The sequence below is a fragment of the Tursiops truncatus genome, chromosome 5 (genome assembly GCF_011762595.2).
Source record: "Tursiops truncatus isolate mTurTru1 chromosome 5, mTurTru1.mat.Y, whole genome shotgun sequence".
NCBI lineage: Eukaryota > Metazoa > Chordata > Mammalia > Artiodactyla > Delphinidae > Tursiops > Tursiops truncatus.
In genome coordinates this window covers 45,724,012-45,796,100 of record NC_047038.1, presented here as the reverse complement: position 1 = coordinate 45,796,100, position 72,089 = coordinate 45,724,012, and the positions used below count along the sequence as shown (strand labels likewise).

General features: G+C 36.0%; 1 long non-coding RNA gene across 1 annotated transcript; it reads right to left on the bottom strand.

Annotated features, from left to right (window-relative positions):
* Positions 1–25,952: 25,952 nt before the first annotated feature.
* Positions 25,953–60,309, bottom strand: LOC141278681 (uncharacterized). Its single transcript, XR_012331720.1, has 3 exons — positions 60,277–60,309; positions 30,103–30,130; positions 25,953–26,013 (listed from the first exon to the last, which is right to left on the bottom strand). It is a non-coding gene; the product is annotated as an uncharacterized lncRNA (long non-coding RNA).
* Between the last annotated feature and the right edge of the window lie 11,780 nt (positions 60,310–72,089).

The following is a 72,089-nucleotide window of genomic DNA, read 5'->3' as shown; positions in this document are numbered from 1 at the left end:
ACCTGAAACTAACACAACATTGTTAATCACCTATACTCCAATATAAAATAATTTTTTTAAAAAAGCTTATGAATTTGATTTATCTTTTCAAACAACCAGTGTTTTTCTATTGATATTTTGGTCTCTATGTTATTTATTTCCACTCTGACCTTTATTATTTCCTTTCTTCTTCAGACTTTGGGTTTTGTTTTTCTTTTTCTAATTCCTTTAGATGGTAGGCTAGGTTTTTTATTTGAGTTGTTTCTTGTTTCTTGAGGTAGGCCTGTATCAGCATAAAGTTGCCTCTAAGAACTGCTTTTGCTCCACCCCACAGATTTTGTAAAGCTGTGTTTTTGTTTTCATTTGTCTCAAGGCATTTTCTTATTTCCTCCTTGATTTCTTTATTGACCCATTGTTTTTTTAGTAGCATGTTGTTTAGTTTTCACTTGTTTGTTTTCCTCATTTTTCTTCCTGTACTTAATTTCTAGTTTCATACAATTATGTTCAGAAAAAATGCTTCATATAATTTCTGTACTCTTAAATTTGTTGAGACTAATTTTGTGGCCCAGCATGTTATCCAACCTGGAGAACATTTTATGTGCACTTGAAAAGAATGTGCATTTTGCTATTTGGGGATCCAGTGTCCTGTATATATTAAGTCCATTTGGTATAATATGTCATTAAATGCCACTGTTTGTTTTATTGATTTTCTGTCTGGATGATCTTTCTGTTGTTGTAAGTCAGCATTAAAGTCCCTACTACAGTTGTATTATTGTCAATTTCTCCCTTTATGTCTGTTAATATTTGCTTTGTATATTTAGGTGCATTTATATCAGATGCTTATATGTTGTATCCTCTTCTTGTTTTGATCCCTTTATCATTACGTAATGCCATTCTTTGCCTTTTGTTATAGACTTTGTTTCAGAGTCTACTTTGTCTGATATGACTGCTGTTACCCCAGATTTCTTTTTGTTTCCATTTGCATGAAACATCTTTTACCATCCCCTCATTTTCAGTCCATGTGTCTTTAGTTCTGAAGTTAGTTTCTTGTAGGCAGCACATAGATGGGACTTTTTTTTTTATCCATCAGGTAACTGATGTTATTTGATTGGAGAATTTAGTCCACAGACATTTAAAGTGACTATTCATAGATGTGTACTTATTTTCGTCTTGTTTTCTGTTTGTTTTTGCCATTCTTCTATGTTCTTTTCTTCTTCAAGTTTCTTCACTTGTAGCTTGATGATTTTCTTTAGTGGTATGCTTATGTTCTTTTCTCTCTAGTTCTTTTTTATAATTTTGCAGTATTTGTATGGAAGTATAGTTGATTTACAATGTTGTGTTAATTACTGCTATACAGCAAAGTGATTCAGTTATATATAAATATATATATGTATGTATATATATACATTTTTAAAATATTCTTTTCCATTATGGTTTATCATAAAATATTGAATATAGTTCTCTGTGCTATACAGTAGGACCTTGTTTTTTTATCCATTCTGTATCTAAAAGCTTACATCTGCTAACTCCAACCTTCCACTCCATCCTTCCCCCAATCCTTTCTCCCTTGGCAACCACCAGTCTGTTCTCTATGTCTGTGATTCTGTTTCTGTTTCATAGATTAGTTCATTTGTGTCATATTTTAGATTCCACATATAAGTGATATCATATGGTATATGTCTTTCTCTTTCTGACTTATTTCACTTAGTGTGATAATCTCTGGGTCAATCCATGTTGCTGCAAATGGCATTATTTTTGTTCTTTTTTACGGCTGAGTAGTATTCTACTGTGTAGGGTGTTTGTGTGTGTGTGTGTGTGTGTGTGTGTGTGTGTGTGGAAAGGCATTTTATTTTAAATACAGCAGTGTGTACATGTCAATCTGAAACTCCCAGTCTATCCCTCTCCCCCCATCCTTCCCCTCCTGCTAACCATAAGTTTGTTCTCTAAGTCTGTGGGTCTGTTTATGTTTTGTAAATAGGTTCAATTGTATCATTTTTTTTTTAGGTTCTGAATATAAGCAATATTATATGACACTTCTCTTTCTCTGTCTGACTTACTTCACTTAGTGTGATAATCTCAAGGTCTATCCATGTTTCTGCAAATTACATTATTTCATTCTTTTTAATGGCTGAGTAATATTCCACTGTGTATATATACCACATCTTCTTTATCCATTCATCTGTCAATGGACATTTAAGTTGCTTACATGTCTTCCATTGTATAGGTTTTTGACTTGTGGTTACCACGGGCTTCATATTTGTTGACCTATAACTATATCTACTTGCTTTAAACTGATAATCATTTAAATTAAAACACATTCTAAAGGATCTACATTTTTACTCCCCTCCTCCATGTTTTATATATTTGATATGATAGTTTACATCTTTATCTATCCCTTTATTGTTTTTTTGTATTTATAATTGATTTTACTGTACAATTTTCATCTTCTAATCTTTTTTTTTTTTTTTTTTTTAAGATACATGGGCCTCTCACTGTTGTGGCGTCTCCCATTGCGGAGCACAGGCTCCAGATGCGCAGGCTCAGCAGCCATGGCTCACGGGTCCAGCCGCTCTGCAGCATGTGGGATCTTCCCGGACCGAGGCACGAACCCATGTCCCCTGCATCGGCAGGTGGACTCTCAACCACTGTGCCACCATCTTCTAATCTTTGTACTGCATCTGATATAAATGCACCCTCATCTTCTAATCTTTGTACTCACTTATTTAAGTGGTTGATCCACAGCCTTTACTATCTATTTGCCTTTACTAGTGGGACTATTCCTTTCTTATAATTCTTACTTCTTATTATAGCCTTTTCTTTTCCACTTAGAGAAGACCTTTTAACACTTCCTGTAGGGTCAGTTTAGTATTGATTAATTCTTTTCATTTTTGCTAGCCTGAGAAGTTCCTTATGCTTTCTTCAATTCTGAATAACCTGATAACCTTGCTGGGTAGAACATCCTAGGTTGTAGGTTTTTCACTTTCAACACTTTAAATATATCATGCCACTCCCTTCTGGCCTGTAAACTTTCTGCAGAGAAATCAGCTGATGGCCTTATGGGGATTCCCTTGTATGTGACTATATATTTCTCTTGTTGCCTTTAAAATTTTCTATTTTTAACTTTTGCCACTTCAATTATGATATGTCTTGGTGTGGATCTCCAGGGAAATTTTCAGCCATATTATCAAATACATTCTCTAACATTTCTCTCTCTCTCTCTTCTCTTTCTAGGACCCCTATAATATAAATGTTAGTATGCTTGATGTTGTCCCAGAAGTCCCTTAAATTAGGCTCATTTAAAATTTTTTTCCTTTTCTGATTGGGTGATTGCTATTGTTTTATCTTCCAGATTGCTTATGTGTTCTTCTGCATCACTTAGTCTGCTATTAATTCCTTCTAGTGCTTTTTTTTAATTTCAATTATTGAATTCTTCAGCTCCGACTGGATCTTTTTCATATTTTCTAATTCCTTGTTTGCATTCTCACAGTGTTCATCTATTCTTTTCCCACGTTCAGTTGGCATTCTTATTTCTAAAGCTTTGAACTCTTATCTGAAAAATTATTTATCTCAGTTTCATTAGAATTTTTTTCATAGATTTTTTTCTTGTTCTTTCATTTGAAACAAATTCTTCTGTCTTCTCATTCTGTTTAACTGATTGTTTTTTTGTTTGTTTGTTTTGTCTCTGTGAAATTAGGTGAAAGAGTTACCTATCCCGGTCTTGAAGTGAAGTGGTGTCCTTGTGTAGGAATGTCCCTGTGTAGTCTTCTTCATGTGCCCAGTGGCTTTAGTGAGAGAGCCGGTTCTGAAATGAGCAGAGGTCACATCTTCCCTGGTGGTGTGTTGGCAGCTATTACCTTGGTGGGAGGTAGGGCTGGAGATGGAGGGGTTAGAGCCAAAGCTAAGTGTGAGCTGGGGCTTCTCTTATGTTCAATGGCTGCCACAACCTTACTGGGGGCAGGGGCAGGACCCAACATGCTAGAGCAGAAACCTTGAGGTTTAGGTCCCAGCTGGTACTGTTACTTCTAAGTTTGAGCTCTCTTCCTCTCCCCAGCAATGGTACTGACACCTTAGTGGAGAACAGCATGGGAGCAAGAGGAACTGGAGTGAGAGCCTGGAATGGACTGGGGTGCACATTGGGATAGTCCCAGCAAGCCAGTCAGAGCCCCAGGCCATTTCTACTTCATTGTTTCCTTGTGTTCACCGGTATTGGCTACCCTCTAGACCCTGGCCAAGTCCCAGCTGTATCTGCTTCCTCTAAGTAGGTGCACTTCCCCTAGCAATGGCACTTTGGCCCCAGAGGTGAGCAGAGCTGGAGCAAGAGGGGCTGAAGCAGTCCAGAGCATGTACCAGGAAGGTCCTGGCACACCAGTCAGAGCCCTGGGCTGCTCCCAAACCACTGCTTCCACGTGCACCAGCTATAGCCACCCTTGCCCTGTTCAGATGCAGGGCTGGGTCCAGGTTGGCTCTGTTCCTCCCCAAGTGTGCACTTTCCTCTGCAACTGCAACCTTCACCCTAGTGGGGAGCTGAATGGCAGCAGGATTCCAGTGCCAGTTGGGGAGCACACTGGGGCATTGGTGGAGAACTGGTCAGAGTGCCAAGGAGTTTTCAATATGCTTTATTCGCCTTGTTGCCAGGAGTAAGCAAGCATGTATACATGCTCTTCATGAGTTCAGTCTAGGTTTCTTACAGCCCTCTGGTAAGTCTCACTGGATTACAATCTAGCTAAGGGGACTCCTATTCCAATGTTGAACCCCAGGTCTGGGGTGCCCAATATATAGCTTGATCCCCTCTCTCCCCATGGAGGATCTCTATGCCAGTGACATCCCCTCCTCTTCTGTGTCCCCTGCTAGGGGCACAGATGCAGACCTGATCACTTCTCCTCCCTTCCTACCCAAACCCATGTGGATCTTTCTTTACAGCCTTGATTGTAAAAGAGTCTTTCTGCCAGTCTCCAGTTTGTTTTCAGAGAGAGTTTCTCCATGTGTAGAGGTATTTTTGATGTTTTTGTGGACGGAGGTGAGCTCAACTTCCTTATTCTCTGCCATCTTGATCTCCCCTCCCTGGCAGTCTTTGATGCAGTTACAGACATGTCTAAGGAGTAGAGTGGTGGTATTGACTGTGCTCAAATACAAAGAAGTCCACAGATTAATAAATAAGCCCTTGTTGAAATTTTTCATATATGCTTTGCAATATTCTTCATTGTAACTCCAGTTCCTAGTGCATTAGCATGAAACAAAAAAGATTAGTAAATAAATGAAGGCTCTATCAACTTCATGCAATGCGAAATTCATATGTAAACAGTTCATAATAATCTCAAGGAAACAGCAATCTAGCAGAGAAAGCAAACAGGTCTGGTCACTGAAGGACTACATCCAAATACTAAAAGTAGGCAAGAGATAAAAATTATATATAACAGTGTGAGGAATGTGTTGATCGTGGATGTATTCCTGGAGACTGGAATTTGAGATGAGTGGAAAGGATTCTGAGAAGCAGAAATAGATGGAGAGGACAGATTGAATTAAGACTGGGAGATAGAAATTGTTCTAACAGAACATGTAGCCTCATTTTTCCTGAGATTCTCCTCAGGACAAAGGAGGATTTAAGATTCTAAGACCTCTCACTCTTAGATCCATATGTGTAGCTCCAAAGATGGATGGATTTCAGTTAATATCAAGGGTCGTAATGAAGACTCTTGGGGCTCTCTTGCACTAGAAGCTATCAAGAAGTAACACAATTCTGAGGTCTCTCAAGTTTGAAGTCATATATTTTTACTGATTGCAGCAACATACTCCCAACACACACACCACACACACACACAAACACACACACACACACACACACAGACCCAGGTAACAGCTCTAACAAGAGGCCTTTTCCTTAGGAGATAGCTGTGTTCTACAGTCTTAAAAATCTCCCCAAGGATTTCTCCAACCATTTTAGCAAATTTGTTCTACAGATTGCAGTAGTATATATATACATATATTTAAATATAATCTTACACTAGCATATAATAAAATTAACTTAATTTTTCAGTATACCATTCTAGTTATTCTAACACCTATATAGATTTGCATATCTTCTGTCATAATTGGAATACAAAAGTCCCTACCTCCCCCAAACTTCCTTATGCTGTCCCTTTCCCATGAAGTTAAACCCCACCTCTAATCCCTGACAACCATGGATCTGTTTTCTATCCCCATAAATTTGCTTTTGAGAGAATGTCATACAAATGGAGTTACAGAGTACATAACCTTTTGATACTGGCTTCTTTTCCTTGGCAAAATGCCTCTGAAATTAGGCCATGTTGTATGCATCAAGCGTCTGTTCCTTTTTATCATGGAATAATATTTTGTTGTATAGATTACCACAATTTGTGTATCCATTTGCGGGTTGAAAGACACAATACTCAAAGAGTATAAGCTCCACCTTTAAGTTGAATAAGCTCTAGGTATCTAATACATAGCATAGTGATTACAGTTAAGAATACTGTATTATATACTTGAAAGTTGCTAAGAGAATAGATCTTAAATGTTCTTACTACAAAAAAGAAATGGCAATTATGTGATGTGACACAGATAACACTATTATGGTAATCATATTGCAGTATACAAGTATATCAAATGAACACATTGTACACCTAAAAGTTACACAATGTTATATGTCAATGATATCTCAATCAAGCTGGGGGGAAAAAGACATATGGACTCTCTCCAGTATTAGGGGAATTAGGAATCAAGCTGCTATAAACACTTGTACACAGGTTTTTAAAGTAAACATGTTTCCTTTTCTATGGGGTAAATACTGTAAGCTGGCCTTAGAGTAAATGCATGTTTAACTTTATTAGAAATGTCCAAATTGTTTTCTAGAATGGCTAAGAATTTGAGTTGTGCCACATCCTAGGTAGCAATCAGTATTGTTTGAGTATTTGTTTGTTTTCTCATTTAGCCATTCTAGTAGTTGTGTAAAGGTATCTTAACGTTTTAATTTGCACTTTAATTTGATGTTGAAAATCTTTCCATATACTAACTTACCATCAATACATCTTCTTTGGTGAAGAGTCAATTCAAATATTTCCTGCAATTGTGTTGGGTCATTAGTTCTCTTATTGCTGAAATTTGAGAGTTCTTTATATGTTCTGGATACAAGTCTTTGTTGGGTATGAAATTTGCAAGTATCTTTTCCTAGTTTGTAGCTGTCCTTTCATTTTCCTAATGAAATCTTTTGTAGATCATAAGTTATAAATTTTGATGATGTGTAAATATCAATTTTCTTGATGAATCATGCTTTTGGTGTAATATCTACGAACTCTGCCTAACCCAAGGTCAAAAAGATTTTCTCATATGTTTCCTTCTAAAATTCTTATATTTTCACATTTTTCATTTAGATCCATGATTCACCTTTTTTAACTCTCTAGAAGCACTATATATATTGTGCCAAGACATGGAAAAAACCCAAGTGCCCATCAACAGATGGGCTTAAGAAGATGTGATATATATGTGTATATTACTCAGCCATAAAAAAGAATGAAATATTGCCATCATCTGCAGCAATATGGATAGACCTAGAGAATATCATACTGAGTAAGTCAGATAAAGACAAATATTACATGATATTACTTATATGTGGAATCTAAAAAATAATACAAATGAATCTATATGTACAACAGAAACAGACTCACAGACATAGAAAACAAACTTATGGTTACCAAAGGGGAAAAGGAGCAGGGGAGGGATAAATTAGGAGTATGGGATTAACAGATACACACACTATTATACATAAAATAAATAAGCAACAAATGTATATTGTATAGCATGGGGAACTATATTCAATATCTTGTAATAACCTACAATGGAAAATAATCTTAAAATATATATATATATATATATATATATATATATATATGATTTACTATATCACGTTAGTTTCTTGGCTATAAGTAGTGCTGCTATGAACGTTGAGGTGCATGTATCTTTTCAAATTAGAGTTTTCATCTTTTCAGGATATATGCCCAGGAGTGGGACTGCTGGATCATATGGAAGCTCTATTTTTAGTCTTTAAGGAATCTTCATACTGTTTTCCATGGTGGCTGCACCAATTCACATTCCCGGCAACAGTGTAGGAGGGTTCCCTTTTCCTCACACCCTCTCTAGCACTTATTGTTTGTAGTTCATAGATATGAAGAGAGAGGTACAGGTTGAGTTTCCGTCTTTCTTTCTTTTTCTTTTTCTTTCTTTCTTTCTTCTTCTGCAAATGATTGACCAATTGTTTCAACACCATTTTTAAAAAAGGCTATTCTTTCTCTATTCAATAATTTTTTGCACCTTTGTCAAAAATCAATTGGCCATATTTATGTGGAGCTATTTTGGGGCTTTCTATTCCATTCCATTGATCTATGGGTCTGTTCATCCATTTTCATCAGTTTTATCTTCAGTACTTAAAATAAGACTGGGAGCACAGTACTATAGATAACAGAACTGCTTTCTATAGTAGAAAACAGTTATAGTAGATCTCTTTGGCACTTAAATTCCTGCCTAATGTTCTTAACTTGATTACATAGCATAAGTCTTCAAAGATGTGAAAAGTCTTTTTAATTTCTATAAATGTTGTTATACACAAATATAGCTTTCAACAAAGATAAATATAATATTAAAATTGCTGGAATAAGTACCTGATATCTTATTCTAAATACTGTACTTAAATATTTGAAGACTTTTGTATAATGAATCAAGCAGAGTGAAAATAGAGTATTTTGACCCATCATTTCTTGACTCACTAATCAAAATATAAGATTTCTTGTCTTTAATCTCTTCCTTGCTAAACCAGTCTAAAACTCTCTGAAATTTTCTTAAATTTCATGGGGTAGTTTAATTATTAGTGTATTGATTATCTGCTTTACAGTTTGTTTTGCAGGGAGGCTCTATAGACTCTCAGAGCACAACCTACAGCAGTTCCTTTGAACTGTAGAAAGAAAAGATGATAAGACTTTTGATTTGCAAATATCATCTCCTAGTTTATAGTTTAGAATTTCTTGCTACTTTAAGACATAGGCAACTTCATATGTAGGAGGCAGGACTAGAAATGGAAATGTAATAATTAGTAACAGAAAACTAATCATTAAAAATCATTTGAAATGGCCCTAATCTACGTCTGCCATCTGACTCCTATGTTTTTGGTTTCATAGCCCTCCTTATGATAACAGGCACTACTGTAAGCCATTAACATATACAAGTTCATTTAACACCAGCAGGAGGTAGGTGTGGTATTAATATTGCCTTTTCATAGATGAGACAAATGAAGCAAAAAAAGTTTAAGTAACTTCACCAAAACTATAGTGCAAGAAAGCAGAGACATAATCCAAACTCAGATAATCTGTTTCTAGGGTCTATGTTCTTAATCTAATATTTATAACTTTAGATAAGGGTAAAGAGAAAAGGGAATCATGAATCATGAATCAGTGAAATTCTCACCCAAAACTCCTTATGGTAAAAAAAGTGTTCAATACAATTATAATGTGCATGCATTAAAAGTTTAAATTGTTATACCACAAGTAATAATAGAAGGTAAAAGGCAGTAAATAGGATATTACATTATGTAATATGTAATGTAATATTATATATGCATTATATATATGTAATATTATATATGCATTCACCCATATCTCATTTAAAACTATTTTATGCTCTCCGAATATTTTCTCCCCTCTCCTCACATGTCTAAACCTGCCTCATCCTTCAAGATCCCCCTTCCTTTGAAATTTGAAAGCTGATTTTTCTTCTTATATCCTAAGACAGAAAATTTAGCATAAGATAATTAAAGCATAATATCTAGGCCAAATATAGAATACTTATGGAAAGAAAGTTGAGGAATAAATTAGGTTGAATGGAGAAGACAGAAATAACATACAATCTGAATCATGTTTAACTATGGTGGACAAGATGATTGAAAAATTATAACTGTATCAAAAGGGTATAGTGTCCAAGTAACCTAGAATCAAAATGTATCAGTATTTCCAGAGTGAGTCTAGAATCTGTTAGATAAGTTGTCAACCAAGAGATCCATTCCTGGTATAGTGCAGCCCAGACAAGACTTGGCTTCCTGGGGATGGAGAATAGAGAGAGAAAAGAAGGGTAGTATGAACCAATGTATTTTCTATTTCTTTATTTTTTTAATTTTTATTTTATATTGGAGTATAGTTGATTAACAATGAAGTGATATTTTCTACTTCTTTAAAACAGGTATATAAAGAGAGGCCTGGATCTGCCTGTCAACATGATAATTGAACATTTTTACTGAGACTCACAGTTTATTTTTTCACTCATTTTCCTTACCGAAGGGAGAGAAATAGAAATGTTGTCATAACCAAACTCATCCATCCCATAAACACTTTTTTCCACTATCAATGAAGAATGAGATTCACATAATAGGATATTTCTGAGACTGAAGTACATACGTTTAGAAGTATGTCTTTACTAGTGTGGGAATTATTTTGAAATACAGTAAACAATGTCAATAAAATGCCTATAAAATTGAAGCCCAGAGCCAGATAGAAAAATCTGAAAACAATAAAGAATCCAGTGAAGCAGTAAAAACATAGGCTAAATCAAATTAAGGGGTGAATGGAATTAGCTGCAACCTTGGTTGTAAATATTAAGTGATGGTGATAAATGAAAGACTCCTAGAAAGGATGGATAATGCATTAGATTGCAAAATTAATTCCAACCAGAAGCCGTAGAAATGGAGTCGCCCTCTTACAAAGCAGTCAGAACTCAATTATAAGAAGGGGTTAAGTATATTCATCTGTGGCTCTAGTAGATGCACTTGGACCTATGCAACTGATCTAATTCCATGATACAGTCTTGTAGCACACTTGGACCACAGCAAAGTGTATCAATATGCAATATCAAAAATCTCCTATAAACCTTTTACAAAAAGGCAAAGAAACCAACAGATAAAATGCACAAAAGGCATAAACAATCAGTTCACAGAGTTAGAAATTTAAAAGAATATATTTACTTATAACTTTATGTATAAAATATATACAATTAAAATACAATAAAATATTACATTTGCCTAAATTATTAGCAAATTTATTAAGATATATCCATGTGGTGCCTTTTTTATGTTGTTTTTAATATCTATGGTGAGAGAATGCTATTTATATTATTTTTGTATTTTGTCTGTTTTTCTTTTATGTCCTACAGTTTATTTTTATGTGAGTCGTTGCTGTTACTAGATGCATGCATATTAATAACTAGTATCTTTATTATTAAATACAGACTTTAACATTATAAAGTGTTATTTGTCTCTTTTTATGTTTCTTGGCCTCAAATTCAACTTTGTCAGATATCAAAATTATGACACCTGTTTTATCTTTTTAATTTGCAAATTGCCTTGTGTACCTTTGTCCACGATTTTATTTTAAACGTTTAAGAACCTCCTTATTTTAGATAAATTTCTTGTATACAGCATACTGTATGGCTTTCTTCACTTACTGTGATGGATTATATGCTGTCAAATCAGCATCATCTTTATCCCCCTCCATTGCAATGCATTTCCCAGAATCCCCTTCTGTGTATGGCTCTGGGTAAAAGACTGCCAATATGAGGAACATGCATAAAAGATCAGAATGAAAGAAAGACATCCTTCTCTTGAGGAAAGTTGTAGCCGTACATATGGACACATAAGAAATTCTGACAACTCTTGAGAGTTATCTAGTTCTTCACTACAGGTTGAAATATTTGGTGGAGAATTATATTCTCGAGAATTGCAGCAGCTTCCAGTTTGAGAATTATCCACCTCGGTACTTTGGGTTGAGACTTGAGTGTTGACTCCTCTGACTTGCAGGAGACCCTCTGAATTTCAGTAGTAGCTTCTCTGATCTCTGTCCCTCAGGCTCTTACAACAGATATTTAAGCCCCCTTTTCTACATGAAAATAGTTATACCTGAACACAGAAGAGTGGCTTTAGTCTTCTGACTGAACCTTGATCAGCTGATTTGGTCTTCCTAGTTCTGTGATATTTTTCATATTATATTTACCTTTAAATGTCATTTTACTATGGGGTTACTCTCGCTGTCTCTGACTCTGTCTCTCTTCTCTCTCTCTCTGTCTTTCCTTTTTCATCCTTGCTCTCACTCTTTTTCTCTCTGTGTTATCTTTAATATTTAGACAAGCCTATATTTTTTGGTAATAGTTGCATTTATACTGATCTCTTTACATAATACTCTTAATTAATCTTTTCTTTTTCTTTTTGGATAATGTCTATTTGTTTTCTACCATAAGCAAGTTTGTTAGGTAGAATCTTTTCTTTTTCCTCTCTTCTCTCTCCTTGCACTTCAGTTGAGGAGACACACTTTAAATTCCAGTTTATATCCATAAGGCAATCAGTAAACTCATTCTGCTTTCCTCCTCTCTTCTCTTCCCTTCCTCTTAAACTGATTTTAGTTTTATTGATAACATTATATTTAATGCTTACTGTACATAATTATAAGTGTCTTTTTAGGCCTTTTTGTTCTTAAAATTCTTCTTTAGTGTATTTCTTATGAAGGGCTCATGAAATATTCACTGACATTATGCATGTTAATAAATAGTATGTCTGTGTTATGTAAAATGTCATTACATTTTAATATCAGTTTGGCTAGATATGTAATTGTTGGCTTACATTGTCTTTTCTACATTATCTTACATATAATACTACATTGTCCTCTGACATAAAATATTACTTTCATCAATTTTGATGACAATCTGATATTCCTTTTCTTATAAATGACTCCACCTTCTTGGAATGATGCCTGAAAGATTTTATTTCTCTGAAGTCCATAATTATGCTAAAAATTAATCTTTCTGGGTCAGTTTTCAAAAGGATATAGTATGTTCTTTCAATATGTAGTTTCAGGTCTTTTTTATTCTAAGAAAGCTTACCTGAATTCTATTTTCTATTATCTGGCCCATCTACTGTTTTATTATTCATATTCTGCAGTTACTACCATTATACATATGTTGCATCATGGTTACCTTTTTTTTTTTTTTTTTTTTTTCCGGTACGCGGGCCTCTCACTGTTGTGGCCTCTCCTGTTGCGGAGCACAGGCTCTGGACGTGCAGGCTCAGCGGCCATGGCTCACGGGCCCAGCCGCTCCGTGGCATGTGGGATCTTCCCAGACCGGGGCACGAACCCGTGTCCCCTGCATTGGCAGACAGACTCTCAACCACTATGCCACCAGGGAAGCCCTGTTACCTATTTTTATATGATTCTCTCAAACTCTGTTTTTCTCTTTCTTTGTTCTTTCCTTCTTTCTTTTGTTTTTGTCTTTTCATTACCTGTGTCCCTTATGACTTTATTTATGGTTTTCTTTCTTGTTTAAACTTTACTTCTAAAATTACTTTTTAAAATTTCTAATTATTTTATGAATATTGTTAGTTCTTTATTCATATTCTCATTTGTTGAATGAATTACTACTTTTTATAATTCTGATTTCTATTGCTTCCTTAATTCCTTTTTGGCTGATTTAAAGTACTAGCTTATAGATTTTATCTCTTTTGTGCATGTTTTTCTAAAATGAATTAAATGTTGATATGTATTTTATTTTACTCATTTTACTTTTTTCATATGGAAATTTAACATAGGGTTCTATTGCAATATATTTCAGTTGATGGTCTGTAAGTCAACTAGGTTTACCCAGGTTCTTAGAACATGGGTGTAGGCTAAAATATGAAATCACATGACTCTACAGAAATATTCTCTGTTATCATGTAAGATTTTGAAAACATGGCCTTGTATTTTCTGATGCGCTGGTTCTGTTTCTTTTGCTGAGTTTTATATGAGCTATCTCCATCCTTTGCACTTAAAAGTCCATTTTTCTGTTCAGTGTGTATTTCACTCACAGCAATTTTACGGAAGTCTGGTGTTTTATTCTAAAATGAGTTCTATTTCATTAACTGCAAGAATTCATAGTGATTGGACTACCTCAACATTGTCTGAAATCTCCTTAGTAACCATTAACTTCCTTACATAGTTAAGCCTCTGTTGGCACCCTCCTAGTTGGGCTGTTCAAGATTTGCCCATCAAGCTTTCTACAACAAATGTGGCAATTTCTGGATCCTTGAGCTCTCAGAGTCATTTGAAGATGATTTATTTGCTATTTCTGCTTTCTTTTGTAGAGTTGTTGAAACCATATCATTCTTATTGCTGTTTTTGTTTTTTCCCCACACTGATGGGAATAGTTTTTCATATAATTTTATTGTAGATGTTGCCTGTGATATTTCTGATATATTATCTTAGTGGTTATATCTGTTTTTGTAAGGAGGTTCTGGGCTATTCAAATAAGTACGCCATTAACTGCAATGCAAACAGGATATTTATATTTGTAACTATACCCAGATAAAATTTTAATTAAAAGTGAAAGGAAATATGCCCTTAAGAAAAATAATTTTCAAATGCTATTTATCTTTAAGATATATTTAAAGCAACAAATCCAAGTTTTACTGTATATGTACATCTTTTAATAGTGCACTCTGTTCAAGAGATGGTTACTCTTGCTAAACTGTTTTTTAAAAATACTTCATAACTGTGAAGTATAAGTGAATTCAGATTAATAATTGAATATTTTTGTTGCTCATAAAAACACTCAAGGTTCTGGGGCTTATTCTGATGTTTATCTAACACAAGGCTGAATAGTCTATTAGCTCTTTTCTCTTTTGGATTTCCAAGATTTCATTAAAATAGCTTCCCTAGTGCACATAAGATGATTCAATCACACGTAATTTGTGGGCGAGATCACAAACTAATCCCATCTTTCTCCCAAGGTGATCAGTTTTGAAGTTATGTGAAGTTTTCAAACTTGATATTAACAATGAGTGATAAAAGCAATATTTAATTTCCAATTAACCCATAGTACTAATAATGTGGATTCTAACATGGACTACAGTATTAAGCTGTGTTACTAAAAAATAAGACTATCAGTTTAAAGAATAAATCCTTAAACTAGATTAACTCATGCCATTCTCTGTATAAGCCAATAAGCATTAAGTAGAAGGCATTTTTCAAAAATGTAGGCTTTAAAACAGAACCTGGAATTTGCTCATTTTTAATCTTCAACTTTCTAAATCTACTCACCTCCCTATTCACCATACAGGTCATTTATCTACAAGATAACACATGTGATTTCAGTCAGCTGTACTGTGGTCATGAACACTGTGGCTGAATTACAGATCCAAGGTTATTTTTTAATCATTTGAAATGCTTTTAGATTCACAGAGTACAGTTGGAAGCAGATTATGCTGAATTCTAGGAAAAGCCTGGTTTATTCTTTTCTTGGTACTTAATGAAAAACAAGGTGAATCAAATTTCAGTTTGAGTACTATAAACCAAAATATGCAAACCCCATATATCTTGGGTTTCAAATATCTTTGTTGGAAAAATCATACTGCTTAAATTTGGAAAGCTTGCTGAGGTTTTCCTATCTAGCATAAGTGGTTAATTTTGGCATTTTTCCCAGGGAAATGTGCATAGGATTGATAAAGGAGTTTCACATCGAGCTAATTCCCAAATGCTTAGAGAAGACATGTTTCCCTTCTAGAACAGAGAGGCACAGAGAAAGAATAAGGAGGAAAATAAACTGTGTTTTGGACAATCAGGATAAAAATCAGGAAATATAAACTGAACAATATCTCATCAATCTGAACCACAAACATTCACTCAGGTCAAAGTTTCATTTCTCTATCCCAAAACATGTGCGTTATCTTTGAAAGATCCCCCAGAATACCAGAGTACATCCCTTTCCCAACCAATCAGCTTCCCTAAAGATATATTTTTAATGAACAAAGCTATGATTATTATAAGGGGTTAAAAATAAATGAGTGAAATGTTGTGCTTAAAATCAGGAACATATTTGGCATCACTACATGAGATATAATCCACGAGCACAATAATAACACAAAAAATAGGAGACATCATGTCAGAGACTTGCAGCAGTGAAAATCCTTGCCTCAGTACAGTATTCACTTTCTTCCCAGCTTCTTGGAAAACATCAACTACAGCAGGAAGCTGATTAGAATTCACATTGCTTTGAAACATAAAATACAACTCAGTCTTTATGTATCTAGTAAAACAACCTTGATATTACAAACCTAACCATCAATATTAGACTAATTTCAACAAGTAGGTTTGACAAATTCCCCATGTCTCAAGGTACCTTTAACATCATCTTACCCTTCTTTTGTTCCATCTTATTGGGGTGGGAAGGACAATTTCTCCAAGCTAACACAGCTGAGTGCTAGAGACCTGACTAGAATACCAGTTCCCATACTGATAATATTGTCTTGAAGACACTAGCACTAGACTGAAGATTTTCAACAAATCTCTGTCTCCAATTGACTCCTCTGAGTCTTCAGTCTGTATTTCCACCATCTTCATGAATGAAAAACAAACTCCCATAGTCAACACTTTCCAAAATTAAATTCATTTTCGTTTTCTCCCAAATAAAACTCTTTCTTCTCCTAGGTTACCTGTTGTAGTGAGTGACACCACCATTCTACCAGTCTTCCAGTGGAACACCATAATGTCATCCTAGATGTTCTTTCTTCCTTCATCTCATAATGATAATTTGTCCCCAACTCCTGCCCATCATGTTTCCCAAATTTCTAGTCAGTCTGGTAATCCTCTCTCCAAATCCAAGCTGCCTCTGGGTTCAAGCCATCAGTACTTCTCACCTCCTAACTGTAAATAATCTCCTAATTGAATTCTTATCTCTATTACCTCTTTGACTCATCATTCATTCAGCTATAAAAGTGCTATTTCTAAAATGTAAATTTTATTAGTCCATTGCTTGGTCTGGAATTTTCTATAAGAATATCTCCTCTCTACTCTTCTAGTAATTTCTTTTTCTCCATTCAGTGATCCTAAAGAGGATATTAGGTTTCATATGAAACAATTAGCCCATTACATGGCGAGATCATTCTCTCAAAGTTCTTCCCCTAAACGTGTAATTTTTGTTTCAAAAACAGTCAATTAAAGTGTATAAATTAAACAGAGTTAAAGACACAAATGAATTCACTCTCCCACCTGTTGACTCTTGTCTCATTATTATATTTTGTTTTGTTTATTTGTATTTTTTAATTATTTTGTTTTTTGTTTTTTTAATTATCCTGGAAATTTTCCTCAAAACTGTGCATGAAGTGTTCATATATCTGTTTTTGATTTTCAACTTTTTATAATATTGTCTTGCTAATACAAAATACAATTTTTATGATTCATTTACCTTCTGTTGTGCTTTTCATATCCCCCATTCTTCTCAAATTATGCCAAATTTTGTTTTCAGCCTCCCTATTCATTATCTGTATAGATTTGCATATTTACTTAAATTTTGTTTTATAACATATCAACTTAAGATATTATTTCCTGGTTTTTGATGATGTCTATATTTTATTCATTACTGTTTCCATAAATGTTTTTGACATTTATTCTTTTTTATCTCTGGAAATTTACTTTAATTAACAAATATTTATTGAACACATGCTACACAACACAGAATCATTACATTTCATCGTTTTTCCAGTTGCTGTTAAACATCTTACAATTCATGAAACAGGTTTCTCCCACCAAAGAATTATCTTATCCAAAATGTCAATTGTGCCAAGATTGAGAAAAACTGCACCAAGGTCATCTAACTTCTACATCATTTTGTTACATGAATCAATTTTTTGCTTTAATGTCTTTCTTCTTAAAACTTTTTGACTTCGTGTTCTACTTTAGTTCATTCATTTTTTAAGCCAACTGCACATTTAACAGCTGAGTTTTCAAATTTTACTCAAGTTTAAAATGATGCATTTTGAATATCATGTCTTCCTCTTTCCTGTATTTTGTCTTAAATTTGCTGGAGTGTATTCTAGAAAATGACTTTAGGATGTGAGTGGCAAACTTTATGAGTCCCTGTATATCCAAATACGTGTCTGTCCTGCACTTGCCCTTGATATTTTGGCAGAGAATAGGTTTTTCCTTTAGAACTTAGAATAACTTTTTTCACCACTGTCATACTCAGTTTTGCTGATGACAAATCAGATGCCATTTTAATTCTCATTTATTTGCAAGTCACCAGCTAGTTTTCTTGTCTCTTTAAATTTCTGGAATCTTTTAAAATATCTTTTATGTTCCGAAATCTTGTGAGAGATATGCCTGAGTGGGCATTTCCATTCATCCTGCTCAGTCCTCGGCTGACTCTTGAACTGATGATTCACATCATAATTTAGTCTAGGAAGTTTTGTTTTTCTATTCCTTCACTTCTTTCCCCTTCGGTTTTTTTTTTTTTTTTTTTTTTTTTATCTTAAGACCTCTATTCAACTCCTATTAGAAATTAAATGTTTAAGCATATGGTCTCTGGAGCCAGGACACCTGGATTTGAATCCTAATTGTGCCTTTTACTATCTGAGTGACTTTGTACAAGTTACTTTACCTCTGTGAGCTTCATTTTCTCAGTCTGTACAATGGAGACCACAATAGTACCTATTTCATAAGGTAATTGTAAGAATTGTGTTGGCATGCATTAAAAAATTAGAACTTTATCTGGCACATAGTACCTTTAAAATGTTTTCTATTGATAACATTATTTCTGTACGTTTAGTACACTATACTGTCTCTACAGGTCAACAAAAGTATTTCTGGCCATTGTGAAATGACAATTACATGATTTTTCTCCCAGATAAGATCAGACAGCAAGTAGAAAAAATAATCTATGTTTAATTTACTTATCAGTTCTGTTTCTATAAATATCAGACTGTCGGTATGGTTATAGATCCATCTTCATTGGATCAACAGATCTATTTTAATTACTTCTTGGCAAAACCATTCCAGGAGATTGTGAGAAGGAAGTTTTGGTGTATGAATGTCTCCACTGACAGACGAAGATAGATACCAGTTGTTATATGCATGCTATATATACAAAGAACAAAGACATACGGTAATTCAACAAACCCTGAAATACCATCCCTTCTACATCAACTCCATCAAGAAAAATTTCAATTGAACATTCCCTTTTCCCATTTGACATGCATTTTTCAGAATACTCCCTTTTGAGGAAAGTGCATAGTCTTTGCATCAAAAGACTTAGGTCCCTATCTTACCTCTGTCATGTGCTACCTGCAAAATCCTAAGTAAGGTACAATCCAGGACTTCTGTTCTCCTGTAGTTTATGAAATGGGGTTAACTCAAATGGTGTAGAAGAGATATATACTACACACATGTGCCTGGCATATAGTAAATATGCAAGCTTTCTTTTTCTCTAAACTTGATTTCATGTAAATTAAGTTATTAGAGAAAGAATGAGATGAATATAGTGATCATAGAATATAGTGTAACCTACACATAATTTGGTTCTGCTTGGAAGAGTCAGTGAGTATGATATAATCATATATTTTATATCTCTATATTTCACTGAACATTTCTTTCATGTTTCATGTTGTTGAATTTTAAATGCTCATGATGGGCAAGATATATGGAATGTTTAGGGTCTCATGTCCAAATTTCTATCACTTTTAACCTGTCGGCAATATTTATTTTTCCACAGAATCATAATATTGAAAACATAGGTTTTCCTCTTAAAAGAACTACTTATTTTTTTCCTCAATGGGAATTCTTGATATTTTGGCACAAATATATGGAAAAATATATATATAGTTGGATGATTCCCAGAAGGAAAAATATTTGACAGCCTTGTTCAGTTAATAGTAATTAACTTAAAATGCAAATTTTAAGATCACTCTCTATATAATATAATCTCTTTGGCTAACCTCAAAGTATTAAGTCATTACAATTTTAATGGAAAATTTCTGGCAAAATATTCACCATTGGCTTTTATAATGTCCCAAGGAAGGACTTTAAATACCACCAAAGGGAGGTTAAAGTCCATTGAAATGTGCCCTTCATTTTCCTGGAATGATGCCTAGCTCTTGCAAAGCAATTTACAAAAGGCCTTTCTTTCTACTATACTCTTTTTTTCCCTTCCCGATGACTCTTTTATTTTAATGCTTATATGGAAAGCCAGATAGCCACTTAAGGCAATGTTCTGGTGCATTAGGCAGTGTTCATGAATGAGTGAAAAGATCTAAGACGAAGAGCATGTTAAGATTAGGAAGGACATGAAAAAATGATCCAGCGTCATTACCAATATCATTTATTAATAACAGCTGAAGAGGTTGATAACTTTTGCAAAGGGAGGCAATGATCACCTTATTTGTTAAGACAGTTCCATTCTAAGGAACCTCTAATTCAGTAGGATGTTCTCACTGCATCTCCTCCACCTTTCTCTTTAACACATTCCAATAAATCAGAGCCTTCAAAACTATTAAAATGTTAAAATCCCCTAGTTGCCTTCTTTGAATATTGTCAAATTCCAGACTTATCATTTGTTCAACTAATATTTTATTTAAGGGGTAAGGAATAAAAATATATACTTTCAGCTGTTCACCATAGTGGTGTATTAGTTTCATATTTGCCACTGTTACAAGTTACAATAAATATATTGGCTCAAAACAGTACAAATATATTCTCATAGTTCTGGAGGTCTGAATCTGAGATCAAAGTGTTGGCAGGGCTGTGCTCCTTCTGAAGGTTTCAGAGGAGGACCTGTTTTCTTGTTTTTGTTTTTGTTTTATCCCGGCTTCTAGGGGTTTCCTGCATTTCTTGACTCATGGCCTGTTCCTTCATCATAAAAGGCATCCTCTGTTTCCATCATCATCTCATCTTCTTCATTATTCAAATTTCCCTCTGCCTCCTTCTATTAAGGACACTTGTGATTCTATCGGACACACTCGGATAACCAAGGAAAATCACCATATCTCAAAATTCTTAACTTAAAATGGCAAAATCCCTTTTGTCATCTAAGATAGCACAGGTTCAGGAAACTAGGATGTAGATATCTTTGGAGTAATATTATTCAGCCTACCACAAGTAGAATTGAATCTTTAGATTCCATGAATCATTCAGACAAGGTTCAAAGATTACATATTTGCCAGATTTTCAGACCTGTGTATGTAGAAATGTGAGAACTATGACACTATCTACAGTATATAAAGAAAACTATCAGTCAAAATTATTCAGTAAGATGAGTACAAAAACATTTAAGAACTCGAGAATGGAAATAATAAAGTCAAAATAAAAAATAAATACTCACACCTGAAATGTAAACATTTCAATATGATTCATATTATTATCACTTCAAAATTTCTTTTTTTCACTTTTCTGTACACCTGAAACATTGTAAATCAACTATACTTCAAATAATAAATAAATAAATAAAATTAACCCCCTAAAATTCCATTTTTTTGTCTGTTTAAGAAAGGAGTTTTCACCTAAGGGCTAGGCTGATTATAATAATGGATATATATCATGTTAGCTGCTAAAATAACTTATATGGATTCCATATAGGAAATTTAGTTATTTTATAACTATTTGAGAGTTGTTTTATTAAGGTTTTGTTCCTTTTGAGGAAAAGTGGCTTAGGTGGCTCTGGAATCCTATTTACAAATGTTTAGAAGGACAACTGACTATTACCAAACGCCCATATTAAAAAAAAAAAAAAAAAAATATATATATATATATATATATACATATACATATACATATACATATACACGTAAGTATATATAAACTTGAAGCTAAAATTGGATATTGTGATTGACCTGAAAAAAATTCTGATTTCCATGAGAGTACTATGTTTAAGGATATTTGTATAAATTTTCTAGATAAAATTAATATTCAAAAGTCAAAGGAAATGATACATATTGAGTAAGTTACCAAAACGGTGTTTCTCTTTTGGTGTGCACCAAATACTATGCTGATTAAAGGTTTAAATTAACTGCATCATAAAATGACAATGATGCATTAATAATAACATTATTATTTGGCATTTTTATACATATACACACAAAGATACATACACATAAAATCCATGGAATTTTTTTTTAAATAGGTACATACAATATTGTACTTGGATATAGAAATAATGCCATAGATAAATGCAACTCAGAGACAGTGCATGTAAAATTGCACTGTAAATGCAAGAACATAGTAACCAGGATTAAACAGTCTTTTCATCTCCCATAAATCTATTTTGGGACAGAAGTCTTTGCCATCTGCTTCCAGAAATCATGGACCTTAAGATTGGGAGGAACCTTAAGAAAATACAGCATATTTGTTGAAAGATTTAAACACCAAAAGATACAGGTTCAGTTCTGATTTCTGTTCGAATTAACTGTGAACTCAAGAAAATCTCTCACTTCTCTGAGAGTCCAATTCTATATCTATAAGAATGAGATAATCATACACATATCCCTTGGTTTCACTGAATTGATCTAAAAAGAGTTTTTAAGTCCTTTCTGGCTGTAGCATGTTATACAAAATCAAAAATAGAAACTATCTATTGAAGACTGGCAGCATGACAAATATTCTCCAAATTGCAAAGAACTCAACAAGGTAGATACGATATTTTACTTAGAACAAAAAACTGTGGATCAGAGAAGTCAAATAACTCTGCCCAGAGTTACACAGAAGAAAAGGGAAGAACTTAAATTTTAAACATAGTCTATGAAGACTGTTCTATCCGCTGTACCCAGCTGCCTCTCAATAAAGTGACAAACAATTTTATGATTTAATCCAACACCTTCCCCTGTAAATAAAGAAGCACAATGTAGGTCCAGAGGAAAGTATCAGCTTGAGTCAATCTGATTACTGAAGGCAGAATTTAGTGATCAAATCCAGGTGAGGGACTTCCCTTGTGGTCCAATGGGTAAAACTCCACACTCCCAATGCAGGAGGCCCGGGTTCAAACCCTGGTCGGGGAACTAGATCCTGTATGCATGCTGCAATGAAAAGATCCTGCACGCCACAACTAAGACCGGGCACAGCCAAAATAAATAAATTTTTTAAAAAATAATGACCCAGGTGAAAAGGTGCTCATTTTTTAAAACATGATGAACATCCTATCATGATAAAGATATTCATGAAAACAGTTAATGGATGATTTTTTAAGGTAGTGTGGTTATTATAATGTTTTAAGTTATGTAACTTTAAAGTGTAAATAATGTAATTTTTAAAAATTATGTTCAGGGTTCTTGACTTGGACCAAAACTCCACTTAACACCTTGCCTGATGTCAAATCCATAATTTCTGGGAGAGTTTCATAACTTGGCAATGGGTAGAAAAGAGTGATGCACATTAGTTAATCCTTATATTCTTAGTTCAAAAGTCATGCACTCAAAGGTATAGAGTAACTTGGACACTCAGTTAGAAACATAGTCTACTATACTAGCCTGTGTGCCTCAACTAAGATTGACACTCCACACACTTACAAAAGGTGAGTTCATTTTACTAGTTCACACAGATTTTTCAGTATTCATTATCATTACTCTATATATAAACAGGCTCACTACCTTTATCTCAGGAAACTGGTAGTCAATAAAAGCCAAGACCAGGTGATGGTTACCAATATTTGATTTACATATCAAATTGTACACATAATTATCTTAAAGATTTTTCTTAGGTATGTGGTTTCCAGATATGCAAGGCTCCTGCTTCTCCAATTTTTGCTATTTTCAAGGTAGATGTCTTGCCCTACCCCATTCAGACTTAGACAAACCAGAACATTAATACTTTCTTAGTTACTCCAGCCCTCTTCCTACTATTTCACTGCAACTCTGTTCTAAAGAAAGCCAATAGAAAAATGGGTTCAGTAGAAGATACAAATGTTCAAAATCTCTTCTTCAAGTCATGACAAACATATGTATAGACAGAATTGTGAACATTTTCTGGATGAGGTGAGTCTCTGAGTGATTTCTTCTGCATGGAAATTTATTGTACCTAATCTATCAACAGAAGTGACAAATTGATGCAGCTGGGAAAACTTGCTTCTTTCTCTACTGACAATATGTTAAAGAGGCCAGGCATGGATTCATTCAACTTTATTTCAAAGTTTCAAGTATACAGTTTATTATAAGAAACTTTATTACTCTATATGTATATTTGTATGTCTGTACACATATAAACATATATGCAAAAGATAGATAGATAGATAGATAGATAGAAATTTCAATTAGATAAGTAAAGATTTAAACCAATTCCTTTTCATTTTAAGAACTTTCTGACAATGTTTTGGCTAGGAAAAGGAAACTACCTTAGTATCAAAAGACATGTTGGCGTTCAGTCCTAAAACAATGACTTGCTCCCCTTTGAGAGCTAACATAATTTCACTTCAAAATCCTATGGTGACTGAAGGTAATCTTGTACAAACCCCCATTCAATATACTTCTGAAGCCAGATATAGTAATAAATTTATTCTCAGAAGAATATAGGTTGAGATGAAATATGTATTTAATCACTTTAATTGAGATTTATCTACGTGGGGATGTTAATTTTAATCACCATTCTAGATCATAATTAGGGTCCTAAGATAATTGAATTCTAATCATTGAGTACATTCATTATGTTTGTTGTTTCAAACCATCTAAATTTAGATCAGGGAAGACTACCACCTACAAATAATAAACTCTATAGGTTTAATAAACTCTTTTGGAAATAATAAACTCTATAGGTTCTTATAAAAACTGTGTAGGTTCTTATAAGTTCTCTATAGCTTCTAAACTCTAAGCTTTCCAACAAAGCTTAAAGGAAGAAAAGAAAATTATTTTCTTCATGGATTGATGTTACTTAACTCTTTTGAGCTTCAACTCAGAAACACAATAAAAGAATTAACAGATGTCCTCTAAATGGTGTCCTGAGGCAAACAACCTTAAATCTGTTTATTAACTTTGATTCTCACTTATACCACTTGAAGACAAAGGATAAAAAATAAAATGATATTCAGTTCCAAGATAATTCTTAGGCCACAACAACCAAAAAAATATAGGCTTTCTTAAACCATTTTGGGGGGCATTTAATAGTCAGTATTTTTATTTCTCCCAAAGAAATGTACATATAAAGAAGACTGGTATAACTGTCAGCACTAAATTATTTGGTGGAATGTATAAAATCTAATGCTGATTTTAGCTGTGATTTCACAGATTCCAAGAGGCTCTCTTTCCCACTCAAATATCTCTCTAAGATGTTTACCCATTTGGTTTAAAGGAAGAAAGGGAATGAGGGAGGGATGAACTGAGAAGTAAAAAAGAAAAAAGAAAAAAGAGGAAGGAAGGAAGGAAATATTTCACTATCAGAAATAAGGTTTAACACTAAAAATTGATTATAACTGATTGTTATTTTTTACTTAAAGTAAATTTTTAAGTATATGAAATGAGCAGGAGAGTATTGGTACAAGAAAGACTTTCATGAGAAGTTGTAATTGATGTCATCGAATATTATTACCTATTCAACAATTTTACCTAGAATAAAGGCTCAAGAAAAGGGAAACATTACTGATTCTTGAGATTATTGATAAAGTGAGATAGGGATTAAATTTGTCAGTAATTATTTTAAAACACTGTTAGAGATTAAGACTATTATATTCTTAATTGCAAAGAAATGTTGGCTTTTAATTTATTAAAGGCTTGTTAATGGTTTACCCGGTGTCACTCCAATGGCCAGACTTGACACCACATTCACTTTCAAGAATCTAGGATGGGAAATCCATCTTTCCAGCAAAGCAGAATTAGACATTTCTCTTAAGTGAGAATACTCACAGAGGTACATGTAACAGACCTCAGAGCTGTACAGGACCTATCCTTGTTGTCCCCTCTAGATGGAAAAGTATCCACATTGGGTATATAAAGGAAAAAGATCCACATTGGACAGGTATGGGAGTCACCTTGTCATAGAAGCCTCATTCTTCACAATCTCTTGTTACAGCCCAAGGGTTCCCTCAAAAGATGTGCTCAATTATAAGGATGAATTCAAGCGAACCAAAGGCATGGCTCCCATCATGTATTTTTAATGCACCCAGTCCACTTGTCATGTACCAATCAGAAATAGTAAAAATATAAATAGTAACAACTTACCATTATCAGATTTCCAGATGATCTAAGCAACAGGAGAAAGTGCTTCATTAATCAAAATCCTGTAGAGTAAAAAAAATGCTTGTTCATTTTCTAGTATTTTTTCTTAAAATTCTTTTTCTATTGATTATGACTGATAGTGTTTTTAAATCATAAAAATAACACATGCTCAACTGCACTCAGGGAAACCCAATATGTACTCTATGTACAACATCAGAAAAGTTTAGAAATATATAAAGAATCAAGACAAAAAAATAATATGTCTACAATTCTACCACAGGGAAACAGCCACTATTAGGATATTTGTGTATTCTTTCCAGCCTTCTTAAATAAATAATATTTCATTTTTTACATAATGAAAACCATATTATTCTCAGTATTTTCCAGCTTGTTAACATTTTTCAGTTAAATATGAAATCATAAATGATTTCCTTGACATTAAAATTAATTATAATTCATTTAATGAGTGCATACTATTTCATCACACAGATATATGAAATTGTTGATTCTCATCAAATTTCGGACATGTGGGCGTTTTTCAACTTTTTTCAGCTACAAGCTTTGCATTTAATTTTTTTTTTTACAATAACAGTATTTACATAAAATTTTCATTTGGGATTTAAAGTCTTTACAGAAAATGTTTCAATATTCTTTATAACACCCATGTGTTATATGTATGGTATTGGAAGAAGCGCCCAGACTATTTAAGGTAGTGCATCACTCCATGTAATTATCTTGAGAGGTTTCTTTTTATTAATACTTTATTTTTAACCTCTATTTAACCTCAAATTCCTATATCACATTTCTTAACATATTTATTGGAGTAAAACTGCTTTACAATGTGTGTTAGTTTCTGCTATATAACAAAGTGAATCAGCTATACATAACCATATATCCCCATATCCCCTACCTCTTGCGTCTCCCTCCCACCCTCCCGATCTCACCCCTCTAAGTGGACACAAAGCACTGAGCTGATCTCCCCGTGCTATGTGGCTGTTTCCCATTACATTTGGTAGTCTATATATGTCAATGCCACTCTCTCACTTCGTCCCAGCTTACCCTTTCCCCTCCCCATGTCCTCAAGTCCATTCTCTATATCTGCATCTTTATTCCTGTCCCGCCCCTAGGTTCTTCAGAACCTTTTTTTTTTTTTTAGATTCCATACATATGTGTTAGCATATGGTATTTGTTTTTCTCTTTCTGACTTACTTCACTCTGTATGACAGTCTCTAGGTCCATATACCTCACTACAAATAACTCAATTTCATTTCTTTTTATGGCTGAGTAATATTCTATTGTATATATGTGCCAAGGGTATATGCCCACCACTGGGATTGCTGGGTCATATGGTAGTTCTATTTTTAGTTTTTTAAGGAACCTCCATACTGTTCTCCATAGTGGCTATATCAATTTACATTCCCACCAACAGTGAAAAAGGGTTCCCTTTTCTCCACATCCTCTCCAGCATTTATTGTTTGTAGATTTTTTGATGATGGCCATTCTGACTGGTGTGAGGTGGTACCTCATTGTACTTTTGATTTACATTTCTCTAATGATTAATGATGTTCAGCAACCTTTCATGTGTTTGTTGGCAATCTATATCTTTTTTGGAGAAATGTCTGTTTAGATCTTCTGCCCATTTTTGGATTGAGTTGTTTGTTTTTTTGATATTGAGCTGTATGAGCTGCCTGTATAGTTTGGAGATTAATCCTTTGTCAGTTGCTTCATTTCCAAATATTTTCTCGCATTCTGAGGGTTGTCTTTTCTTCTTGTTTATGGTTTCCTTTGCTGTGCAAAAGCTTTTAAGTTTGATTAGGTCTATTTTTTAATTTTTGTTTTAATTTCCATTTCTCTAGGAGGTGGGTCAAAAAGGATCTTGCTGGGATTTATGTCCTAGAGTGTTCTGCCTATGTTTTCCTCTAAGAGTTTTATAGTGTTTGGCCTTACATTTAGGTCTTTAATTCATTTTGAGTTTATTTTTTTTATGGTGTTAGGGAGCATTCTACTTTCTTTCTTTTACATGTAGCTGCCCAGTTTTCCCAGCACCACTTATTGAAGAGGCTGTCTTGTCTCCATTGTATATTCTTGCCTCCTTTATCAAAAATAAGGTGACCATATGTGCATGGGTTTATCTCTGGGCTTTCTATCCTGTTCCATTGATCTATATTTCTGTTTTTGTGCCAGTACCATACTGTCTTGATTACAGTAGCTTTGTAGTATAATCTGAAGTCAGGGAGTCTGGTTCCTCCAGCTCCCTGTTTCTTTCTCAAGATTGCTTCGGCTATTTGAGGTCTTTTGTGTTTCCATACAAATTGTGAATTTTTTTGTTCTAGTTCCTTGAAAAAAGCCATTGGTAGTTTGATAGAGATTGCATTGAATCTGTAGATTGCTTTGGGTAGTATAGTCATTTTTACAATGTTCATTCTTCCAATCCAAGAACATGGTGTATCTCTCCATCTGTTTGTATCATCTTTAATTTCTTTCATCAGTGTCTTATAGTTTTCCGCATACAAGTCATTTGTCTTCTTAGGTAGGTTTATTCCTAGGTATTTTATTCTTTTTGTTGCAATGGTAAATGGGAGTGTTTCCTTAATTTCTCTTTCAGATTTTTCATCATTAGTATATAGGAATACAAGCCTTGCATTAATTTTAAAATATGTCAACACAATATAATATATATTGTGTATATATATATATATATGTATAAATATAAATAAATATACATATTTTTATAAACATACATGCATATATATTTAAAGTATGTCAGCTGGTTTAAAGAATGGTGTTGAATGGACTGCTAGTGCACCCACCAAATAGAAAATTACCAGTGTATTTGAAGTCCACTGTATGCCTGATCCCAGTCTTCTTCCTTCATATGAGAGAGAACCTCTGGCATGAATTCTTTGTTTACTATCATTCGTCCTTTCTTATTGTCTTTTCCACATGCTTATATTTCCTAAGCAATGGATTGCTTAGATTTGCATGTTTTAAATTTTATATTAAAAAACTTTTTTTCCTTGGATTTGCTTTTAGACTTGGTCTCATGCTTTTGAGAATACTTCATGTTGCTATATGTGCCTAAAGTTCATTTGTTTTCCCTCTTGTTTGGTATGTATTATTTTATTGTAAGTTATTTATTCAATTTGCTCTCAAAGAAATTTGGTTTTCCCCAGGTTTCTATTATTGCAACTGCTCTTACAAATAATGTTAAGCTACAAATATTAAAAGTTATTAAAAATTTTTTAAGTATTAAAACATATTTGTTTAGTGTTGCTTTCAATTCTTTTACTTTCAAGTTTCCACTTTCTATGCCTCTTGTAATCACCCTAGAGCTTGACATTTTTGAAGATCTTGCTCAATATCATTGTCTTTTAACTGGTGATTACATTCATTTTGACTACTGATACATTTGGATTTAATTCTATTATCTTGTTTTGCTTTGTACTTATGCCACATGTTCTATGATTCTTTATTCTTCCTCTCTTTGAGCAAGCATTTGAATATATGTTTCCTTTTCCTTTTCTTCTCATTACTTTCTTCCCCTTTTATAAGATCAGAAATTATACCTTTTATTTCCTCATTTTACCTCCAGACTTAGCATGTCAACTTTTCTTAACAAATATACAATTAATCAATATCTTTACCCTGCTCCTCCTCGTTATCTTTGATTGTAATCACCCTTTCATTTAATTCACTCAACAGACATTTATTGAGTGCTAACTATGAACAAAGTACCTTAATATCCTTTCAGGTTATGAAGATGAATAAGACATAGTCCTTATCCTAAGAATGAAGTCTTGTGGGATATACAAAAGGATCTTTTCTGTATCCAGAAGGAAGTGAAATGACAGCAGTATGGACAATGTCTCAGGAGAAGAATACTCCATTACCCTGAAATGTAAATATTCCTGCAGTAGTTGATGCCTGGTTTGACTCCTTAAAATGATGAGCCAAAGCCCTTTAAGGTATAGAAAGTCAGGGAGAGAGATTTTAGGCAACAAAGAAAACTCAGAAGAATAAGCTCAGAACTCAAAAATTGCAAATTAGGAGCAGACAATTTTCAAACATATTAATGGTGTTGGAACATAGAGAGTAGAGCAAGAAGTAAGATTTATCTAGAAGAAATGAGGAGAGGAGATAGACTCCAGTACCTTGAGACCCGTGATGTATCCAGAGTACCTAGAAAGGAAATAGCAGGGTCAAGTGTACAAATAACATTAAAAGTCTTGATATATTTAAGATCATTTCTGTAACTATATTTCTTAACTATATCAGCCATTCTCCTGATGTTCCTCCCATTCCCTTCCATCTCTCTCTTTTATGGCTGACTTTCCCAGCCTGATTGAACACAATATATTTTAGTTGTGTCAAAATGAATCAAAACACTTCCTTTTCCTTAGGAATTGTCCTATCTTCATTCATTGAAGCAAGGAGGGACAGTAAGGCCGCTTTGTAACTAGCCATGGTTGTTGGACCTGACAAATCACCCAGCACTCTCTAAACCAACCAGATTCCCTCTTCCAGGAATTTGGAGTTCAGAATAATAGTCACCTGGGTCAGTCTCAAATTCTATGACAAACACATCCCTTAATTTTGGAACTGTTGCATTACATAAGGTGGAAGAAGCAGGAGTGGGGTGGGGAAAGAATATCTAATTCAGGTTTGCATGTGTCTCAAAGAACTCAGGTCTAACATCATAGCAAGGCACTGCAAAACCTGGCGATCATATACCCAGAGGAACAGAGAAACTTGTCAGACGTTTAATCCCTTTCCAAGACCATTATCAATATATTCTGCTTAGTGTAGCCAGATCAATTTCCCTAAAACTCAAATCTTTTTGTCATCTTTCTGCTTGAAAACTCAACTATGATTTTATTAACTTCAGGATACACCAAACTCCTACTATGTCATATAAAGCCCTTCCTATCTTTTTCCTCCTCAGTCATTGACGACACACTCCACACACTAAAGTCTGGCCATGCTAAATGGACCATGCATTCTTTCACTTCTAGAACATTACATCTTCTGTTCTCTGTGAATATTTATTTGTGACATCAATTCCAGTTTATTTTTCAGAACTCTGCTCATGACATCTCCTCCCAGAATCCCACCCTTAAACACCAGAATAAACTCTCATAAAACTCTAAAAATTCCCCATAGTAGTTACCATATTTCACCACCTTTTCTAGTTTATGTGTGTATATATGTTGTATACATGCACGTTGAGCCTCCACTAGCCTATATAAAATATTTGTAATACCTAATTTTACCAAATAGATGTAGCTCTTATCAGGGTGTATGGCTTGATAGGTGGAGGAAAGCATGGTTTCAGGAGCCCACCTGCATCTTAAACTGAGCACTTTATGCAGTGCACAACCTGCATGACCATACATTGTGGGCCTATTGATCTATTTTTTTCTCACGAAACTGAAAAGTATGATTATTTAGTTTGGTAAGAGTAACACCTCAAAATGGTATCCAGCAAAAGCAGAATTTAAGTTTGTTTGTTGAATTATTCATGGGTGAAAATAAAATTCTTATTTAGTTTGAGTTTCTTTGATTAAAACTGATTTTTTTAAGTTGATAAAACATCTAATTTCATCCTGATGAATTATGGAAATGTTTCCTTTTTGATTTGTATGAACTCTTTATGTATAAATGATATTAACTTTTAATGTGTCATGTAATTTGCATGTAATATTTTTCTAGTTTTCTATTTGCATTTTAATATTATGGTCTTTTTGCAGACAAAAAATAATTAAAAGCATCGAATCTGATACATCCTTTTGTGATTTTTCCCATTGCTTTTATGGTTAGAAAGTTTTCCAATCCCATCTTACAGATAAAATATATTTATATCTTTTTCATCCTTTTATGTAATCCTACAATTATCTGGGGTTTGTGTTGTGGTGTGCTGTAACTTAAGGCTTATAATTACTTCTGTTGGAGAGAAAACAATAACCAGTTTGTTTTAGGGTCAAACTCAGAGGAAAAGCCTTTATTTTTTTGACCACCTAACTTCAGAATGAAAGTAAACAGCATGTTTCACTTTTTTTTTAATTGTGTTTTTATTTTAAGTTATGAAAATCACCATTACCTGGACCCTGAGGCTATGCATTCAAAACCCAATGTTTTGTATGCTGTTACTGTTTATTCTTGTTAGCACTTTTAAATAATTAAATAAAGTAAATCATCATGTTGTTTTGTAAGAAAATGCCTGCATGTGATGTTTGAGGTTGATCCAAGAGTCAGAAATTATATTTCAACACCCTCCTCCTGCCAAGATCACATATTTTATTCTGGAGACCACTTTGCTTCCCAACACAGACAGTGTTAACTGCTCCTCCTTCTGAAATCAAGCATAGGGCATAATCTTCTAAAACCACTGGAGAAAACAGGTAATGACATTCCAACTAGATCAATCTCAAAAATAAATTCTTGAAAACTGAGATTTTTAAAGAAGTTTTTATGAGCTAGTGTATCGAATTTGGAGTTAAACATGAAAATGTAAGTGATTGTGTTAGGCTGTGTTCAACGTTAAATGAGAAACCATGCTCTGGTGATCTCTGCTCTTGTGCCTACCATCAGCTGTCAGGCAGGTTAAGCATGCTGGTTTTAGATTGGCTTCCTGGGACTGGTGTGATGACTGGATCCTCTCTCTACCTGGTCTATCATCTTCCATCAGGCTAGACAAGGATTGTCCACATGCCCAGTCCCAAAGGCATGAGATTGAAAACTGCAAGACCTGCTGTGATCTAGGCTTGGAAGCCTCACATGTCACATTTGCCACATCCTCCTGATCAAAGGTGAGACATACGAGGCATGGGGAACTTGAATCCACTGCTTAATAGGAAGCACTGCAGAGTATCATGGCCACTTTTGCAATTTACCATGATACATATAGCTTCTGTTTCATCCCAAGGCTTTCTACCTTAGGGGTGGGAGGTGGCAGGGAGGCCTTCAGTTGAAGTGCATAGGATTTGATGATGACTTTGGTGCGACTTACCTACATTGCCCTTGTTGACCCTTTCTCCATTAAAAAATTACATTTTATTACTGCATTTGTATAAAAATAAATATCAAAATTATATTCTGCAGTGAAACTGTAGTAAATATTATCATGGACCCTAGGCATTGCGTGTAATGTGGCTTTTGGATAACTCAACCCTATTGCAAGGGACAGAAAGAAGAGACTTTCAAATCATCCTCATGTATTTTTCTTAACTAATCTATTTTCTGTCTTTATGGATCTGTCTATTCTGATATTTCATATAATGAAATTCTATAATATGTAGCCTTTTGTATCTGGCTTCTTTCATTTAGCATAGCACTCTCAATAATCATCCGTCTTATTGCATATATCAGTACTTTATTCCTTTATATGGTCAAATGATAATCATTGTATGGTTATACTACATTTTGTTTATCCATTGATGAACATCTAGAGTATTTCCACTCTTTCTCTAATATAAATCATTCTTCTATGAACATTTATGTAGAAGTTTTTTTCTGGACATGTTTTCATTTCTCTTGGAATGGAATTACTGGAACGTATGGTAACTATGTTTCACTGTTTGAGGAACTGCCAGAATATTGTCCAAAGTAGCTATACCATTTTATAGACTGTTGTCCAAAGTAGCTGTGCCATTTTACATTCCCAAATAAAGTTTATGCGGGTTCTGATTTTTCTACATCCTTATCAACCCTTGTTATTATTGGTCTTTTTGATTACAGCCATCCTAGTGGGTAATAGTGGTATCTCATTGTGGTTTTGATTTGTACTTCCCTGGTGATTAACAATGCTTAGCTTCTTCTCAGGTGCTTATTATCATTTGGATATCTTCTTTGGAGAAATATCTATTTAAGTCTTTTGCTAATTTTTGCTTAGTTTATTTGTATTTTTATAATTGGTTGTAAAAGAATATATACATATATTCTATGTATGGGTCCCTTATCAGGACCCATACATATGATTTATCAGGACCCATACATATGATTTGAAATATTTTCACCCATATGTAGGTTGCTTTTTCATTTTCTTGGTTTTGTCCTTTGAAGCATGTGTTTTAAATTTTAATTAAGTCCAATTTATCTATTTTTACTTTTGGTGTAATATTTAAGAAATTGTTGCCTAATTCAAAATCACAAAGATATACTACCTTGTTTTCTTCAAAGAGTTTTATAGTTTTATCTTTTACATTTAGGCCTTTGATCCACATCGAGTTAATATTTGTATATTGTATGAGGTGAGGGTCCAATTTTATTCTTTTGCACCTAGATATCCAGTTGTCTTAGAACATTTGTTGAAAACTATTCTTTCTCCTGTTGGATTTCCCTGGCACCAATGTCAAAAATCAATTGGCCACGAATGTAACGGTTTATTTCTGGACTCAATTCTATTCCATCGATCTATATGTCTATCCTCATGCCAGTAAAACAATGTATTGATTGCTGGAGCTTTGTAATAAATTTTTAAATTGGAAAGTGTTAGTCCTCTGACTTTGTTTCTTTTTACACAATTGTTTTGGCTATTCTGGGTCCCTCACATTTCCATGAATTTTAGAATAGGTGATCAAGTTCTGCAAAAAAAAGAAAAAAAAAAGGCCACTAGGATTTTGATAGAAAATACTTTGAATCTGTAGATTAATTTGGGAGTATTACCATCCTAATGATATTAAATCTTCCAATCCATGAATATAATGTCTTTCCACTTATTTAGGTCATTTTAAACTTCTTTCAATGATGCTCCATACTTTTCAATATACAAGTGCTACACTTATTAAATTTATTCTAATTAACTTATTTTTGATGCTATTCTAAATGGAATTCTTTTCTTAATTTCCTCACAAGTTTTAAACATTTTCTGACCCCTGGCTGCTATCTAGAATCAATTATAACATCAAGGCAGTTTAACACATATCTAAAATATATATGTACTAGCAACTTTTATTCACAATGAAATTTTCAGGCTATCTTGGAGAATACAAGGATGAATAAAACACTGTCCTTGTCCTCTGGTGTGAAGTAATAGAAAATATATGTATTGGTCTCTGCCCCCATTCCTTGAACAGAGCTCCTAAAACCTTTGTAATTTCCTAAGTGATAAGAACACCAGAAACAACTTTTGTTCTAATATTTGGCCTTTGGCCCTAGTTCCTGAATACAAGGCTCCTAAATCCCTTGGAACTTCCTGGATGATAGGAGTGTGTTTTGTTCTAATGAGGTAAATCTTACTGGACTCCTGAATAGCTTCAGGATGGCAACTGGTCCCCACTCTCCAGGAAAAGGAAAGAGGGACAGGAGACTGAGTTAATGATTGGTCATAACTGCTTGATAAATTCTCCATAACAATCCCAAAGTATGGGGTTTGAAGAGCCTCTGGGTTGGTGAACACAACCACATACTAGGAAAGTGGTGCCCCGCCAAGTGGTGCACGGGGACAGAGCTCTTGAACTATTCTCTTTTGGACCTTGCCCTGTGTATCTCTTCATTTGACTGTTCATCTGTACTCTTTCTTATATTCTTTATAGTAAACTGGTAAATGTAAGTAAATGTTTCTCTGAGTTCTGTGAGTCATTCCAGTAAATTGCTGAATCCAAGAAGGGTGTCATGGAAACGCCAATTTACAGCCAGTCAGAAGTACAGGTTGCAGACAATCTGGAACCTGCAACTGGTTTGTGAATTGGGGGCAGTGTTGTGGAACTGAGCACATAACTTGTAGGATCTGATGATAATTCCAAATAGACAGTGTCAGAATTGAATTGAATTATGGGACACCCAGCTAGGGTCACACAGAATTAATTGTGTGAAAAATATATATATATTTGGTGTCAGAAGTATTATGAGTGTGTGAGCAAAAGAGAAACACAGGAGTGTTTTCCCAAACTCTGCTAAGAACTTATATAATAATATTTTCCATTGTAAAACATTCACATTAAATGTCAGAGCACTTGCTATATAATAAAAGCTTGTGAATAGTAAATAGATGAATGACATAATGATGGCAATGGTGAAAATGATGTTTGCTTTAATGAAATAAAGAATGGATAACTCTTAGTCTGTCCATTAGTCCTACTTCCTGCATCCTCTCACTCTCCACTCCAAGAATTCCAAACTACTTAAATCTCCTAGACTGTGCCATTTCACTCCTTATGGGATACTGCACATAAAAGAATGTGCCTGGAATACTTTCCTGTCCCCTGCCTAAACTCCCTATCTTTGCCTAACTCGTCCTTACCTCTCTAGTCTCAGCCCAGTTTAACTATCACTTCCTTCAAAAAATCTTTCCTGACATTTAAAATTTGGGTTAAATGCCCTTTGTTGTTCTCTCACGGTGACTCCCAATTATCCCCATCTTGACACCATTACACCATTACACATCTCTTTTGTTGTCATACCCAGGAGTTTGTAAGGTCATGGAACTCTGTAGCTTTATTGTCCAGAACAAAGGCTGGTACACAGCCAGTGTTAAAAAAATAATGACCCCTCAAAATGATCAAACACGAACAAATAAAATTATCTAGAAGCAATCCATATCCTAAAGGCATTGGATTTAATCAAGATTTTCCCCTCTTCTCCCTCAATTTTTCCATTTTCTTTGCTTTTCCACTACATTTCTACTTCTTTTCTTACTCTCTCTTCTACCTACTGTTTTAATTTTTATTGCCATGTGTCTATTGTCAAATATTGTTCTTGTTTAAAGCATTCTGAAAGACTCTCTCTGACCTTTGAATAGTCATAGTCATATTTTATAATAGTCATAAAATAGTCATATAGAATAGTCATATTTAATTAATACATAAAACCATTATGAAACTACTCTAAAGACAGATAAACATTATGTTGCCAGAACCCACTCCCCATTCCCACAATACAACATACTAACTGGTGTTGAAGTAATATCATGTATTTGGAAAAACATAATTTTGACTCACTGGATATAGTAGTATTTTGGTATTTAATGAACTATATACAAAATAAATTTGTTTTTGAACCAATAATTTTATTCTATTCTCGTCCCCTCACCAAAGCGTTCTCTGAATTGCATATTTAACCCAAGATTTACTAACCATGAGACTTAAGGCATGTCACTTTACCTCTCTGACTTTTAGCAATGACATGTGAACACTAACACCAATTTCTCATGTTATATGGAAGGACTGAAATTTAAAAAGACATATAAGCTGCCTGTCCCTGTTTCTGGCATGTTGAATGTGTACAATAAATTAGTTTCTTTCTCCATTCTCCCCATCTCCTATATAGACACAGCTATGTTCCCCAGTTAAATACCTGACTGAGATAGAAATCCTATTTTTGAGTAAGCATGTGGTTGACGATCATTATGGACCATTTATCAATAAAGAAATGAAGCATACTATAAGAAAAACAAAAATGAATCAATTTCTTATGTTCCTTTTTTAATTATTATTTCTATAAGGGTTATTTAAATCCAAACTAAGAAATTATGACATTCTTTTGGGATTGACTCTGGTTATCCTTCAATATATGTACCTCCCTTTAGAATGTCAGTGTTGTTCATTGACACTGCCATATTTTGCTCAAAGAGTTGAGTATTTTCCAGAACGCTGCAACCCATTTCCCCTATAAATTATTCTTATTAATGTTTCTATACTAAAATGCCTACACGATGCATTTCTTTTAGTGCAGGGGGCAATTTCAATATTTCAAAGACCCCTATAAATCAAGCATAGTGTTGTAAAAACGAGGCAATTTGGCTGGAAAAGCAAAGACATAGTTCCTGTCTGACATTTACATCAGAAAGTCAGCCAAGCTTCTGAGTGCATTAGTCCGTGGAAACAAGAGTCCTCTTATGATAAACAAGCACGCTGGGAGACAGGGTATTATCACAAAGAGGATTATTTATGCTAGTTCAAGAAACAAGAAAAGGGGGAAAATGTAATCCCCTTCAGATCTTGAGGCTGCTGATCAAATAAAAATTTCAAAGTAAATTTTTGAAAACTGGCTCTGAGAGTGCTTATTATTTAGTCAGAAAATAAGTGGGCAGAGAGACCTGAGGATGATAGAATATTAACAAATAGAAGGGTTAATGTTGATTTCTCTTGAAGCAGGATTTTAATTCTCTTACATATCAGAAGCTACCCTAACTCCATTACAGACCTCATTGGAAATAAAATCATCTCTGTGGAAAAAAAAAGTAGACTCGTGCTTACTCATACAGAAATGCACACTCATTTGGAAACACAAATATGAAGCCCAAAGACAGAAAAAAATACTCCAAAAAACACCCAAATATGCCCATTCATGCAATCTGCACAGTGATTCTGAGGTCACAGAAAAGCCTGTGGATAAAAAGCAGGGCCAAGTGTTTAAGCCAAATCCCTAACCTTCCAGACATTTAATATGTCTTTAAAATGCCAAACGAAAATTAATAACTTCTACTTTTTCTTTAACATGGTTCAAGAAAACTCTAATCTGAGTTTTTCTCTGGTGTTCTTTTATTCAAGACAAGGAAAACTTCTAACATGGTTAGAAGTTTCCATTAACTTCTTTAACATGGTTCAAGAAAACTCTAATCTGAGTTTTTCTCTGGTGTTCTTTTATTCAAGACAAGGAAAACTTCCAATATATACAAAGAAGACATAATTTTTAATTATATCACAAATATATAGAACTATTTGGGCCCAGTCTTAGAAAATAGAGGAAATAGTGATGAGAGCAAATAAACACACCTTTTATATACACCAGAATAGAGTCTAAACATAGTGACTGTGATCACCTGTGGAAAAGTCAAAATCATTTGAGAAACCATAGAAAAATGGTAAAACCGCAACAGAATTGCTGTTTACCAGCCATGGCTTCAAATCCCAGCTCCGTCTGCTGTTATATACTCTGTAGCACTGGAAAAGACATTTAACCTCTCTGTTAAACATATGTCTCAGTTTCTGCATCTTTAAATGGAGGTGACAAATATTTAACATTCAGATTGTTGTTAGTATTATAGTATAATGCCAGGCACATATTAGGCACTCACTCAACATAACTGTTGCACATTGATAATGCAATACGATAGTGCCTTTAAATGATTTGTAGATTACATTTAATTGAATCGATTTTAAAATAATCTAATTCAAGCTACATTAAATGAGTAATGAAGTATGTCCAAAAGAGATTAAGAATCTGAAAGCACAATTATCTGTCTAAAGTACTCTTTAATTCCAAGCGGTATGTTTATCAGTAAAATTCCTGGGTACTCAGGGAAAAGGGAGCCCTTGATATGCAGCCACAATAAGACAGTTGAGCAGACTGCACTATGTAGGTTAGAGGTGCCTTTAAGGGAGGTGACATGTCTGCAGAAACATTCATGTACACTCTTCCTTATAGTGTCAAACACAATAACCTACTGTCCCACCCCATAAAGCAGTCATCTTCATTAATCAGCACAAACCAGTGGTTCTGATGGATGTTTAGCATTGAATTGGCCACCTGCCCCAATGCCCTTGTGTCTTGGGGGCTCAGATTTGAAGTAATCTTCCATTCTGTGTCTCTGCAATTTTATATCCTAGGTTATATCCTAAAGGATAGGTGCAACCTCTTAATCTGAGACAAGAACATGGAAAACTAACAAGGGATACTAGCAAAATGTAAGAGGTCCAGGTTCAATACCAGAAATGCATGGAAATAATAAAGAACATAATTTTTAGGGGTGTTACAGGTATACAATGAAGAGATGAATGTAAAGAACTTACATTATAAGTTTCAGACAATGGTGGCTAAAATTTTTATAGGTAAGTTTTGTAAGAACAGTATCCATCTTTTACTTAGATAAGCATGTTATTGTTTTTAATGCTATATCTAATGAAAGTTTCAGTCAAATTGTCCAAGGAATGAGAACAATGCTGATTATAATCAAATGTAAGAAACTGAGACTAGGCAACTGGACAAAGAGACCCAAGAAGAGGATCAAGACAGTGACAGTGAATCACGATAGAGTCTACTAGGAATTTACTTTATGCATGTTAGCCAAGGAGTAGAAAAGCAGGTGGGTTATGGCAAAGGAGCAAGAATGAGACAAATACGGTTCTTGCTCATTTCTGCATCCCTGCCCCTCACTTCAACTTTCAACTACCTGTGTCCCTAAGAGAGCGTTCCTACCTGCAAATGGTGTATTGTCTTTTCTTAGGCCATTTTACCCCCTCCATGAAAAATCCTTTGTCCCATGTCCTAAACTACCAAAATCCTGTTCATGATTTCTAAAATGACAGCTAATAAATATGCCAAAGCTGTCCATGTTAAGGAGCATTTTAAGCCTTTGGCCTCCTTCTTCACTCAGGATATAGATTTGTTTTCTCATAGTGCTTTGGGGTGACAAAATCTCTTATATACTGAATTAAGTCTCCTCAAAAGTCATGTGTTGAAGCCCTACCCACAAAGGTGGCTGTTTTTCAAGATAGGGCATGTAAACTTTAGTCAAGATTCAATGCAGTCATAAGGGTAGGACCCTAATATGATAGAACTAGTGTCCTTATAAGAAGATGAAGAGACATCAGGGATCTCTTCTTTTTCTTTTGCTCTCTCTCTCCCTTTCTCTTTTTCTCTCTCTCTTTCTCTTCATGTGCTCATAAGAGGAAATGCTATATGATGACATGGTAAGAAGGCAGCCATCTGCAATCCAAGGAGAGAGATCTTACCAGACACTGACCTTGCCAGAACCTTGATATTGGACTTCCGGCCTCCAGGACTATGGCAAATAAATTTCTATTGTTGAAGCAAGCCAGTCTGTGGTATTGTCATGTCAGCCTGATCAGCCTAATACACAGCCTTACTCAAAGGACTGGATAAAATAGTGAGAATTTCAGACATCCTCAAAGACAAGATAAATAGACCAAACAAATATTTGGATTTTGTAAACTACTAAAATCAATCTACACAGCATCTAATTCCATTCTTCCATCATCACAGTTAATGTTTTGCTTAATTCTGCACACTAGAAAGTTACTATATTACAGGGCTTACTGTTTATTCCTCAAATATTGACTGATAACCAAGGAGAGAAAATTTTCCAAAGGCTACTTAGCCAAGGATTCTGAATTTACTCATCAGTTTTTGGTGAGTGGGGGCATTAGAGGATGAGAAGGAATCTTAGAGGTGACAAGTGTAATGTGAGATGCTGGGATCATAACATTTTTTTTTTGTCATTGCTATTAATCAATTAATTCTATCAAAGAAATCAACTGAGATTCTCTTTTTAACCATGATGCTCAACATATAGGAACAGCTTCTATTTTCAAATTCTAGCTTCTCAGTGTGGAATATTTTTTGCTTTCTACCAAAACTTCCCTACTTTCCTCCAAATTTACCTACCAACAAAGCCTATAGGCAACCCATCTTTAAGGGAAATTGGTAGGGTAAAGGAAGAGTATTAAAACCAGTGGAATCTAATTGAGTTTTTCTAACATAATGAAAAAAAGTAAAGGAATTTTAAAAGGTAAGAACTCCAAAATAAAATTAGATAGCTGATTGAAAATTTTTAACGCCTGAAAGAAGTACTGAAGACTATGCAATAATTGAAGCTGCTTAGAAACAACTTCTCATGAATGAGGCAGAGTAGGGTCAGTGATTATATACTGCTGAATAGGTCATCTTTCTGCATGGATATATTCCCTAGTATTCATGTTGTCACTGGCCCTAAGAAATCTTTTCTCTCACTTTTCTTATCATTTTCCTAAATAGAAAGCTCAAAAATCACTGTGTAAGCAATTCTTCCAAACATATATTTATTTATCCAGAGCAAGTTTTAAACAATTTCATGGCTCGTGGACATCTGACCTCAAAATTTTGGCAAATTGATAGGCCTTGTCCAATGTTTTTGCTCCCACATTTTTTATTATCTTGTTATCCCCATATTTTCAGGGTTGAATTTGTTTTACCTGTAAATGTATATTACTTGTGTTCTCAGGGCTGTTCTCTCAAACTAAAAATTCAACTAAAAGCTGATGGTTAAAAAGAAGGGAGATTTTAACTACCTGGGACATACAGGAGAATCTTTGAGACCTGTGTAATCATGTAATTGAAAACAAGTCATGCTTTTTTTTTTTTTTTTCCTCTCCCAAGGGCTTAACTCTAGCTACTACTTTCAATGATTTAATTTTCTTCCTGTTATGTCAGCTCCCACAAGATTGCCTGCAAAACATAGCCTTGTCAATGGCACATGAACACTGTAGCTGCCTGTTTTCTGTTGGGTGGCAAAACAACATTAAGTAGCTATTTTTTTCCTTTTCTTTTAGAGCGGAGAACCTAGTGTAGCGCTGTCTTGATTGTAATTGCCGTTCTTATTTGATCTGCACATTTATGTGACTTTGACAAGTAATTTCCTCTCTCTGAATTTCAACTATCTTATCCACTGAATATGGACAAAAAGATCACCCTTAAAGAATTGTTGCAATGGTGTGCACATGGTACAGATTGCTAATTATTCCTTAGTATCCATTCTTCCTTTCTGCCTTTTAATAATTAAACCTCTGGGTTTCAGCTGAGCACACAGTCTCCTGGTTAAAGACTATATATCCCAGACACCCTCGCAACCAGTTAAAACCCCTCGACTAAATTCTGTCCAGCAAATCTGATGGGACTGATGTGTTCAAGTTCTGCATGGTGTCCTTATAAGGAAGTTTCTTTTTTTCTCTGTCCTCTTTCTCCCTTCCCATAGGCTGGGATGTGTACATTGAGATGGTGAAAAAACTTTGCAAGCACACAAGAAAACACCACAGGGAGTGACAGAGAAACGAAAGAAAAAGAATATGGGCACTTAAGAAATCTCACGGAGCTGAAACCCTGACCTACTTATTTTAGTGAAATTATACATGAGAAAGAAAAGACCCTTTCCAAAACCCTAAGTTATCCAATGAATAAACCATGCAGCAATGTAGGAAGTCATGTTATTTCCCAAACACAAAAATTCCTTGCATATTAAAGTCACACTATGATCCAGGGCAAGAACCTAAACTGAAAAGTCACCAGCGTTCTATACATTAATTGTTTGTGAGTCAGGAGTAGCTGTCCCATGTTATAGATGAGTACCCTAGGATTCAAAATAGGTTAAGTTACTTTCCCACTATCACCGTGAAGAAACTGTTAAATTGTTAAATTAAACACACACACATACACACACGTAAACATACTTCTCCAACAGAAAATGTTTTAAGTGTATATTGTTGGGATGATAATTAGAGAGGTACATTGCATAGTGCGTGTTGAAAAGAAGGACCTCCCTCCATTTGAAGCAAATTATATAAAAATACTCAGTGAGTGTATTGCCTGTTGTGATGGTTAATTTTATGTGTCAACTTGGCTGGCCATGGGGGTACCCAAATATAACATTATTTCCGGGTACATCTGTGAAGTGTTTCTGGATGAGATTAGCATTTGAATCATAGATTGCTTTCCCCAATGTGGTAAGCATCATCCAATTTCCTGAAGGCCTGAATAGAACAAAAAGTGGAGGAAATGAACACTGTGGTACAATGTTCATTGCAGCTCTGTTTACAATAGCCAGGACATGGACGCAACCTAAGTGTCCATCGACAGATGAATGGATAAAGAAGATGTGGCACATATACACAATGGAATATTACTCAGCCATAAAAGGAAATGAAATTGAGTTATTTGTAGTGAGGTGGATGGACCTAGAGACTGTCATACAAAGTGAAGTAAGTCAGAAAGAGAAAAACAAATACCGTATGCTAACACATATATATGGAATCTAAAAAAAAAAAATGGTCATGAAGAACCTAGGGGCAGGATGGGAATAAAGACGCAGACCTACTAGAGAATGGACCTGAGGACACAGGGAGGGGAAAAGGTAAGCTGGGACAAAGTGAGAGAATGGCATGTACATATATACACTACCAAATGTAAAACCGATAGCTAGTGGGAAGCAGCTGCATAGCACAGGGAGATCAGCTCTGTACTTTGTGACCACCTAGAGGGGTGGGATAGGGAGGGTGGGAGGGAGGGAGATGCAAGAGGGAAGAGATATGGGGACATATGTATATGTATAACTGATTCACTTTGTTATAAAGCAGAAACTAATACACCATTGTAAAGCAATTATACTAATAAAGATGTTAAAAAAAAAAGTGGAGGAAAAAGAAATATGCTTCTTCTTTCCTGCCTCACTGGATGAGCTGGGTCATCTCATCTCATCTCATGGTCTCTGGACCTCAGACTGGGATTTATACCATTGGCTCTTCTTGTTCTCAAGTCTTCGAATTTCACCTGAATTATACCACCAACTTTCCTGGGTCTACAGCTTGCAGAGGAAAGAGTGTGAAAATTCTCAGCCTCCATAATTGTGTGAGTCGATTCCTCATAACAAATCTTTTATATATCCATATGATATAGATATAGATTAGATATAGATATACATATATATAGATCCTACTAGTTCTGTTTGTCTGGAGAACACTAGTATACTTGTACACAGCAAATTTCACGAAAGAACTTGTCACATAGAAAAGGAATTTAATCATATATTTAAATGCCTGCAATTTCCTTGCTTTTGATCTGGTTCATCTTTAGATATCAGTTCAAACACTATTTTCTCTCTGAATTCTTCCTTGGTTCTCAGGCATTTAGACATTTGCTAAGCCATATTTTCACAAAACGGATTGTAATACTTATTACATTCTGTTGTGTATCTCGCCATTTCTCAGTCTCCTCCAAGTCAAAAACAATTTGACTTTCCTACCCCTTAGCTCAGGCCACAATTGGCTTATAGTAGGTGTTCAATAAATATTTTTAAATAAACTAAAGAGAATAATATTTTCAGTCTTTACAATGCGCCCACCACAGTGCTATTTATCTCATTTGACCCCATGTGGTAAGGACTGTTATCAGCCCCAATGCACAGATGAAAAGCTGAGGTTTAAATAACTTTCCCGAAATTACACAGCCAGTAGGAATCAAAGAAGATTAAATCTAAAGTTCGTCAACCACAACTTTATACCCCTTCTCAGTTGACTGAGAATATGAACCAGCTAGAATTGTTGATCACCTACTATGTGCTTCTTATTTTGATAGGGATGGAAGGTAACAAAATAGCCATAAAAATCGTTACTTCTGTCCCCCCCAAAACAGATATTCTATTTAGAGGGAGCAAAGAATACAGACATGAATGCTCAACTGTATGTGTGTGTGTGGCGGGGTGGAAGGGGGGACAGAGGCATGAAATGACCATAAACCAAATAAATATCCCTCAAAAGGTCTCCCTACCAATTTTATCTATTTATTTAAATAAAATGAAGGCAAATGATAAAGTTCAATGATCTGCCATATGATGGTGGTATAAAACCTCTTCTCTCCTTAAGCATATTCATTTCTAGCTTCACTGGAATGATGAACTACCTATTCATAAAAATAGTCTAGTTAAGAAAAAGCAATAGACTATAAACTGGAATTAGCACAGATTTCCAAAGAAACAAATCATGCCAGCAAACATGATTCTTTTTGTCATACCATTTGAAGATAAGTTGATTAAGGAAGGATTGTAGAAGTATTGGGACATATTTGATTTATTCAGGCCCAAGTTAGTGTCTCAGGAAAACTAGCTCTCATATTAGGCAAAATTGCTGTAGGTGTTGGATGAGCGCTGTCAAATAGATTGCATACTAACTGAAAGGTCATAAAACAAAGAGTAATCACAAATTGCCTGGCATTTAGATGAAAATGCCCCGACTACAGGAGTTTATGAAACAGACATAACCCAAAAGGGATGACCGTGCCAGATATTTCTATAAACCTAAATATAGAAAATCACATTTCTCCTAAAAATGGGAGGACTGAAATGCCATATAAAACAACAGTCTGAGGGGGTATCTAGTATTTGTTCTGCTTTTTTAATATACCTATATAATACATGTATTATCATTTCCACGATTTAGTCAACAAACGTGTTAAGTGTTCACTTTACGGAAATCATTGAGAATATGTAGAGAAAGGAGTTTACATTTACTTGGTGCCCAATACAAGTCATGCTTCGAGCTAGGAGCTGTCCATAATTTCTCTTATATAAAGAAAACAGTGTAGTTTGTGCTTAAGCGCCTGTTCTCACATGTCAGCTATTTGCCCTTGGTCAATTCATATAACTTGTCTCCTCAATTCTCCCATAGTTTTGCTGTAAGGATTAAATATGTTAATTTATGTAAAGTGTTTACATTATCATTACCTTAGTTTCACAAGAACTATAAGAGATAGGTAGCAAAAAGAGCATGTGCCTTCGCACCTGTGAGACCCAAAGTCAAATCTTGTTCTGCTGGTTTCTATTTTGTGAACTGCAGCTACTTTGTTCAACTCTTTGCACTTCAGTTCCTTCATAATTAAACTGAAGACCATACCCATCTTTTAAGATGGTTTTAAGGACGAAAGGTAATGAACTCAGTTTGCCCATTGCCATGGCTGGCAAAATGAAAATTCTCATGGAATGGAAGCTGTAATTGTTAAGAAAATTACATTGCCCTTGGAGCTCACTGCTTCCATTTTAAATTTCAACAGTTGTTCAGAAGCTATTTATATTTTTTAATAAAAATTCTGATTGTATGCACATAATCTTCCATGATTAAAAGCATATACATCCATAATCCCACAGCCTAACAAACTTATATCCCTAACCCTGAGCAAGTTTTTCTTCTATATTACCTTTTCTGCTGCCTTATTTATTGGAAACATACCAGATGTTTGAAGGGTGGAGGGGTGAGTTAAACTACCGTTCAAAGTCACATGGTAAATTATCCTACACAAACACGTTCTTAACATTTAGAAGCATTTTGCATAGCTGTTGCTTGCTTCAAATCTAAATGTAAAAATATTTGAGATACTACAGTTTTGATTCATGACATATGAGATTCATTTAGAAATAATACTTATTTTCACACTTGAAAATGTTAGCTTGTTTTGGTTTGAGGTTTATAATTCATTTTAAAGATTATTTTGTTCTATATAAATCCCATCTGTCTTTAATCTAATTAAAAGCAATTAACATTTAATGAGAACCTACTGTGTGCTAGGCCCTAGGAACAAAAATACAAAGATAACATGCCCCTTACTTTCTAAGAATTTAAAGTCTATTGCCAAATACAGACAAGTTAGAGACTGTAGTTATAAAAGCAGAGTCATTTTATATTTGGTTCCATCTCTAAAAGTGTTCAAACTATTAATAATTATTATTTCAAAAGCAAGAATAATTCCATTGATCTTTAACTCAAAGTATACAATTATAATGTTGTACACAACTTAAGGTCTTTTATAGTTAGTTGTAAGTACATACACAGGTTCAAATCTTCTAGTTTAGTTTTGTTTTGTTTGTGTGCTTACCGGCTTGGCTTGCTCGCTTGCTTGCTTTCTTCCACTTCAGTTAATCAACTCCACCAGAGTTTTGTGGTTGGGGAACAGGGTATGGTGTGCACCTGGGTCACTATAGAATTTTTCTGTAAATGAAAATTTATCTAGGTTGTAAGAAAATTGGTGATTTTCCTGAACCTAGCAGAAAAATATCTAAAAATGGAAGTTCACTGTAAAGTGAACTGAGATGTATTGGGGGGAAAATGTAAAGTATCTCATATGGTGAATATGTGCTTGGCATCCAACAGATACTCTGTAAATATTTATTGAATAAAATCATCTACCATGTATATTGATCAGAGTTAGGTACTTGAAAATAGATGATAAATATAGGGAAGTGAATGAAAAAGCAGTCCCAAATGTCACTCAGTCTCCAGTTTTTACAAGACTTAAAAAAAACCATAGGTGTCCCCTTACTTTTCTATACCACAGACTGTGTGCCCCAAGTATTGGATGAAATTAATAACTGTTCCATTGACGTGAAAAATAAAGGTTGAGATGTAAATTTCAAGATGATACCCCACCCATCTCACAGTAGCCATGCATTACAATAGATAATTTTTATATGCATTATTACTTATGATCATCTCAAAAAATATGTCAGTAATACAGGACAGTTCTTATACTCCTTTTGAAAATGAGAAATTTAACACTCAAAAAAGAAATTTCACAGTATTATATCACTAGTAGCTAGCAGTGTAGTAAGGTAGTTTTCTAGTTGGAACATGTAGATCATTTTTTAACCACTTTAACTCTTAGGCCACTTATTCTCTCTCTAACACACTATATCTGTCTTATGTTCTAGAAAATTCCAATACATTTGTGTAGGTTATTTGTCCCCATACTGGCCTCTCAGTTCCTTGTATACCTCTCCTCCAGTGTTGATGCCAACTCACCTACCACAGTCACTCACTCCCATGGCTCTACCTCAATGTTGTCTTTTCCAACTATGGTGGTTGTTCCACATCTTCATTGCACGTACACCTCTCATTGGCCAGCATTTCCTTTCTTTCCAGTTTATTCACTCTTTTAGTCCAACTCCACCCATCTTTTTGTAGCACCATGACCTAAAATACATTGATCCTACTCCTTCTCTTTTTTCACCTTGAAGTGCTCAACAATTATAGTCATTATCTTTTCTATACCCTGAACTCCCTCGTGTCTTTCTTCCTTCATCGTATGGCTACATTAATCTGAGAAATGAAGGTGAAAGATAATAAGAGTTTATTATATACCCCACTGGCACAGAGAGCTAAGAAAATATGATTCCATCTTCCTAGCATGCTGAGAAGTGGGTGACTCAATCCTTCTTTTATACAACAGAAAACTGATCCCCATGGGATTAAGTGTCTTGCTCAATGTGATGGTTAATTTTATGTGTCAACTTGATGGGCTAAGGAATGCCCAGAAAGCTGGTAAAACATTATTTCTGGGTAGGTCTGTGAGGGTGTTTCCAGAAGAAATTAGCATTTGATTGGTAGACTGAGTAAAGAAGATCACCCTCACTAATATAAGTAGACATCATCAAATCCATTGAGGGACTGAATAGAACCAAAAGGCAGAGAAAGGGTGAATTTGCTCTCTTGCTTTACCTGGGATGTCCATCTTCTCCTGCCCTCAGACACTGGCACTCTTGACTCTTGGGTCTTTGGGTTTGAACTGAAACTATACCACCCTCTGCCCTGAGCCTCAGCTTGCAAATGGCAGACTGTGGGACTCTTCAGCTTCCATAGTCACATGAGTCAATCTCTCATAATAAATCTTTCTCTATATATTTATATATATCCTGTTGGTTCTGTTTCTCTGAAGAACCCTAAAATACATAATATCAAAATGAATAAAGCACAGGGCCAGAATTTAAACCCAGCTTCCCTGAGGAGACAAAACTTGGTGTAAAGACCACCATTTTAGGAATCCAGAAACCCCTAGATTGTAATTCCAAAAAAAGACACTATAAATGAATTTAAAAGATTGAAAGCATTTAGAAAATCAACTGGCAGTTAATAAGCACTAAATACATGTTAGCTATGTTGAAATTATTTAAGATAATGTGTTTTTGCCTGTTTCTGTAAATTCATATAGAAGATACAGATTCAACATCATTGATTTTATTTTTTTAATTTAATTTTATTTTATGTTTAGCCATGCCACATGGCATGTGGGATCTTAGTTCCCCAACCAGGGATCAAACCTGCATCCCCTGCTGTAAAAGTGCAGAGTCCTAACCACTGGACTGCCAGGGAAGTCCCTCGACATCTTTGATTTTAAATTATTGTGTTAGGATCTTCAAATTCAAAACAGTTCACCACATGGTGAGAAAGACCGATCAGAGAAATTATAAAACAATGTGGTAAGTATGCTAACAAAGATGCAAACAAAGACTAAGGAGGGGCACCTAACCCAACCAGGGGCAGAGGGAGGGCCACAGTCAGGAAAGTTTTCAGAAGAACCTAGCAGAGTATCTGGCACAATCTAAGGAACCAGTAAATGATAAATAGTAGTAAATGTTATTGCTGTTGTACTTGTCTTCTGGATTTTTAAGCCCATTATGCTTTCACTTAAATCTAGTCAAATTCCCTAGAATTTGGATTCACTCTTAGACCACATCGGCAAAATTTGCCCTCCACTGGTATTTTTTATAAACACTTGAGATAGTGAGGAAACAGAGAAGGGAGAAAAGGGGCAGGAGGAAAGGGTGAAAAATGGTAGGATAATGACTATGCTGTCAGAGCATCCCTAGAACGATGTTGTTCAATTCCGAGTTCTTTGGGCTACAAGGAGTAAAAGATCTTATCAATAACCTAAATATTAAAAGGCAAGAACGAGGTTGAGATTTCTTATAGGGAAACAAATTTCTTAGACTCCAAAGATTGAAATAAAGGTATGTCCTGACTTCAAGCAGAAAAATAAAGCACAGAAATTTAACAACTGAGGACACTCTCTTCACCTCTTTAGGGCCACGTGATCTCTTTCATGTTGCCTAGTCGGCTCATTTCTCTTTCCAACAGCTGCCTCTGCTTATTTTATCACCTTGTTAGAGACAATACATGACCAACAATTACATCCCTACTCACTGAACTCTCAGTCTTAGGGCCAGCCATTTAATGATTACTGTCTCCATGGTGATAAAACAGCATAACAAGAGAGGGTCTCTGCTCACAAAGAACTCAATGTTTATAAAGAGTCGCCCAATAAATTATTCATATTAATTTCTTCTTTCAACAAGTATTTATTGGGTATGCACTATGAACCTAGCAGTGTACTGCATGCAGAAGATACCAACAGAAATAGAAACAAACACAGTTTTTGTTCTTAGGGAACTTCTAAAGTTTACTGGTTCAAGGTGGGTCAGACTTTAATCAAGTAATCACACAAATATTAACATAGATTAGAACATATTATAATGGAGGAGTTCATTGTACTCTAAGAGCATCTAACACACTCGGCCTTGTCAAGAAAGTCACTGAAAAGTCAATTTCATTGAACATGGGACAATTGAGCTGAAATACGGATGCATAGGAGGAACCTAACAAGGAGAGGAAGGAAGAACATTCCATGTAGAAGGAAGAAAAGTCTGCAAAATCCCTGCAGCAGGAGAAAGGGGTTCACCCAAAGAAATATAAGGAAGCCACTGCAGATGGTCCACAGAGTGTAAGCATGTGAGAAATGAAGTTATAGCTCATCTAGACTTAGCTACACTGTACTTTGTAAGCCAGGTAGCACGATGGGAAGACACTTAAAGTTTTTAAGATGTGAGTGAACAATTATACCATCCAATTTATGCTTTGAAAACATAACTCTGGCTATAGTACTAAGAAGAAATTAGAAGGGATTGGAGGTGTGATGGTTAAATTTGCTGTGTCAAATTGGCTAGGATATGGTATCCAGTTATTTGGTCAAACACTAGTATAGATGTTACTGTGAAGGTATTTTGTAGACATGATTAACATCTACAATCAATTACTTTAAGCAAAGGAAATTACCATCCACAATGTGGGTGGATCATCCCATCTAATCAGCTGAAATTCTTAAGAGGTAAAAGTGAGGTTTCCTAGAAAAAAAGAAATTCTGCCTCAAGACTGTAACATAGAAATACTGCTTGAGTTTCTAGCCTTATTGCCAGCCCTACAAATTTCACACTTGAGACTGCTTGAGTTTTCAGCCTTCTTCCAACTGGCCTTCCCCCACAATAGTTTTAAGACTTGCCAGCCTCAGCAATTGTGTAAGTCAATTCCTTAAAATAAATTACACACACACACACACACACACACACACACACACACACACACACACACACACACACACACACACACACACACACACACATATATATTCCCTCTAGAGAATTCTAACAACCTGACTGATAATAGAGGACAAAAAATAATTCTGTAATTGAATCAGTAAGGGTTTATTGTAGTTTGTAGTAGTTTCTGGTGATAGATACAGAGGAATATTGCCAGATTCCAGAGAAGTTTAAAAAGTAAAATCAGCAGAATTTAGTGATGGATTGGATGTGGAGGGAGCTTAGGAATGAGTGGGTTAAGTAAAAACATGGAGCTTCCGGTTAAGTCTAATTGAAGGATAGTGACACCCTTCAAAATGAGTCCTGCTTGATTTCAAAGATTTCTCTAAGACTTTCTAGAGAAGAAATGTGGACAAGATTCTAGACTATATAAGTCTGGAACTCAGAGGAAAAGTGAGAGCTGGTGATACAATTTGTGTCATTGGATACAGCCAACAACTAAAGGCACTGCTGTACAACAGGTATCCTGGGCAGACAACAGAGAGAGAGAAGAGAAGGGAGCTCAGGATCAAGCTGAGAAACTTTTCAACAATTAGAGAGGTCATGAGTCCTGTGCACATCCTGGTCCAAATAGTGCACACCACAGAAAGATCAAGCCTCTTTCCAAGATTTCATTCTATGGTGAGGGCAGTTTTAGCTAAAAGGGCGAAAGAACTGAGCTTGCTGAGCAAACTTACTGACATTGACCAACTTTCTTGAGTTTCCAGTATGTTATTTTCCCCAAAGAACCTAATAGGTAAAAATAAACTCAACAGTGTCCCCTTCCTTGAAGCTATTACTGATTACACTTCTCTTACTTAGGTGCTCATCCTTTGGGCATGGATCTCTGACAGAACAGTTGAGAATTTCCTGTTTGTCCTAGTAGGTTTTTTGTACCACAGGAAAAGTAACTATAGCATTTATATACGTATCCCCACTATTCACCTGGCATTTACTGGGCACTTAAGAACCTTCATGAAGTCTCACAGCTGGCCCAGGGCAGTATCAGGCTTCAAACCCAGGCTCATAGTCACTATGCTGTCCAGCCTGTTTTCCTTTCTAGAACCACACAGAATCTGCCAGACAATGTCAAATGCATTGAACATACTTTCCCTTTAAGAAACATATGCATCAAATTCTCTCCCTGTCCTTGTGTGGAGTGCTCAGTTCTCTGCAGCCCCTAACTGCTTCTGCCTATCTGCATGTCCAGGTAGACCAAAGAAAGCCTTACAGAGACAATACATATATAGATATATATCATATATATGTATTGTACACAAAACACACCTAAATCTCCACTTCCCTAAATGACACGTATACACATACATTCTTGGTCTCGCTGAAGGCTAAGCCACTGTGTAGTGGCTTTGGATTGGCTACTGAACATTCTATTTTTGTACCTATAAACTAAGAATAAATGCATTACCTACCTCAAAAAAAAAAAAAAAAGAAAAGAAACTTCATTAAATAAATAAGTACATGAAATCTTAGAAACGTATTATTTATTTTACCGTAGCTATTATCACTAGTTCCATTGAAGTACAAATATTTCAGTAGCCCTTAAAATCCCATTTCCAAGCTATCTTTCTAAAAAGGCATTTTAGACAAAGTATGAAGGGCCATAAATCGACATTCAGCTTATGTATTTTTCTTCCATAATGTGTTTCCATCAATGATAACATTTTAATCAGTACTTTATGGATGCTTCCAAAAAAGTCATTTGCTCCTGATCTCAGCCATGCATCTCTCATGCAATAGGAGACTTCATGTGAAGGCTTGGGTGCATCAGAAAGCCTGAATCCAGGAGTTAGGCAGTGACAACAGAAAAGATGGTGTACTTTAAACACTGTGTCAACTTATCACCAACCAAGAAGAGAAGGTAATTCGAAGGCTTTCATTCTGTTCATGGTCACTGAGGTCAGCATTAAACATTCTATAGAACTGCCCCAGAGTGACCTCCTCTATCAAATTTTCCTATATCTGTCAGGTTCTATGTGTTCAAAATAAGCATTGTGCATTCTACATCTCTACTCAAGGTTATTGAAAACCCTCTTTTGAAAGTGCATCAATGGTTTTAAAAATACATACGGAAAGAAAACTGAAACATGCATTTTCTAAGAAAAGCAAAATGAAAGAGTTTCTTCCTTGTCTTTTTTTTAAAAAACAGAATCAACTTTGATGTGATGGGTGCACTGAACATGTCAGGCAGAATGTTATCAAAAGAAGTAGTTTGAAGCCATTCCTGGGGGATGATTTTGATGTCCAACTGTCCTTGTCTTACATGAAAGTATTTGGTTTAGACAAAAATTTATTTTGACCCAGAAATGACAAACACACACAATTAATGTAAAAACAACAAATCTAGGCCTTGGAATAGGGGACTTTGAACTATTTGATTAAAGTCAGTTCAAAAAACCTGACCATATACTACTTTTTTAAAAGAAACCCCAATTTGTAAACTGGGAATAAAATTGTTTCACTAAGTCCTCTAAGAAAATGGCAACACTGGAAGTTGAATCTTGAGTATTCTTTTGGTCCCTGGAAGACCACTAAAATCCATTGTTTCAGCAAAGATAAATACCCTCATCCCTTGACTAAAAAAATTAAGCAATTAAGTAAATCATTCTCTCTCTCTCTCACCCCCCCTGCTTCCCTCCCTCTTTCCTTTAACAAAGCAATTGACGAGAAAATGAGAGGAAAACAATTCTTGTTACAGACCTGAAATCAGTAGCAACCTAGTGCTGTTTTCTTTTCCCATATTTCTGTTTTGCCTGAAGCGAACTCTGACTGTGAGTAAGGACCCCCGTGCATACTAAAGAAACCCAATCCTTTCTGATTATAAACAAACAAAAATAATATTTCATATGTGAGATTTTAGCAACCACTGGGTAACAAATATGTCCTTTCAGTCAATGAGACCATCCAAATCTCAGACAAGTTTCCTAACCAACTTGATATCCATAGATGAAAATGATGCCTTTAACTCAGCCCTGTGGCTCTGCCCAAGGAACTTCGAGCTGACGTTGTTTGAAGGAGATATGCTGCCTAAAGAGAGCTCTCCTCCCTCTTTTCTTTCTTCTTTCTTTTGTTTTAAAGTAAATTCCTGCCGACTCCTGTTCAGCCAGGAGGTATTTATCTGACTAGCGAAGGCACATCCTCCAAAGAGAGAAAGAGGAAAATAAACCACTCCCTCCCTTGCCCACTGGAGGGTAGGAGGGGAAGCTCCAGCTGGGTCATTTGATAACCTCCCACAGGCAGACTACCTAAGAGCAAACAGAAGCTTGGGAGCTGGTAAGCAGGGGGACCTGAGGGAAGAAAGGAAAGAGTTGGGCTATGGGGACAGGAGAGGAAGGTCCTGGGTTGGGGGTCCCGTCACTGCATTTCTTTTGAAAGAAAAATAGCAAACATTCGGGAAAGGGGGCCAACCTACAGGATGAGGAATCCCACTTCATGTTTGCTTATTCTCTGATTCGGTTTTGTATTTATTTTATGTCTCAGTACAATGGAGAGGGTCAGCCCATCTGCATCTTGACAGTTTGTAGACTTTTAACTCAGTGTAAAGCATGCCAGCTTTCTTACTGGACAAGGAAAGTCCAAGACATTCCCATTTGATGAGGTTCCTGATATACAATGAAATGAAGAAATAACAAAATCGAGTGAAGAAAATGGGGCTGTATTTTCAATGCTCACATTTAATAATCAAAGTGATGTAATGAACACCTTTTCCAATATTATCTAGGTAGACACAGATTGGGAGTGTATGTTTAACTGCATTTACAAATAATGCCCAAAGAGATAAAAGGAGACTTGGGCAATTAAGTATCCTGTTTTCGTGCTCCAGGCCACAGAACTAACCTCCCTCCACCCCTCACTACCATACTAAGCCCCACCCAGAAAGGCTCTGAATCCAGGTACCAGGGAAATCTCAACCAGCTAAGTCACAGAGAGCTCTTTGTCAGGGTCTGTGGAGTGGGGCTTATCTCAAGTGCCCTGGATGACAAGTTGGTGAGATCAAGGCCATCAGCCCTTCCATCCTGCTCCATGTCAGGAAAAGCCTATCTCTGGGAGCTGCCCATCACCCTCCAACTGAGAAAGTCACCTGCAGTAACCTCGTCATCTCACAGTGCAGGGTTTCTACTGGATAGGACTGGTTACACTAGGAGAATTTCAAAGCCAACCCTAAATGTTGCCGTTTATGTTATAGAGTTGAATTAATTACAATAAGGCCTGCTCACAAATGTAAATGCATGCTCTATTTTGCTTACACAAAGATGATATGAAAAATAGCAACACCTGATCTTTATTGAAGTGTGATCCCAGGCACTGTCCTGCTGCTGGCTAGCAGGGGCTTCTTAGAGGAACAGCAAAGCATGTGAACTCTTGAAACTAAAAGCCTGGGTACCAAATACCACTCCGTCACTTACTTTTTGTATTCCATCATTTTAGGTGTTGTTTTCTCCTCTATAAAAGAGATAACTATAGCTCTTCCTGATTAGGGTTGTCAGGAGGACTAAATGACGTGGTTCATGTGAAGGTATCTCAGAGAATGCCAGGTGCATAATAAGCATTTACTAAGAGTTAGCTGTTAATGTGAAATTCACTTAGTAAATAATAAGCATTTACTAAGAGTTAGCTGTTAATGTGAAATTCACTTAGTAAATAATAAGCATTTACTAAGAGTTAGCTGTTAATGTGAAATTCACTCCTCACCACAACTTCAGGCAACATCTATTAGTATCCTGAATGTAACTGAGACTTAAGTCAGATAAGGAAGCTGCCTCCATTACATAACATATAAAAAGACAAGTAGAGGTTCAAACCCAACTTTGTCAGATTCAGATGTCTGCTACACTGATTATCTTTCTCACATTGTTGACACCCTCAAAGAACTTGGAATGGATGCAAAAACTAAAGTATAAAAAATGCAACCTGCAGCATTTTTCATTTTTTTGAGAAAACAAGAACATAGGAAGCTGAATGGTTTATTTTACTTTCTCTTCATCAGCTCCCTTTTTGTCTCCTTTGTCTCTTTATCTTTCTACTTCTCCCTCTTTCCCTCTAATGATAAAATGATCTGACATAGCACAAAATACAAATTATGTGATATTACCTTAAATTGCTCCAGTTCATTTAGCTCACCATGAGCATTCATTACAGCTAATTATTGTAACAGATTTTTATTATTCATGATTATTTTTTCATGTTGTAATGACCATAAATTTTAAAAATTCTGGCCACCATGAGTCACCAGTCATGTTTGTCGGGGATTTTTTTTTTTTCTGTTTTTCCTTACAGAACACTTAGATGCTCATTATCATCAATATATTTGTAGGTTGTTATTATTCATATCCAATAAAGCCCTTTTGGGGTACACAGAGTGACTTCTGAAACCCAGTAATTCTCAGGCCTAATGACAAACTGATGCTCTGCTTAATTTTAGAAAATCAAATTAACTACTCTGATTAAATGTACAGCAGATTTCACTGTGTTAACTGTGTCAGGTTCATGACTCCAGGCAGAGAGAGGTGCTTCCTCAGCTCATCCCTATGCAGAAAATACCTTTTTTAAAGATTCTCTTCCAAAACTGGTATATTAGGCAAATGCAAGCATTCCCTGGGGAAGGGAAAATGAGCAAAAAATCGTCTCTTTATAGTTAGGAAACTGCATTTATACCATCAGTAATTAGAATCAGGATGTAGTGAGTGCGAATCTCAGGCTACAGGCAACAAATATCCTATTATTTTCTTTAGATTAACTAGGTTGGGTTAATCGACCCATTTTTTGTCTCGCTCATGGCAATTTCATCTCTTCCTGGCACATACTTGAGGTGCCAAGGGCACATTCTACCCCTTGAGTTTGTGCCAAGAACAGAGATTTACTCAATGCTGAGGTATCAGCTGGACATCTTTGGTGATGCCCTCACTCCCTACGGCTCAAATTCCCACTGCCTCTTCTTTCATGGTTCCATCAGTTTGGTTCTTCTGCCATGCCTGGTGCAGAAACCTTTGACTGAGCTGGAAGGCCTGGGCACAGGATACATCCTCCCTGGTGCCCCTCTTGGCCAGTTCTTCCCAGGTGCTGCCACATCTTCAGGTGCTATCTTACAGGGTACAAATCCCCATCTTCAGCTAAACCAGTAGCATTCACTTCTCCGTGCCTCCATGTGAAGGAATTTACTGAGAGGCCATCTCTTCTCTATTTGTATTTTCATTTTATGAGATCTCCTCCAGGTACAGGGCATTAAGTAGCACCCAAATAAATGTACATGATTCCTAAATGTGAATCAAGCTCTGATCTACTTTCTGACCTTCAGACTCTATACTTTCTCGATATCTCTTCTCATATATCTAAACACATTCCACAAATTGTATGTCTAAACAAAAATACCAGGTAGCTTCCCTGAGCCTGCTTCTTTAGAGTTCCCTCATTTCAATAACTGGCACCCTTATCCACTCACTCCCTCACTTAGACCTGAGAGTCACCTTTGATTCCTCTTTCTGCTCAGCAATCTCTCAGCAAATCCCTATAACACTATGGCCAGAATGGGGCCTGCATCTGGCTACTTCTCACCATCATCACTAAAATCCTAGCGCAAGCCCCATCACCTAGCACCTGGACACTGTAACTAGTCTCCCACCTTTGACTCTTGCCCCTCCTACTCCATTCTCTCTGCAAGACAGACAGATCGTTCTAGAGCGTAAATCAGATCATATTGCACTTTGGCTTCAACACCTCCAGTTACTTTTCATTATACTTAAAACCTAAACTGTGCTGTCCTACAAGCTTCTGCAAGACCTGGCCCCCGACTTCCTCATCTGCTACTTCTTCTTCTTCCCTTCCCTTCATCCATGAAGCTCCAGCCACACTACCGTCCTCCCTGTCCTCAAATAGAGTTTATTTATTTGGCTCTTAATATTCATCGGTCGTGGGGTTGTAATAACACACTCTACAGGTATTGTTTTTCATTTGATCCTCACAACAGCTTTTTAAATTGGTTACTATTATTGTTGTTATTGTATAGATTAAAAAATATATACGATAATGTGACAGATCTGGGTGAGAGAAACATGAGAAGGAAAAGAACTTTCCCAGGTTGGTGCACAGGCGTCCTGGCATTATGTCTGAGTCAGGCTTTCTCAAATAGATGTGTTGACATTTGCCGCACTGCCCAATATTCTGTCACAAATGGTTAGTCACAAGGTTTCAGTCAAAGTAAAGTGATATTTGGCTGGGAAACTACATCTTCTGTCTGCTCCCTACCACTACACTACTCACTCTCTCTCTCTCTCTCTCTCTCTCTCTCTCTCTCTCTCTATATATATATATATATATACACACACACACACACACACACGCACACATGACTGGAAGGCAATACCTGGGATGACGGGGCCCCACCCAGTCTCCACCATATATCTTGGCATTCCTACTGAAACTGTTAAGAAGCCTGAAATGTTCCGAGAACTCGCAAGCAGCAGAGTAGTCAGGATAAGTGCTGTGCTTACCAGTACTTCTGTGTTCCCACCTGCCTGATACTCACACATCCACTTGTAAAGTTTATATATAGTCTGGTCCCTGGACAAGCAACATCACCATCTGAAACTTGTTAGAAATGCAACTTCTCAAGCCATTTCTGAGACCTGTTAACCAGAAAATACCTTAGTGGGCCCAGTAATTTGTAGTTTAACAAATACTCCAGGTGATTTTGAAAAACACTAAACTTTAAGAACCACTGATAGAGAATATGGGCAGGGAACACCTCAATTACTATGATCACTGTTGATCCCATGCCACAGTGTGAGGCGTTGGTGAGCTTGGTTGGGTCGGGACAAGCTATAAGAAGTGTTTTGCACACAACAGTTGAAGGCCTTTGGGGTTCTTTTCCCTTAGATCCTTGCCTTGCAAACTGTCCACAGTAATAGTGGGATTGGCACCCAGCACCATCCTGGAAATTGCTAGAAGCACCAAATCTCAGGTCCCGTAGCCTATTCCAGGTCTGTTGAATCAGAATCTTTATTTTAACTAGATCTCCTGTTGGTTAAATTGTATATTAAGTTTTAGAAGCACTGCTATTTCATACTCTAATTTCAGCCCTTAAAATCAATGCTTGCTCAACTACAGTGATTTAAATATCTTCCTTATGAGTTTTGCCCTATCCATGTATCACAGTTACTGTTATTTACTTAAAATTTCCATAGGACTCCAATTCACAATTTTAACAGAAATAAATTGGTTTATGGATTAAACTTTATACCAATTCTACTGAAAAGAAAACAGCTCAATTTGCTAGCTAGATTCTGTTGGCTGCCAAGGGTTGCTGAGACTTCACTTCCTTGGTAGAAAGAGAGAGGTAAAAGTGTTAAAGAAGTATTAGAGCATCTAGCTTAGAACTTAGACTCTCTCTAAGCAGGGGGATTGAAAGAGAATTGGAAAGGGAATAACCTCATCACTATGTCACTTACTATTATATAAAGTCTGATTTTTGGGAAACCAGGTATTATCTAGGTGACGGCCATTCTGCTGCTCATGGGACCATGCTTTGAGTGCAAGTTTGTAGATATTTCTGCATCAATAGAAAAGTAAGACACAGAAAGGACTTGCTCAGGGGAAGGCATGAAATGAGAGAAGGAGAGGAAATGGATGAAGTCTCCCACATAGGCTCCAGTACCTTCTGCTGCTGAAGGCCTACCCATCATCACAGGACACGGTGGTGTAATGCCTCAGAGGCGGTTAGAGTCTGGAGGAAGATAAAGGCCTCTCGGTTTGGAGTATTTCATCAACAGATGAATTGGCTGGTCAGCATTAACACCTAATGGCAGTTAATTATAGTGATCTGAATCCAGAAACCATTAAACACATGTACACACTTCAGTCTCTCTTTTCAGGGGGTTCCTACCTGGCCCGTCAAGCATTTCTCGGCTGGAAATTGCCAAATGTCTCCATAAGGGGGACCTAGTTGTTGGTAATGTCATTTGTTCTAAGAAGAATTCTGAAGAAAAGAAACTCTGATCTTCTTAAATATACTGTTTCACCCCAAAAAATGAGTTTGTTTGTGGATCATCTTTGCCTCTCAGTTGAATCTTGTCTACCTCTGAGCCTTGGTCTAGTTTCCTGCCTGTTTATTGCACAGCCCATTCAGCATTCACTGAGAAACATTACCTGAGCTCTTATAATGCACACTGGGGAGAAGAGTCAAAGAAAACCGAGGCGACCACGTTCATATGGGAAGCTTTCTCACTGGTACTGATAGAGAAAAGCAATCACGTCCCTTGGGTCCACACAGCTATGGAGCAGCCCCGCAGACCCAGATCTGGCACACTTTGCCAAAGTGCAGAACGCAAAACCAATTCAAGCCTCCAGATCCACGAGTAATAATGTTTGGTCACCAACAGGAGTCTAACTAGTCTGATAATTTCCTCTTCACACCCTGCAGTCGTGATCTTGGGGATAGTCGTGGTCTTGGACAATCCAAACAGGCTCCATCTCCCTCAATTCAAAAACCACTTGCCAGCTTTCAGCCTGTGACATGTGATGCCAAAACAAGCCATTCTGATCTCCTCAGGCAAACTGCCAGTCAGCTCCATGTAAAATAATCAGCCAAATTTATGTTTAACTGAACTGACTAGGTGTTTGGTAAGTTTTTCCTTTTTTTGTTTTTTTCTTTTTCTTCTATGAATTGACAGGTCAAATCAATCAGAAGAAAATGCCAGCCTCCGGGAGGCAAAGCCTAAATTGTTTCTCTGTGCTCTTTCCAAGAAAAAGTTAAAGTCACTCACCACATAGCTCCATGCCACCTTTGCTGAACTGCTAATGTCAGTTGCAAGAGAGGCAGGGAGAAATCAGTTTTATTTAGAAAAGAATTCATTAGCATTTACTATGTGCCAGGCATTTTTCTAAGCACTTTACTAAATTTAACTAGTTTTAATACTCTTAATGACTGAGGGACGTTATTAACCCATTTTACAGATGAAGAAACTGATTCACATGGAGGTTAAGTCACTGAGTGAAAAGCAGCTAGTGGGTGCTGGAGCCAGAATCACTCAAGGCTATCCAGGCTCTTGGCCACTGTACTGCACGCTTCAACCTCAGACTCACTGTAGTCAAAGCACCCACCTAAGTTCACAGACACCCCTTTGGACACCTAAGGTCTGGAAAAATTAACCAGTTGGAAGTCATGGAGCCCAGCAGTGGCCAAGACAGTGAGATAATTTCTTAGAAGAGATCTGGTAGGATTACAGCTGCCCTCTTCAAAACTGGCAGGTCATTATTAACAGAATGAACATAATTATTCTGTTTCTCAAAAGGCCAGTCTAGATCAAATGGTGAAAACTGGATGTGCTATTTCATTCATTCTTCTGTTTGCTTTGCTTTTTCCTTCCTTCATTCAAAATTATTGTGGGTACAACATAGGTGTTTATTAAGAGCGCGGTCATCAGAGTCAAGCAGACATGGGTGTGGGTGGTCCATGCTCTAATGTTTAAAAGCTGCAGTTGCCACATTTTCTTTATCTGTACATCTATCAAAGGACACTTAGGTCGCTTCCATATCTTGCTACTGTGAATAATGCTGCAATGAACATGGGTGTGCAGATATCACTTCAAGAGACTGATTTCATTTCCTTCAGATATACCCAGAAATGGGATTGCTGGATCATAGGATAGCTCTATTTTTAATTTTCTGAGAAATGGCCATACTGTTTTCCATGATTGCTCTATCATTTTGCATTGCCACTGACCTTATATATGGGTTCCCATTTCTCTACATCTTTGCAACCGTTATTATCATGTAACTTTTTGAAAATAGTCATCCTAACAGGTGTGAAGTGATATCTCATGGTGGTTTTGATTTGCATTTCCCTGAAGATTAGTGATGTTGAGCACTTTTTCATATATCTATTGGCCATTTGTATATCTTCTTTAGAAAAATGTGTGTTCTGTGATATATATACATATATATATACGTACACAACATATATATATGAGATATATATGTACAAAAATGGAATATTATTAGACTGTTAAAAAGGAAATCCTGACATTTGTGACAACATGGACAAATCTGGAGGGCTTTATGCTAAGTGAAATAAGCCAAGGAAAGACAAATATGGTGTGGTTTCATAGAAACAGTAGAATGGTGGTTACCAGGGGCTGGGGGAAGGGTAACATGGGGTGATATGTCAAAGGGTACAAATTTGCAGCTTTAAGAAGAATAAGTTCTAAGCATCTGATGTACAACATGGTGACCACAGGTATACAAGTATACAACATACAGTGTTGTATACTTGAAAGTTGCTAACAGTAGGTCTTAAACATTCTCACCACACACACAAAAAAGAAAAAGTTAACTATGTTAATTATGTGAGGTAATGGCTTTGTTAATTATCTTGCTCTTGATAATTATTCTATAATGTATATGTATATCAAATCATTGTGTTGTATACTGTAAATATATACAGTTATATTTGTTAATTTTTCCTAAATAAAGTTTTGAAAATTAATAAAACATAACAGCTTCAGTTGCCATGGGGATGCTATTACAGTCTCTTATCCTCATCCTCTTGATCTGTAAAATGGGCATGTACTTGTACTTAACCTCAGAGCACTGTGAAAATTAAATAAAGTCATATAAGTAAAATGCCACGTATAATGATTAACTCTACAAAAATTATTTTTTCTCTGTTACAAGCTTGATAGGAGATAAAATAAGTAAGACATGCCCCTGTCATTAGGCAGATAGAAATTGCAGTGCTGAACACTGTGATGTGGCTCAGAGAGTACCATGGGAGCACAGAAAATAATTAACAACTTGAGGAAAGTGGTGAATGTTCTAACAAGGTTGTAACATCCTTTAGGTATTAAAAGAAACAGTTTTACAGTAGACAAGGGATATAAAGTCAGCAGAAATACCTTGCAAAACTTCAGGTGTGCATTTTTTAAAGGTGGATTTGAATGATTGTGACAAAAATATACAATTCTTTATCAAGTGGGGAATAAGGAGAGAAAATTAACTTGGAACTTTCAGATGGAGCTTGGAACTTAGCATATGGAGCCCCTCAGCAGTGGAATAGGGTAGGCTTCTGCTAGGCTCTCATAACTAGGGGGTTAAGCAGAGGTTTGATAGCCATCACTCAAAAAAATGTGGTGGAGTGTCTCTCTGGGTGCTTGCTCTCACCTGAGATGTGATTTTGCATCTAAGATCACTTAGCCATTTTGAATGTCAATCTTCTCTGCAGAAAAGAAAGCGTGGGGGATAACATACTCAGGAGGAGACTTAAAGGATCTTATATGATTGTGTGTGCAGAAGGATTTAAAAGATTCATCCATTCATTCAATGACTGTTCATTGAGTATCTACTACATGCCAGAAATGGTCTAGGTGTTAGGACTACGACAGTGAACAGAACAATATATCTGTACTCATGGAGCTCATGTTCTAATGATGTGAGGGAAAGATGATCAACACAAACTTATATAAGTATAGAATGAGTTTTATGGTGCCAAGTGCTACAGGGAAAATAGAGCAGGTAATGGGGCTAAGGAACACTGTGATGGGGGTGCAATTTTTCATCAGAGAAGATGATCAGAGAAGGTCTCTGAAAAAGGTGAAATTTTACCTGCAGAACATGAAATCATGAGCCAAAGAAGGAGCAGCCAGATACAGGAGGCAGTAAGAGAGAATGGATCCTAGGAGCCCCGTGAAGTTCATAAACTAAAAGGACACTATTGTTATTGTTCTTAAATGTTGCTGAGACACGGACTAACATAATGATTATTGGAGCTGACAAAGAGAAGGTAACTGGGGTAGGTCAACCCTAATGAGTTGCTGTAGTGGAATGGTGGGGATAAAATCTAATGGGAGTGTGTTCAGGAAAGGATGGAAGGAGAGGAAAGGGAGGTCATGAATATAAATAACTCACTGAGGTTTGCTGTAAGGAGAGCAGAGAAATGGAGCTGTAGTTAAAGAGAAATGTGAGGTCAAGGAATAGGGTCCGTCCGTCCTTCCTTCCTTCCTTCCTTCCTTCACTCCCTCCCTCCCTCCCTCCCTCCCTCTCTCCTTCCTTCCTTCCTTCCTTCCTTCTTTTCCTTCTTTCAAGATGGTAGGCATTACAGTATATTTATATGCTGATTTGAACAATCCAACAAAGAGGAAAAAATTAATATACAGGAAAGTGAAGAGAGGACTGCTGGAACTTTTTCTTAAGTAGAGGAGAGAGGGTGGGATCCAGTGCACAAAGAGCGGAGCCGGCCTCAAAGAGAAACACGGATATTTCATCCATAGAGATAGGAGGGAATGCAGAGTAAAATGGGCTCACATCCAAAGAGGATGGAAGATGTGATTCATCCTTTCTGCTTTCTTTTGATGTTTTAATCAAATGGAGCAAGGTTAATAGCAAAGACTTGGTATGGGATAGGGAGTAACTGTATAAGGTTTGAGAAAGAGAGAAGATACAAACAAAATGGTCATCTAAGATAGTAAGTAGAGGACTGAATGGTCTGGAGCAAGGTCATCAAACTACAGCTTTTGGGCCAAATCCAGCCCACTGTTTATTTTTGTAAATACTTTAGTTGGAAGATGACCATGCCAATTCATTTTTGTACTGTCTGTGGCTGCTTTCCTGCTAGGATGGCCAAATTGTGACAGAAACCGTATGGCCCCCAAAGCTTAAAATACTTTCTATATTTGATACTTTATAGAAAACATTTATGAAACCCTGGTCAAGAGAATTGAGTTGGATTTTGAAGCAGTGTTAAGAGTCACAAGGTAACAGTCGTAAGTTTGAAGCGAGACTGGTCAACATGGGTGTGACTGTGTACATATATGGAGGTGGGAGTGGGGAAGGAAAATCCTCTTCAGACAACTTCAGCTGTTCAGGTACGTGTGTATAAGAGGAAGACAGCTGGAATTAGCCAGGTTGGGTGTTCAGCCAGGCAAATATAATAAGAGGGAAAGAAGGGTAGAGGGACTGAGGGACGATAAAAGGGATGAATAATGACCTTAGACTCAATGATGATTAAGTGAGGTCATGAGGGGAAAAGTGACAGTAAAATGAAGTATCAGTGGACTCTATGTCTTAGTGAGCTTCAGGAAATACTAAATTGGAGTATTAATGGGAATAAGCACTAAAGGCATGAGAAGAAAAATGATCCTTGAAATTAAAATTATGGAGGGGTCGCCAGTTTTGAAAATAAGGAAAGGCAAGTGAATCAGTTTGACAAAGTGAGGCTAAAAGAAAGCAAATGTAATATGTGCTCTTCAGGAGGATCCCATACAAATGTAAGAGATTATTTCCAATTTCCTAGACCTGAATTTTGCACATAGTACAGCATTTTAATTTGAGGAGCACATTTGGAAAGCGTGAGCATGAAGAACATCCCTTGTTTGTCTCATTTCCAAGAGATCAGTGAAACTGCACTAGAAACAGGGAAAATCAAAAACAGGTAGGAGAAAGTATATGAGCTTGCAATGTCTTATTAATAACTCCATCTCTCCAGGGAAATGGCTCCAACTGAAAGACACTACCCAGGATTACTGTCCCTGGAATGACTTAGATGACAGATAGAAAGCAGGAACTGAAGATTTCATTATTTCCCCTCACTGTTGGTGAAATGGAGTACAGGCTGAGTTATGTGAGGTTTTTCAGATCTTTCCAAACTAAACACATTTTGTCAGTTTTCAAAATCGTAAAGAATGACCCATCTTCCTACCCTTACCCTTGACCCTACGCACATAGCTTTTTCTTTTTTAATCATTGTGTCTTACATCAGACATTTTAAATGGGGAGATGGCTGGTCTTAGCTGACTTTGTCCATGTTTGCCATTCTTCCTGATCCATCTTCAAAGTTATGGAAGCACTCCAAACTGATTAAATGGATCGCAGCCTTTTAGAGAGTTCAAAACCAGCTGGTTCCAGTCAATTGTATTCCTTCCAATTGGCAAGCATTATATGTAGGTTTTTTTCCTCTGGAGGCTGACCCTACAGTTGGTGATTGATGATTTGATATTATGCCTTTCAGGCTGCAGTAACATCTCACCCCAAGTGAAAGTCCATGAATCTATCTAGATCTTGGGTTATCCCATCTGCCCACCACAAAACACTGCATATGAGTTTATTTTTAAGTTCAGTTATATATTCAAGGAGATATTTAGCCATTTAGTTTATTCAATATTTATGGAATGAATACACACACACACACACACACACACACACACACACACAATCCACTGGTTGTGAGGAAACAGAGATGAAAGGGACAATTCCTTGTCCAAGAACATAACAGACTCCTCAGGAGAAAGAAAAATAGACAATAAAAATTGTGATAAGTAGTAATATAGAAGCAATCAGGAGGAAAATAAAAGAGGGACATCTAAGAGCCTAGAGCAGGGTTTCTCAATCTTAGCACTACAGATATTTTGGACTAGATAATTATTTGTTGTAGGGACTGTTCTAGGTATTGTAGAATGTTTAGCCACATCCCTGACCTCTACCTACTAGATGCCAGTAGCAACCTGCCCATCCTCCCAAGTTGTGACAACCAAAAATGTCTCTAGACTTTATCAGTGTCCCTAAGGGAAGAGGGAGACAAAAATCACATTTGAGAACCACCAAACTAGAACATCAAAGAAGCTTACCTAGAGGGGGTTGTACTAGAGCTAGATCTTTAAGGATGAGTAGTCACTTCCTCAATAAACAGAATGAAAAAATATTTTTTAAGCAAAGGAAACAGCACATGAAGAGATAGCATATTCATAAAATTGTAATTTAATGGGACTGCAGCACAGACAAAGAACAGACCATAGAAGGATAGACTTCAAAGATAGATTGGACCCCAATTAATCAAAACATTCATAATTGGAATATATTTTGGCAGTTACAAAGCAGGTCATATATTATCAGAATTACCTATGTAGATATTCAAATATATAGACATCTAATTTCATTCTTATTGAACCAGAATCACTGAGAATAGACCCCAGGAATACATATATTATAAAATTCCTTAATTAGTTTAGGGAATTCTCAGAACCCTGTTACTCAAAGTTGGGTACTTGTTAAAAATGTAGAATTTTATTGCAAACCTACAAAATCAGAATCTGCAATTTCACAAGATCCCCCAAGTGATTCCTATGTCAAAATTAAGATGCACTGCTCTGGTCTAGAGGAAACCTTTTAAGAGCACAGGAGTAAGTACCATAAATGACCACCAGAAATATACAGTAGGATTTTTCAGCACTGTTAGTTAAGAAATAAGAGGAATTTACATGAAAACATGCAATATTAGACCACTCTTTTCAAATCTGTCCCACATGGTAAGTTGAAGATTTATTAGTAATATAAAATATGCTCAGATTCCAACAAATTATTTGGGAAAGCAAGGGAGAGGTGGATGCCACCATTGACCATAAAGTAACTTCTTAGGACCCCAAATCCAATCCTGATGTAAATCTGCATTTCTCAGGATCAAGAAAAAAATATCAGTATTTTAGAGCCAATGAAACTCAGAGGGAAATTTACTCAGTGATGGAATAATGAAAAGAAATAGATAGATATTAATTTTAATAGCATTTCACATTTGTCATTCCAGATTAACATACTTTAATTCCAGGTTGAATTGGAAATTTATCTACCTATACACAGTAGAGAGGTAGCTGACTACAGAAACTAATCATAATGACCATTTGGAAAGAATTTACAAATTGCCTAGCACTGACTGTGCTATGTTTCATATAAGCAATGGTTTGTCATAGGAATTATTATTCCATTTCACAGATGAAAAAACTGAGGTTTTATGTAGGAATGTTCATGATCTCACAACTAATAAGCAGTAGAGTCTGAATGCAATCCCCCATTATCTGAACTCCTATCCCTTGCTCCTGACTGCTCTAACTTAAATATAATTGTTAACCAACACATGTTCAAGTCCCAGCCATACCATTCTGCAGGCTTAATTATAAAACATCTGAGTTTGTTTCTCCATCTGTAAGTCAAAAACTGTAATATTTAATCTCACAGGTTTTTATGATTAACTGAGATCAAGTCTGAGAAAAAAGTATTGTACGATGCAAATCACAATTGAGCAAATTTCAGCCAACATGGCAGAATGTGATTATGGAGAAATCTGGCTCCATTGCAAACATACAAAAAGTTTTAAGAGATGTTAAAAAGAAAGTAAGTTTGTGATGATAAGCATCTCAAAGAACACTAAAAAGGAATAGAAACACATAGAGGTAAGCAAGAGCTCATGTTTAGGTTTGTGCTTGAGATCTAAAACAGGAAGAAGGTCCCAGGAGTTCATATGCACTGGACAATGTGTGTCCTCCATGTAATGGGGCACAGGAATATAGGATCTAGCTTGGCTCTCCAACCATCATTGGGGACCACCATGAAAACCGAGGGCTGAATAGAACCGTGACCATGGTCATGAGTTAGTTGTTAAGAATAATGGAGAAACATGGTCCCATAGGAGAAATCAGAGAAGTCGTGGGCACACTCTGATGCAAAACTTTTATACTCAGGAAGTGTTTTGATCTGTCACCTTAAAACTCTACCTGAGGTGAGAAGTGAAGGATTGAACAGAGAGGAGGAGGCAACTCCAAATATGCTAAACATAAGCATGAGTGTGTGCAAAAAAAAAAGAAAAGGGAAATTTCCAGCCAGAATGAGCTCCTACAGATGTTATTGGAAGGGAAATACTGCATATCAGAAATTCCAAGAATTCCAGGTCCTTCAAGGCCCAGTCCAGTGCAATCTCCTCTAAAAGGTATCCTTTTCCCCAGCTCCATCCTATTCTGCTTTGAGTAGGTCAGGACAATACTGTAATTAGGAGAACACTCAGCTAGGTTTATACTCCTGTGCTACTGAAGAACGTTGGCAGTGTAACTCAAGCAGTGCCTCAGTTTCCACATTTGTGAAATGGGCATGATGATAGCACCTAACACAGAGAGTTGTGAAAATTTCAGCGGTTAACTCACATAACACACTGAGAACTGAGCCCACAGTAAGCACTGGACAGAGAGCTGTGCCTTTGACCTTGCATAGCTGTCTCTGGTTAATTGTGATTATCATACAGAATTGTGTTTCTATCAAATGTGTGTTTCTCAAGAGTAGGAATCTCTCTAATCTCTAGAGTGTAATGGTTGGGTAAATAGGTTAGGCAGCTAGTGAAGTGATTCTGGCTAGAAGTAATAAAAGACAATTACCTGTGAAAATAGAAAAAGACACTGTGATGGTTTGGAAAAAGTACTAAATGAGGAGAAAGCAGATCCAACAACTCTTTCTCTGATTATCTACAGCATTGGACAAGTCATTCCTCTGCTCCAGAACCTCACTCTTTCATTACTAATGTGATCATACTGGGCTATAAGACTTCAAAGATATCTTTTATCTCTAAGATCTTATGAAACTGTACATCATGCATCTAAATTGATGCAATCAGAGATCCTGAGGTGAATTACACCACTATTACATATACCCTTCTGGACAATAGATTAAAAACTATATAATGTCAAGATCTAGAAATCTGACAGTAAACTTCAAGGGAAAAGGAATATAGTCAGGTTCTGTGCCACTATGTGGTTTATACTTGGACTTCATCCACTCATCTTTGAAAAGCAGTGAAAAGGATAGATAGGATTTCTGTCTTCCTGGAGCTTACAATTTAGTGGAGAGACAGAAGAAATAGAACAACAAATAATGAAAAAACTGTATGTTGTGATACACGGTATGAAGGAAAGAGGGCGCTGAAGTCAGGAATCACAGTGTCCAGGTGAAGGAGAGCTTGGGGAGGGGGATGGTCAGGGACCTCTACTTTGAGCTGTTGACATTAAACTGAGACCTAGACCTGAAGGATAAGGAGACCAGGGAAAGAGATGTCCAAGCAATAAAAACAACCAACACTAAAATCATCAGAAAGAAAGTAGTCTGCATGTTGGAGAAGCTAAGAAAGAATTTAGTGTGACTGGTAAAAAGGAGTGAGATGGAGAAAGGGAAAAAATGAGCCTGGTGGGAGCTGTGACCTTGGAGTACCTGGCTAAAAGATTATCCATTATTTAACTCCAGTGATAGAAAATAAATTTAGCAAAAATATTATAGCAAATATTAACTGAGATCTTATTATTTGCCAGGTGCTGTCCTGCATGTGTTTTGTATATTAATTTATTTAGTCCTCACAACAACCCTATGAGGTGGGATCTATTATTATCCCATTTTGCAGATGAGGAATCTCAACAAAGAGTGATTAGTTAACTTGCTGAAGATCATACAACCAGGACATCTCTAAACCAGATTCTTTCCTAGGCAGCCTGACTACAGACCCTGGGCTCTTAACAAATGTGTCAATAGGATTGTGTTTCATAACTTGGAGGTTTCAGGTGCTTGATTTGTACAGACTGAAAACATTCCCTAAGTGATTTTGATTTCTCTTTTCCCAGCTTCATGAAGAAGCACTACTTGACATGATACAACAAAGAATACATGGAGTGTTTGTGAACTCCGTGGGCTCAAGTCCTTCAGAATGAAAGGTGCAACTTTTAAAAGAACAGACCAGTGAGCAAGGGGGCTGCTGATGATATTAGAAAGACCGATTTTTCTTAAACATATCTCATGACACATTTAGCCTGTGTCTTCTGGCTCAGTGAAATTAACCTCACCTGATTGAGATTAGTCTGGACCAGTATTTTCAGTTAAAAAAACCACCAGATCCTCAGGCAAAGATGCTGAGACTTCTTTGTACCTCAATTTTCCCATCTGTGAGATGAGGAAGATTATATATCTATGTGTAAGGATAAGTAGATAGTTTAGATAGCTAGATAGATATAGATAGATCATAAGAAAAGTTATCTAACGTCACTGCTATTATTAACATGTTAATAATGGCAATCTATATGTATATAGATTATCCCCATTATACAAACGAAGATGCTGAGGCACAGTGATTAAGTAACTCATTCAAGGTCATAGAGTTAGTAACTAGTGGTGTCAGGATTCACGGCCACTGAATCCACCTTCAGAGTTTGTTCTCCTAACTACCACCCTAGACACTCCCTCATGCATATCTTAATTAGCCCTCCTTTACTAGTGTCAGAAAAGACTAGTATTCCTTTTGCTTTTCCTATCTTTACAATACAGTGTAGCAACACTGAATAATATTTCTGATAGCTGTCAAAGAGAGTAACCAATTAAAATGGAAGAAAATGTCAGTTTCTTCTTTGCAGGGGAAATCCTTAAAATAACATTTTATCTCATCTCCCTGACTTTGTATTTAAATAGGCAGGCCAAGATAGCTGGGTAGAATTCAGCTTTTTTAAGGCATTCTAAGTTAGGCCATATCCTCTGTTCCCACAAGACTTTCTTTGTCCTGCTCCCATAACCCTATCCAGAGCCATTAAATAAACGTCTTAATAGCTTTGATGACTTAGTCTATATATGCTCTCGAGTTGTATCCATCATATTCCACAGCAGAGTGGATGAACCTCCATAGCATGT